General features: G+C 41.1%; 2 protein-coding genes across 10 annotated transcripts in view; both read left to right on the top strand.

Annotated features, from left to right (window-relative positions):
• The first annotated feature begins 370 nt into the window (after positions 1 to 370).
• sipa1 (signal-induced proliferation-associated 1) lies at positions 371 to 41910 on the top strand. Of its 8 annotated transcripts, none has more exons than XR_003929319.1 (17): positions 371 to 644; positions 20766 to 22455; positions 22559 to 22683; positions 22768 to 22956; positions 23720 to 23894; positions 24738 to 24841; positions 26364 to 26521; positions 27785 to 28391; positions 28985 to 29259; positions 30074 to 30451; positions 32369 to 32495; positions 32593 to 32716; positions 34804 to 34902; positions 35916 to 35988; positions 38722 to 38800; positions 39547 to 40573; positions 40605 to 41910. XR_003929319.1 is itself a non-coding variant. In XM_030068201.1 (17 exons), the coding sequence occupies exons 2-16, from the start codon at positions 21339 to 21341 to the stop codon at positions 39688 to 39690; spliced, it is 3774 nt and encodes a 1257-aa protein (XP_029924061.1). In that variant the 5' UTR covers positions 371 to 644; positions 20766 to 21338; the 3' UTR covers positions 39691 to 39708; positions 39739 to 41910. The 8 variants fall into 8 exon arrangements, 7 of the variants coding, with proteins under 7 accessions (XP_029924061.1, XP_029924059.1, XP_029924064.1 ...); XM_030068201.1 differs by having other exon boundaries at positions 39547 to 39708; positions 39739 to 41910; XM_030068199.1 differs by having other exon boundaries at positions 39547 to 41910.
• Positions 41911 to 48910: 7000 nt separating this feature from the next.
• LOC115371083 (sodium/potassium/calcium exchanger 3) overlaps positions 48911 to 72089 on the top strand; it is a 36223-nt gene continuing 13044 nt past the window's right edge. For both annotated transcript variants that reach the window (XM_030068206.1, XM_030068207.1), the window contains exons 1-13: positions 48911 to 49429; positions 55282 to 55392; positions 63746 to 63822; positions 64037 to 64111; positions 64298 to 64382; positions 65413 to 65516; positions 66054 to 66128; positions 66250 to 66275; positions 67932 to 67985; positions 68096 to 68238; positions 69293 to 69459; positions 69551 to 69794; positions 70734 to 70900. In XM_030068206.1, the coding sequence (XP_029924066.1) occupies positions 49327 to 49429; positions 55282 to 55392; positions 63746 to 63822; positions 64037 to 64111; positions 64298 to 64382; positions 65413 to 65516; positions 66054 to 66128; positions 66250 to 66275; positions 67932 to 67985; positions 68096 to 68238; positions 69293 to 69459; positions 69551 to 69794; positions 70734 to 70900 (1431 nt within the window). In that variant the 5' untranslated portion in view covers positions 48911 to 49326. The remainder of the gene's footprint in view (positions 49430 to 55281; positions 55393 to 63745; positions 63823 to 64036; positions 64112 to 64297; positions 64383 to 65412; positions 65517 to 66053; positions 66129 to 66249; positions 66276 to 67931; positions 67986 to 68095; positions 68239 to 69292; positions 69460 to 69550; positions 69795 to 70733; positions 70901 to 72089) is intronic.

The following is a 72089-nucleotide window of genomic DNA, read 5'->3' on the forward strand; positions in this document are numbered from 1 at the left end:
AAAGGCTAATTGTGAGGATTGAATGCACTGATGTAACAACTCACTCTTTTATCTACTTTTTTCTCTGCATTGTCTTTAAGCGGTTGATGCAGCCACATTGTAAATTTACTGTCTTGCCAATAAAGCATTTTGAATTTAAGACACAGAGAGCTCTCATCCTGCCCACTGCTGTCCGTTGCTGCCTCAACCTCTCTCTGACAAGGAGATGGGGAGGGGGAGGAGAGAGAGAGAGAGAGAGAGAGAGAGAGAGAGCGGGTTTGCTGTGTGCGAGAGGAGGAGAAAGAGGGGGTTGGCTTTCAATGTGATGTGAATGGAATAGAATCAGCGAGAGACAGAGAGAGAGAGAGAAAGAGAGAGAGAGGGAGGGAGGAGGACGGCACAAATCAACCTGCCTCTTTTGACTTAACAACAGAATAGAGAGAGCCGGGGTTATTAGACATAGAGATCAGGAAGTATTTTTTTTTTATTTTTGGAGAGAGGAAGAGAGCAGCAGACAAGGGGGGGAGAACTGAAGGAGGAGGAGAAAAAGCCTCACCGTGGAGATAGATAGCAGAAAAATGCTGTCATGGGGAGAGAAGGGGAGGGAGTCGACAGAGAGGAACAGGATGAAACAAGGCAGGGTCGAGCAGAGCTGAAATGTGGAGGTAAGCCTTTTCTTTCTCTGTTGAGATTATAGAGAATGCACATTGCAGCCCGGCTGTGCCCTCTTTCTGATGATAATGAATTCAGCTGGATGGATCTGCACACCCTGTATGGCCGAGACCTGTCTGTATAGGCATGCATATGCTCTTATATTCAAGCAATCCAACCAGGGGCTTAATGTATGGAAATGACACAGGATATAAAAGAATTTCTCAGCGTTGTTCAATCATCTTCCAGCTCATGCTTCTCCCTGTCTATTATGTCGCTGTCAGCTCTGTAAAAATGGGTTTACTGGGGTGTTACTGGGGTGTCCTAGCAGCTCGGTGAGCTAAGGTGCTCTGTACAGACTATTTACACGCGACATTGGACGTTTGAATCCAGCTCACAACCTTTTGACGCATTACCCAGCCGTCCCCCCTCAACTACCCCCATCTTTCCTGTCTCTCTCCATTGTATACTGTCCAGCAGAGCTGAACTGCCTTAAAAATGGTGTTATGACATTGTCAGGAAGCCACTGCAAACCCTTTTGCCGTAGAGCGCTTGTGGCTGCAGGACTCCGAGATGAGGGCAAGGTGGATGGGAGGGAGGAGAGGGAGGAAGAATGAGGGAGACTGAGAGAATGAAAGCGAGGCAAGGGATGAGCTAAAGATGCAGGAACAAAAAAAAAAAAGAGAGAGAGAGTGAGATAGAGAGAGAGGAATGGGAATTATTCCAAAAACATATTTCCAAAGACAAAGAAGCCATCAGCCTTGGTGTGCTGTGGCGTGGAGGGGATTTATGTGGATAAAGAGGATTTTAATACTACTGCATGTAATGTGCACAGACAATGATGGAATGGAGAAGCACAAGCGGGATTGGGGTGTTGTTTTCAAGGTGGCAGGGAAAATGAGGGATGTGGGAGGCTTTTTTCCCCTCCTTTCCCCATTCCCTAATTTAAGATGGGGCTGTGTGTTTATGAGATGTTAAGGTTTCATGGGGATGGATGAGGCTGCTGGAGGAAAAGAAAGGAAGGAATGGAGGACTAGAGGGGGGAAAGAGACAAGCAGCAGCTTACATAAGCCAGTGCACTCAAAGGACGGGCCATTTAATTTACATTGAGCCGCATGGTCCCTCATGCTATGTGGTATTCACTGTGGTTGTCATTAGCATTACAAATGATAAAGGGCATTTGGACTTGACATGATGGAGACACTCTCATGGTAAGTGAGTGTGGAAGCCTATACGTTGGTGCGACTAAATATAATTTAGTGGCATTGTGTTTGTGTTCTCAGCCAGACTGGCAGCAGGGTGGGATGTTATTCACTGGAGATACTTTACACTAGAGGCTGTATGAGATGAGCGTTTGTCTGAAAATCAATTCCTACCTTCTTTTACTCTCTATCTAGTTAATCTTCATAGTAAATGTTACCATTGAACACAGTATGTCTGCATGAGCTGCCCATCCAAGTCAGGAACTGAGAAGCATTGACATAACTGTGCTAACAATATGCAGCCTCTTTATCCAACTCCACTGAGATACACACACACACACACACACACGTTTGTCCTGCTGCTCTTCACTGCACTGCATATTGCCTGCTAGTACAATAGCCAGATGTCAAGCAATTCGTCTTCAAATTCATATGAGGGGTGACAGAGTTGCAGGCAAACAATGGCACAGTAAACAAAAAATAGATATATTTTGCTTCAGAGTACTTGTGTACAGCAGGTGTACAGTTCAAAGTGTTATCATATGCTATTATGTAGTAATACTACACAAAGTGTAGTATTACTTCTCTCATGTCACTGCTCGCAGGTCAATAATTTCCTTTGTATTCCTATAAATATTTCCTTATATTCTCGTTTTTCAAACAATACATCTTGATCAGGTCCCTTCTTTCCAGTAAACATATTTTTAAGGTCAAATTTACTGTATTTAGGTCAATTTACTGTATGTTTGAAGTACTTGAGGTGCTACCTAGTATTTGATTTCCCTAAAGCGACTACTTAAAATAATAACAGGTATGACTTACATATTCTATCTGTAATAATTAGAGTGTTAAGGCCCCTACATGCTCTACTTATCAAAGTATGACGGGTTCAGGTGTCTTTTTGGAGTGGATCCACTGACAAAGAATAAAAGATCAATTTTTGGATGTTGTGGCATTGCCCAGAATGAGGCATCTGCCTGAATTTTGGATTTGTAATTATTACCATTCTTGTGAATGTTGTAGTTTTGAGGCGTTCAGTCTGCTCTGGGTGGATTTGACACTGTTGTCCTGCTGTCCCCCCGTCCAGCAGGAGTCAAGCTGGAGTCGGCCCGATTATCTGACGTGTTTAATATTTTTGACTCTTAAGAAATCTGAGCAGACTGCAGTAAAATGAAACACTAGTCTGCCAATGAAAGTTGAGTTTTATGGAAGTGTGAACGGTCCAAGGCCATAAGAATCACATACAGGATGAGGATCCAGTTTTAGGCTGTTTTTTTTTTTTTTTCTTTAAAATACAATTTGATTTGGTTGATGGTATCCATCTGTATGTCTGCATCTAGTGAGGAGTCAAACCATTACCACAGGGAGGCTTCTGTGGGACATGTGGCCCACATGCAGGGGGGAAACAGAGGTGCAGGAGACTATTGGATCGATCCGCCCCACTTTTATTTCCTGCACCAAACTGGAGCCAGGAGAGCTCGAGTGTATATCATGTGCTTGTGATGTTGTAGGTTCAAATTTGGCTCTCACATGTCTCTCTGTCTGTCTCCTGCCCGTCCGTCCCAGTTGTGTGTCACTGGTGGCTCCTGACATCAGAGGACAGCCACAAACAAATAAACGATTTCACACGTTTCTGCACAGATAACCTTGTTGCCTTCTTAACATCTTAAAAAGACAACAGGGCTATACAACAGAGCTGTATTATTTGACTCGTCCTTGGCAAAAGCAGGTGGAGAATTGAATGACCTTCATGGGCGCTGAGTTGAATGATGATGATGATGATGATGATGACAGTTTGTTAGCAGCCTCACACATCTGTGCAGTAAGATGCAATCACTGCCACAGCACCAGCAGACCCAGGCTAATAGGTTTCCGAGCTGTTTGTCACCCATTTATTTGATTTAAACTTTAGCTCACAGCTTTTATTATATTTGTGCACAGAATAATACTGTGACTCATGAAAATGATTCCCTTTCCACATAGCAACAGCTTGAGCAAATAGCTGACAGCAATCAGCAATCAATAATTAATAATCAGCACTCTTGACATGTTGTGGAAAAGTGACAGTATGACTATAGCACAGGTTGAGAGAAGAGATATTAAATACTACTGTTGGTAGTAGTAGCACTACTAATAATAATCATCATAATAGAAATAATAATTAAACTTAACTATTTATATTGCACTTTTCAAAACAAGAATTATAAAAGGTTTCAAAAAGAAATAATAATCATAATAATAATAAAACAGACAAAACAGGTAACAACACAAGGCATTCAACACAAACAGCAAATTGAAGTCATTTCGAAGTGTCAATCAAGACAAATCAGTCAGAAGAATAAGACGTTATCATGATGTTCTGTTTGTGGTGTGCCAAACAAAAGGACTGTAGAAAGTACTGAAATTACATTTGTATTGGTCTCATGTCAATTTAATGGAAAAGATTAACAAATAAATAACACTGAAATGTGGGAGATTGATTTTGGTTGGTATCAACAAGATAACTGCTGTGCTCAGTCAGTGGGATTCAGACTAGCATGTTGTTGGGTTACCAGGCAGATTCTGTTTGGGTCTGAGTCAGCATCATATCATTCCTCTCATTTGGAGCCATTTTGCATGGCTACACCCAGGCAGACTCCCTGTGGGGGCTCAGCGAGGAAGGCAGTTGGACAGGCGGAGCCTTCCTCTCATCGGATGGCAGGATGCCGGCAGTGTAAGCCACTGGGTGGATCCTCTTAGCTCGTGCTCTCTGTTGTCACCTGTCCCCTGTGGCCAGTGGCCTTAATGGAGGCTCTGCCCTCACTAGAGTTAAGTCCAATGGCTACTGCCTTCTTATAGCTATCTGCACAATTAAGAAAGAGCAGAGAAGAAGAAACATGAGAGAGGGACACATTCAGAGTGAAAGAGGACATATTCAGGGTGGGTTTTTGTCATAAGGGGAGTCAGCTCTCAGTGGTTTAACACCAGAAAAGCCAAAATGCTCCCTGTTGTTTTCAATTTTAACACTGAAATATCTAAGCTTTCAAAATGTCCCTCTATGATTTTTCCAAGGCTCACTATTGATATAGATCACTGTTTATACTGTAGATTTTTCAAATCACGCAAAGATATAATGGTCGTAATTTTATTTACACACTTCAGTGGCTTTTATTTAGATGCTTCATTTTAAGGCCTTTTAAGTTTTAAGTAAAGGTTAAAAAATATTTTAGAACAGTGAAAAAAGTGAAAAAAAAAAAAACGTAAATAAAATAAAATAAAATAAAATAAATTATTGCTGGTAAACGTTACAGACCTCTTCAAATATCTAAAAAAAAAAAAAAAAAAAATACTTTTGATGATTGCGGAATTTGATCTGATGTAGAAGTGCTAAAATTTCTGGAAATTACAATTTAAAAAAAAAATTGTGCACACTGTGAATGCTACCTATCAGGTGTGTTTGGACTACCCACATGTATGAGGAACCCTCAACATATACTGCACAGTGCTTGGATGTCGTGAAAATGCCCCCTCATTCAGAAATACACTGCCTCTTGTTGGTTTTAATCACAATGTCCTTCTCAATTATGTCATACATACATTAAACCATTAGGCAGTGCACCGACTCCCTCCCTCATTGTTCACGTTGCCATTACAGGAGTGAAGTGCACTCAGGGGTATTCATAGCCACTGAAAAGCAGACCAAGACCGAGCGTCCACACTCCCACCACCACATCTCTATACTTAGTAAATACAGATCAAAAAGGCAGAAAACATTGCGCAATGAGAGGAGCGTAGGAGCCCGTGTTCTATTGTTGGGCAGATACGTGAAATATTAGGAAGCTTCAACATGTGTATTTTTGACTCGGCGACCTCTTGCTTCTGTCCAGTCTTGGGGGGAAAGTTGCAGTTTCGGTCACATCGGTGTGCTCCTCACCTGCAAATGCACATGCTGCACGGCCGTGCTTTGTTGAAACCCACTGAATTTTAAATATATATACATCTAAATACATTGTTCTCATATGTAACTGTGCCATTTTCGGTGTTTCACAATATAGGCGAGACATGGCTTCAATGAAACGTTGCAGTCAGCAGATACAGAACATGTATGTGACATTGGTGTACAATATTATATATGTTAGCATTCTGAAGCTGCTTCAAGGGGAAATTTAACTGAGAATTAAGAGTTCAAGGGGTTAATGCATCACTTGTGAAGAAAAGAGCAGTTTCCAGTGAGAGCAGTGTGGTTATGGCAGATATCTTTCAAGGGCCAGACAGCAGCCACACACAGGAAATACAGAGAAATGTGACCTGCAACGCATAAGAGGGAGGGGGACAGGGTGGGTGTGTAGGGAGGGGGTTGCGGGCGGTGGGTGGAGGCGTGTCTTGCCACCTTTAAAATGAAGTCCTGTTACACTTCCCTTATTCTTTGTCATTAGTATCAATGCAAGACAAATATGTGCCCTGCAGTTATGTGTCTTGGAAACTCAATTTTTATAGCGTAGTAAGAAAAAAAAAAAAAAAAAAACAGTGTCGGAGAAATTGTTGGTGTTGGCTCCAGGCAGATACTGATGGACTTTAAAAATGTACAGGTAATGGGTCAATGCATCATTCCATGCAAGATTTAATTCACATTAAACCTCCTGATGCCACACTGTGTTCTTTATTCGGAAATCTACCAAAAGCCACAGAGCTGGAGGACTTATTCTTTACAGCCTCAACTCACAGAAATACAAGAGAGTTAAAGAGGCTAAATCAACAGAGATCTGCATCATCCGGCATGGTTAGCATACTGCCGTGTGGATTTTGTGAACTGCACGTTTCTATGTAGGTCAGAAGGTGCAGAGCAACCGGAGTAAATGACACAAGGCCACCAGGCACGGGGGAGAGGCTGGGCCTGCTATAAACAGCAGCGAGCGCTCTTCCCTCAGCAAAGGTGTTCGCCTGCAGTGTACAGATGTGCAGTCGGCTCCAAAAAATATCTGATCGGATGTGGTATTTTTTCCCCTCATATTTTGCTTCCAAAACTGCCCATCAGTGTTTTTAATGTGAAGTGACACAATAGATACGGTGTGAGGTTAAAGTTCAGACAGGCAGCTTTGAGTTGATGGAGTTTTCAGGCAAATGCATTTTTTTTTTTAAATACACAAATCTAGTGTTATAAGCCAGTTTTCAATATTTGTACCTGGGTTTTGTGAACTAGGTGCTGTTGTTTAGCACCTACTTTAGTTACATGAATCTACCAACCATCTTCCTCATGTTATGCCGGTGAAGTGTAGAGCCAAATGCAGCTGAGACCATCATGGAAGTACAATGAAATGCCAAAGGGCTGGCAATAGTAGTTGAGAATAAGATATCAAGAGAGGGGTCACGTTTGAGGTTACAGTCTCTATATCCAAACTAATAGCGACCAAAATGATTTATTTGCTATACTATTGAGTTCCCTGTTGCTTTGTAAGAGGTCCCGCTCTTAGCTGCATGTATTGAATATAGCGTTACAAAACTGCTGCACATCTGCCTCCACCTCAAAGGAATTCTTCATGACCGATTTTTACTTTCAGCCATCACAATGGAAATTGAGTACTGTTGTCGTGTAGGAGATCTGACGTTTTGTCATTTGTACCTTGCTACATTTGAGGAAAAATGGCAGTCGCTGCAGCACATAAGTAGGACAGATGCATGACTTCTCCGGTGACTACGCCTGCAACCGTCTCTAAGAGATGCTGGGTTATTTCTCTAATGGTGATCGCAGTTTGTGTCCATCAACATCATTGATGTAATGGACCTCGGAGCTGGTGTCGGTTGTGATGGCAGCGGTTTAGAAGGTGCCTTCACCAACTTCTTGCTCCACTTATTGAGCATATTGTACCTAAAGACATGTGTGCCAGTTTTTCACAGATTTGCTCCTATAGACAGAAGATTTTCAGCTGAAGAGGTGGGGATGAGAGAGAGTGTGTGTGTGTGGGTGGTGCAGCCATTTCATGGGCACTAGGCTGCATTTCAGTGGACAATAGGCACGGTGAGGAAGCGAGGGAGGTCAGTGTCTCTTCCTCTGCGAGCGGACAAGGTAGGGTAACAGTTCAGAACGCTATTATGGCAATCATTGGGCAATCTCGTTTCCTCTCCCTCAAAGCTGGTCGCAGAGATGAGACAGAAATAACAGTGAACCCGTTCAGCTCACCATAACAGATACAGTGACAGAGCCGAGGGTCAGTTCCTTTCCTCTGTCACACACAAACACACACAGACATAAATGCACACACGCACACATACAAGACGTGCACAGGGCTGACGCAAAGGGACAGCTGTTCTTCCTGTCACTGTGGACGCCGCGTCGCGTCTGTGAGGCTTTGACGCCGTTTCATGCAGTCAGCAAAGCTGCACAAAGAAGCAGCACAGACGCATTTACTGAAACCTTCTCTCGCATTTTTAGTTCTTACGCTTCTTTTCTGTCTGGCGCTCTGTCACGTGTGCACGGCATGCCACAAAAAAACAAAACAAAAAAAAAAAAAACAAAGGTGAATTTTCAGATACACAGGAAGCCTGTGGTGTGCTGCTCAGCACATGGTGTGTCATGGCAAGTAAAACACCAAACAATGGTGTGAGGTGTTTTCTCCAGTTATAGAGAAATGGCACACAGGTTTTTTTTTTATCAAAAACAATGTTATCAAAGCGTTCATTCGGGAGAGTGAGTCAGTTTAAGGTTGCTTGCTTCAATACAAGAGGAAGTAAGGGCTGATAGAGACAATGCTATAGAAGGAGCTCTTTGAGTGCACTTCCTCTTTGTGGCGTGCGTGTACCGATGAGGAGATGACACAAAACGTTGCGTACATGTGCTCAGCTGTGACACGTTCATATTTGTACTTCTGATTCCACGTTTTAATGGGTCGCTTCCCAGACACTCACAAAAGAACTGAAACCGCACCAAATACCACTGAAATTACAGTTGAGGTGGCGGAAACCATAAATGATCCACAGTATGTATGTATGAGTTGAGTCGCACACGCGCAAACAAAAGCTGGGGCACAGACTTAGATACAAATAGTGACTGTTGTGTGTGTGTGTGTGTGTGTGTGTGTGTGTGTGTGTGTGTGTGTGTGTGTGTGTTGTCCACATCCCCAATGGTTAGGGAGCGGACAAGGGAGCAACCCACCAATGAATAATTAACAACTGTCTAACCCTCACCCCTCTTCCCCTGGCCTCATTAATTATTCATGAGGACAGACATATTTTCAATTTTTGAAGGGGAAATTTTAGGGAGGGCAGCTCTCCTTCAAAACCTGAAGGTATTTCATTGTGTGATGAAGATGTTTTATCCCGCATGCACAGCCCAAAGGCAGACCTGACCTCTACAGGCAACACACACCAACAGAGAGAGGTGCCCCAACAGAGCTGCACCTCTGCAGAGACAGCACTCTGCCCGCTCATTTGTCCTGTCACAGAAAGAGGCATTAAAGCTTTAGCAGCTGAGTCGTACCCCTTAATCCAAATAGGGAATGCTTACCAGACGTTTTTGGGTACACGGAAGAGCGAAGATAGATTTTTTTTTTTTTTTTTTTTTTTTGGAGCCGTGTGACGAAGTGCTACGTGAAGAAAACGACTCATTATGGCGTTTCATTAAAGATAAGGGCTGCTCATAGCTTCAGTCTGCATGCAGTATGGTATGAAGCAGCAACTAACAGAAGAAACATGAGAGAGGAAAGGTGTAAATTGCTGCTGCGGTTTAGCTGCAATCTTGCTGCCATTCATCAGCATAACCATGTAGTGTTTTGACAATATTATTAGAGTGAGCGTTTAAAAAGCAACCGTCAGAGTGACTCTAACGGTTGTGATTAGGGTTCGATCGATTCAGGGTTTTTAACACAGACACTGCTTATGATTTTTTCCAAACTGAGGCTGCAGATAGCTGATATTTTGTGTTGATATTCAATATCTTCAAATTTGAAAGTTACTGTGCAAAAAATAAACACAAAAACTATTAGTAAATCTCTTTGTGATGAAATATTTGAATTAGGGCTCAGTGATTTGGGCAAAATCAAATATAATAATCACAATATTTTTGACCAAATACCTCAATATCGCTATTGTTGTTATTGCGGTGATGACAAAATCACAAAATTCACAAAATATTTGCTCAGTGAGATTTTTGATAATCAGTAATGCCTAGTGGGTAAAGGTAAATAAAAGAAGAACAAGAACAGTCAGGTAAGTTAAAAAAAAAAAAAACTGCCTCCCTTTACTGTAATGCAGCCTTTAAAACCAGGAGAAGACAACACATATGCCATATTACAATATTATGATATCCAAAATTCGAGATGATACCTTTTCTCATATCACAGTATTGATACAATATTGATATACTGACCTGTCCTAGTTTGAATAAACAAGATGAACAAAGAGCACTGCAAATGCAAAATAAAATGACAAGATAGAAAATCTTTTTAAAAAGCGCTAGGCAATAACATTTTTCAAGGAAATGTCAATATCCGATATTTTTTTTTTTTAAAAAAAAAGGCAGATATGGACCCAGTGCCCTCAGAACTAAGTAATCCATCTGACCCTAGTTGCAGCAACAGAGGTGTGTAGTATTTCTGATACAGCAAGGACGTGAATGATTATAAAAATAAAAAAAAAAAAAAACAGAAAGGATAACAAGGAGCGCTTCACGGTGATGTATGATGAAAATGGCGGTCACACTTGTTGACAAGATTGCCATTTTGTCCACATATTGTGGCTGAAATTTTGCGCTTTTGCCTGAAATCTACCCCCCTTCCCCTGCCACCTTGGCACATCTCCTCTCTTTAACGTCAGTCTATTGAGCACAGGTGCCGGGGAGCCAAGCTTATTCGTCTTTGGAGACCAATAACTCAGACTGACATTTGCAAACTGTTTGAATGAAAAAGGGAGATAAAAACACATTACAAAAAGAGAGTGCTGCAGTGCTAACCACTTAGCTGCCTCTGGACTTGGCCCAGTTCGCTGTCCGCAGTGTGGGAAAGAAGGGGGGGCAGGGGGATTGGGTTGAGGATGCTTAGAGGAAATGTTAAGCATTAGAATGAACTCATTGTGTGAATCAAGTCCAGGCACAATAATGCACAGTTACTTTCTTAAAAGGCATTGCAAACAGTTACATCATACTGTATGTAATGCGTGGGATCAATAACAATAACAATATTAAGCGTGACACTGGCTTTGAATTTCCCCCAAATCAATCACTGTCAGGAGATGATTTAGTCCGCATGGTGAAGAATCAGCTTTTAACTAGAGCAGGGCAGGGACATGTGTAATAAAAAGCTTAAAGGGATTTCTGACAGGATGCCCAACTTAATACACGTTTACTACGCCTTTTACATTTTCACTACATGCATGTGGCTGTATTTTAAACTGCCATAATAATCTGCCAATTGCTCCATCTGAGGGTATCCTACCACCAAGGAGTCCGGGTCTTTTAGGGAAAAAAGAAAGAAAAAAAAAAACAAAACAGAGAAGGCACTTGCCAAATATGTTAGCATAAGGTGTGCACTTTAATAAACTGAATCTTCTTTGACGACAGAAGAATGAATGAGTGCATCAATAACGTGGGAGTCTGCACACTCGCCGAAACCTTGTTTTCTTAAATTTGATGTGATAGAGTTGATAAGGCTGCATGAGGAGCGCAACATTTGTCATTGATCACATCTAATGGCTGCCCGTGGAAAGCTGTTAAGTCGATTTTCACACAGCTTTCACCTGGAGGGAATACAAATCAAATCGCTGCCTTTTATATCAGGACGCAATCTTTCATTTACCCTTAAATACCTAAAGACACCGCTGAGAAAGTGGCATGAAGTTCGATCGAAGCACCCGAGTCAAAGGTTAAAGGAAAACACTAGTGCAATTTAACTTTTTTTTTTTTTTTTTTTTTTTTGCTATTGCTATTAATGCCTATGAAGAGTCTGAACCTCCACAGTGCAGGTTTGTGTGACCTGCAGGAGGTCGTAGGCTCCTACTGACTTCAAAAACACTTTGAAACACATTACAAACAGCTCATTGAGATACACCACTGCCTTAACTAACACAAACTGTCATTTAAAAAAGCATGTGTGTTGTATTTTTTTCCCCCTACATAACTAAAAAGCCACAGTCACTGCAGTTGCAACCCTACCACAAGCAGTTCCATTCTGCCTAAATCGAAAGTGAAGAGATCATTGAGCTCATTTGCCTCCCACTCCGCTTTAAGTTTTGTTTTGCCTCCTCGCTGCCACCGGAACTAACAGCGCACAGTAATGGAAAAAGTGAAAATAGCCCCCCATTAAACTCAGTAATTAGCTGTGTGATAAAGTCATGTAAGGAAACACTGCAATGCACAGTACATGCTGTTCAACATAATGCATTAGTCAATGCAGCAGGATGTCTGAGCCATTTTTCATGTATTTTTTGAAAGAAACAGGATCATATAACTCTCCAGAGGTAAGCAAAACCTGCAGCAGCTTAATTTCTCATGCACTATAACAGCCTCTGACTATGGCAAAAACACTGACATGATAAAACATGATGTAATCTCACATTTGGTTTTAAAGTCTTGTTTTTATTTGTAAGAAGCAAAAAAAAAAAAAAAAAAAATTTGACACTGGGATGAAATAATCCCACTTCCAATACAGTTTCACATGTTTCAAGACTTTTTCTAAGTATAATTATGTTGAATCAAGGCAGAATAAATCAGATCAGCCAACTCAGATTAAGAAAATAACACCTGATTCAAGAAAACAAATTGATTTTGATTGATTAGCATTAGAAAAAAAAATGGGATTATATCATCCCACTGGCAACACTGGATGTGAGACTAAATGAGTTGTTAAGATGCTGATTTTTTTTTTTTTTTTTTTTGCGGTGAAACACCTAAAATTACGCCAGCGTTTTTCTTTAAGTCGGAGTGAGTTATTATGGTGAATCTAGAGTCTGCTCACTCATGCTGCAGTGTAAAGAAGCATTAAGTAACAAGTAGAGGCACAATGACGACACTCATCCTTTCTGGGTTAAAAAGTCAGTCATCACTTCCTGTTGCGCAGGACACAGCCTCAAACCAGCGGGTGCAAAACACATCAAGAGACCGTGACCTCCCCTAAAAATGGTGTGTGTTTAATATGACATGCCTCTGACTTCAGTTGCATTTCTGTGTCCTGACACCGTACACCAGCGGCCCATTAACCTTGTCCTGGACGTATTTATCAAACCGGATGGAGACCTCATTAACCTTCACTGAACCAAACATCTACCCTGGGCAGTCATGGCCTTCAAAGCACTGAGATCACGGCAGAAACGACAAAAAAAGCAAGGGAACGTTTGCTAAGCTGCAGTATACAACAAAATAGAATCCTATTTTTACCACTGCAAAGTGTCTTTTCAGATTTGCATTTTCCTTTGTCCAGGTTTTGCAGCCGACCATTAGGTTTGGCTGGGGTAAGAATATCAAGAATCCAGCACTGTCATCACTTCTGATTAACATAGGAGCTTAGCACACAAAGCAATTGATTTCCTGGAATAAAACCTAGCTCATCACACGTCACCGACAACACGTGAGGGTACAATACTCTAATCATTACTTGCCACTCATTGTTAACCGTGTTTTCAATACTGAGACACCGGATTAAAGGCCACTGTCTCCATGCATTATTGAATTTCTGGTACTGTGAGGCGATCAGCCGAGAGCGGCTGCCTCTCAAGTGACCGCTCCAAATCTTGAAAAAGTCCTGGAGAGCGGTTAAATCCGTCAGCTGCACGTCTTATATAATCCCTCCTGGACTGATCCTGTGGCAGAGGAGCAAATCAAAACGATTGTCTCATTCTGTTCGTTATTGTAATGGATGCAGAAATGCTGTTTTTTAAATGAAAAATGCTGACCACATGAATGCATGTCAAAATAACGACGCGTGATTGGTTTCACCTAGGAAATCCACTTCAGTCGGTGGGAGAGGCAGGAGAGGCTAAATGAGGATTTTTGTAGCCTAGAGACACTGGAGGCATGGATTACGTAAACACTAGGTGCCATTCAGAGGGTGAAGTTGATAGATAGATGACATAACAGCCAGATCATCAGGTTCTGTGCAACTCCTCTTCAAAGCCAGCTTGGACAAAAGATTTAAGTGGCTCCTGCTTCCCAGCCCGGCAACAGGCACATTTTCTACCCGAGCGGTGGGAGAGTTGTTGCTTGGATCGTCTGAGGTCCGCAGTTCAAGCCCTGTTCACATCACACACAGTGCTGGTGTCAGCGCACGATGTGGAGGGTCAGTGGAGAGATCCTTGTGCGCTTTGGGATTGGAGGAGTGGAGCGTGTGTGTGTCTAATCAAAAGATGAACTTCATGCTTAAATACACATGGTCATTATGACCGGCTATTTGCTTTCATATTTTAAAGATACCGGCGAAGGACGGTTGTTGTGTCCTGTTACCCAATGTCAGCTAAAAACAACAAAAACTTGTTTAACGCTGGGGTAGGCAGCTTTTTGTGGTGTCATTCACGTCCGCCTTGCTCCTGTTTTAGTGCCTCTTTTATTTTCAAAACATCAACAAGACCAGCTTAAAATGGCTGCTTCACGTGAAAAATATTTGACGAAGAGATTCAATGAAATATTTTTTTTTTTTTTTTTTTTTTTTTTTTAACATGGATAGATTAGCAGCTATGAGAAGTTTCATGATTCTCGCCTTGACATTTACTGGCACATGCCCATGTTTGTCTGGTGGGAGGGTCTTAGGACAGAGAGGGGAGTCGGGAGAGCTGCAGGAAGAGGGATGCATTTTCAAATTCTGGCTTTTTTTTTTTTTTTTTTTTACCTTTTCCAGAAAGCTGCCCACCTCAGCTGTAACATAAAATGATGATGTATAGTTACCTGCAACTATATGAGTCATCATGGTGGTGAAATTTCCTCATTAGTTGCTCTATACTGTCTCTCCATTCACTTCCATAGTGTACCAAAATAAAACTATTAGTGTATTAACAAACACAAGCAAAGCAGATTATGCCAATTTAAAAGAAACAAGAAGTGCTGGTACCTATTTTTTTCACATAATTACAATTATGTGTCACAGTACTATTAGGTTATTTCTTACTGTTGCAAGGTTACTGTTACTGTGCAGACATTTCCTGTAGATGCTAGCTGCCAGATTTTCTTTCCAATGCTTTATTTCCTCTAAAAATGGGCACTGTGACTTGTTATGCATATACATAGGCATAATCCTCTTTGGTGGTGTCCATTTATGCACAAAAAGTATCATCATGGGACCAGTTTTGGTACACTATGAAAGTGAATGGAAAGTGAATAGCAGTCCAGGGGAGCACAGCATATGGCCTCATACAGCATCCAGGTAAATAAACAACCCAACACGTCTACTAAAGTAAACATTTTATTGGTGTAAACATGCAAAAGTCAGACTCAACTGACACAAAATGTGGAATAAGCATGTAATTGATGGTCTATGTTGTTCTCATCATGGACTGGACTTTTTCATAGATTATGTGCTTATTCAATTTTTTTTTTTTTGTAAACTGAGTCTTAACAGTTCTCACTTGAATCAACCTTGGGCGATTCTGCAAAGTGCAGCTTTCAATGGTATAAATGTACTGAGCTGCCTTTTTCTTTGTTAATACGACTGTGGTGTTTAAATACAGATGGTCAGATTTAATCTTCTTTGGTATGAGGCTTTTTCAGCCACATTTGATGATCTGTTAAAACACTATAGCTCATTTTAGGACATTTTTATTTAGCATGCCATCAGCATTTGGAGAGATCAACATTGGACCAATTAAGGACAAAAAACTGTAAAATGCATTTCAAGATATTTATTAAATTACTCCAAATTCCTTTCGTTGATGTACTTTTTTTAATCCTCTCCCAGATGCACTTTTTTTTTTTTTTTTTTTTAAATCAGGACAATCAGAGCATCACCAGACCAAAAGCTAAAGCCATGCAAGTTTTTTAATATCAGAGTACAATAAACTGCACTGAAAGCCCCTGAAAAACTGAGAGACATCTTCACGGTGCTGGGTGTTGTCTCCAGCTTTCATAATATCCTCAAGTTCCTTTTATTGCCTCACAGTTAGTCTAGCTATTAGCAGCTGATATATTTATGAGTGTATCAGGGCTTGGCTTAAGCCAGAATAATATAAGGTCATAAAATTTTTTTTTGTTAGAAATGTCCTGGGAATACATTGAGCTGGCAATTGATAAATAATTGAAATATTTTTGCCAGGGCAGCAGAGGTTTTGGATGGAGTAGCAGTTGTTTAAACCTTTAGTATCACAGGTTTTCTGTATAGGAGGAGACAATGGCCTGATGTTTTTGCAGGCACCACCACATTCACTGAAAATATGAGCTATGGGTTCAGCCATACATTGAGCAGGAAGTGTTAGGTGGTTGGTAACAAGTTCCTCCTGACTTTGCTGTATTATTTCCACATAAGACCACTTCTTCTGTAGTGGTCAAACAGAGAGAAGAGGATCAGCTTCAGTCAAAGGGAAGTTACTGTCAGTCAGTAGGATGGATGCAATACAATTGACTAGACCAGAGTTAACCTGGCACATAATCTGTAAATTATTTTGAAGAGCTAATCAGTCAGCAGTGAAATGGTGAATGAAGATGTCACATATCAGTAGTGGTAAGCAAATTAACAGATTTGACTTCTGCTAAACAGGACTGAGCACTTCAAAGAGTAACATTTGCTATTGCTTCCTTGATTCTGTTCATTACTTTCAACAGTGATGAAAAACAAAACCTAATGACACAAAACTAAACAGATGATGACATTTCAGATTATGTAGATATAAATAATGCAAAGAAGTCAGTGAAATAAATTTTGTACAGTTCACTTTCAAATCCATTTAAAACTAAATGTGTAGTTTTTCAAGTGTCTAATGTCATTTATAGTAGCCCTTGTATGCTGCAAATGTGGTTTATCTGAGGCTTGCGTCAGCCATTTAATATTTTCAGTCACAAGTGATGATTCATAGTTTGTAAGTGTATCTGAAAGGTCAAGTGGAAGGGCAAAGGGACTTCAGCAAATGTTTGGTAAAATCGCTGTTACTATAACATGTTTGTGCTACACAGTTCCAGAGCAAGATACTTAAAGTGTTTTTGGCACAGAGAAAAATGCAGATTGAGTTACTTTTAAAATATCTGGCTTGTTCACCAGCTCTTCTTTTTCTGTCCCCCCTGTGATCACTGTATCCTTTTAGATCTATTTCACCATCTGTTACTGACGTTGTAAGCTCATACCTCTGTAGGGCCGTTGTTGGGTTTGTGTCAAATAAAGCGAAAATTAATTATAAAATTAACCACGCTGTGATTTAAAATCAAGCGATTAAATGGTAACTGGATGTTTTCACCCCAGTCGTCCTATTTGCCTCTGCAGTAGCAGGAATGTGAGCGAGGTCATTAATAGAAACACAATTGATTCTGGGATCGGTAGTGAGGGCTGGGCGCACTTGTTTGACAAAGGTGGAGCCATTCCACTTGTGTGTCAGGGAATCACTGCACCAGCATGGCACACAATACTTGCCACAGTCTGAGTGGAATAAACAGGGTTATTATACAGGACTGGCAGAAGAAGCTGGATGCCACACCATGAGAGGGTGGCACGAGAGGAGTTGCCATGGAAACAAGGGCTGACTCACAGGTTGGGGGTCTTAGGAGGCTCAGAAGTGTGCGAGCTGTACACAGACAATCGGTGATAGCTGTCAAAGTTCAACTCATGCTGTAAGTTGGTGAAAAAACAGGAGGGCGTCTCTGGTGGAGCTCATATTGCTGTTGGACCGCCATGAATGCAACCTACGATTTAAGGAAAAGCTCCTGCTGCCAATAATCTGCACTCCCATTTGGAGAGCCAGTAGACCTGAGAAGACTGTTTACTCTCATATTTTCCAGGGCTTGTGAAACACAAGATGATGCTGCGCTTAACGATTCCAGATAGCCTTAGACAAACATCATTTGTGCCCACGTGGATAAGAAGCTTTGATGGTTCCCTGTGAAACTCATCAGCCGTGTGTCAATGTCAGCATCCCTGCAGCCACGTACAAATGGACCAACACCCAGAAACACCACATGTGTTTCCCAGGGGTTGAGTAAGGGAGAGGGATCAATCTTGGAACCTATCAGCTATTGTCTGATGATGATTTATCCTGTGGGGACAACAGCCAATTTTTCGGATTTTCTTGGGAAGCCAGAACCAAGCCAGAAACCGCTTCCATTTCAGTTCCTTTTATTACAGTTTCTCCACAAGATACACAAATACACTGATACTTTTTGTGGGTGTTTTAGGTCCAGACAACGTTTTGGCCAATGCATTCTGCCGCTTTTGCTCTCCACAAGAACCGATTACCTTCATAAAACCACCCGGACTACAAACAGCAGCACAAACTACAACCGAAATGGAAATGGAAATCAGAATGCCTCCAATACCAAAATCTTGTCCTTCAGCTACCGATTATAAAATCATATTGAGGAACACAAAATCAGCTTTCCATGCTAAAAAGCTAACAGTTACTGTTACTCCTGTTTGTTTAGCCCAGTGGAGGAGAACAGGTGTAATTGAAGAGTCAGTCAAATGGGGGAGGAATGAAAACGGAGGTTTTGTTTTGATTGGATTGCTCTACTCTTGCTGCATGTGTGAAAAGTAGCTCTTAATCGCCAGCAATACTGATGTTATGCCACTCATAGGCCACTTAGCATGGAAAGGATTCAATTTTGTGATGTTTTCTACATGATAAAAAACATTTCAATCAAAAATTACAGTTTATTTTACCATCCCTTTAAATCAGGGACCAGCTAAGGCATTCTGCTTAAATGCATGATGTAATCAGGTTCAAATTCAGGGCCATTCCTTCAGAAAATTGATCGTTGATATGCCTGCGTAAACTAAAGGTGTTTGGCAAGTGCACTTTACCTCAGGACTTGGCTCTGAAGTCATCAAAGAGCGCACAAGCTTTTTCCATCTCAAATTGAGACAAGCTGTCACATTTGGGTCTTGACAGATTAGCTCAAAGGAGGATCTCAGCAATCTGTTGGTGTGAATGTGTCACAAACCTCAGGCAGCTATTTATAACTCAGGTGAAAAGACAGCCACTTTCTATTAGATATATATCATATGAAAAGAAATTAAGCAAAAACGAAAACACCTGCATGTTTTTCTACTGCTGTGAAACAGTAGCTTTGAATGAGATTGTCCTCCAGTTATACCCACTTTACTTCAACCGCTCAGCAGCACCATTATTGTCTTTAATGAGAAAACAGGCAAGGAAGATGGTGGCAGCGATCAAATAGTAATATAAGCCAGTATAAAAAGGATATGAGGGGTCTAATACAATAGTTTTTCATCGGGGGTGAATCAGATTCAATGTTTAGAAAAAAAAGAAATCAACCCAGAGAAGAGGAAAATTCTACAGCGAGCAATAGTTTCCGTTTGCTGCCTCACTGCCTGGCACCAAACAGAGAGTATGTATGTCAGGAGCAGGGCTGTGGTTTCAAACTCTGCCACTGACATATAATGTAATGGTGTCAGAGGTAAAGTGGTGTGGAAGGACACCTGCAAATCATCTGCCTTGTGGGCCTCAGGGTTGTACGTGCTGCTGAACAGATTTAGTTTTTTTTTTTTATCTTAATTTTAATCTTAATCTTAATCACCAACTACACTTAAAAAATTGTTATTTTAAGGCAATTAAACACACATTAACTCACTTTAGCATATCCTGAACCACAGCTCCTGACTGTTTGTATCTATACAATTTCCGTCTTTAAGTTATACCTTTTTATAAGGCTTTGCACTTCAGATATTTTGGGCTTGCAGATATTTTTTCTTTGCATAAGTCAAGAGAGAGGATGACAGTAAGGAAGAGAAACAAAGATTTTGTGTTACTTCCTCACTTTCCTCAGACATACAGCATTTTGTCTGTGCTGTGTGTGTGTGTGTGTGTGTGCGCCTGTGTGTGTGCATGCGTGTGTGCAGGCTGGCAGAGTAGCAGCACTGCACCACTGCACCTGCTCTTGAGGCTACATATGTGAGAGGAGATGCATGAGAAATAGCAGACAGGAAGACCTCTCTTACCTTATTGAGAGTGAGAAAAGGCTTCACCAGCAGTCGATTGACGTCAGTTTGGTCAAAGACAAGGGAACTGTGAATTACGATGACAGAAACTGGCTGAGCCGTGCCGTAAACACTATATGTTTTGCTGGTGAGTTAAATTGAAACCTTAAAATCTTAACTTATTTAGCGATGTAAATGGGGAGGTTTAGGGGATGAAGCGAAGTGCTTTCATTTTTGCAGACTGAGCATTGCCTTTAAGTAACTTATGTCCTCTTCACTGAGTCATTCATCAAAATATTTTTAAAGCTGCTTGAGAGTATTGTGTTGGTAATGATTTACAACTTCCCTGTCAACTGATGTGATTGAAAGATATTTTAGAATAAATAAATAAATAAATAAATAAATAAAACGGTGCACCGATAAACAGCAAAGCCGTTTGTGTACCACTGTCTTCTTGTGTACAACTGTGAGAGAAAGAGAAGGAGGGAGAGTTTGCCTTTATTTCTATTTCATTTAAGCTGTCTTAAGACAGGAAGGCCCCCCTCCCTTCTGTTAATTCTGTCTATTGTGAGCGTGTGCAGGGTGGATGTGGTGAGTATTAAGTCTGCCGTGGAGCTATTTATGGAAACTTTGGAAAGGAAACTATGGAAGGAAAGAATAATAATGAAAGAAAACAGAAGTACAAGGCAATACTTAACAATAAAACACACATCAAACATGCTCGCTGCTTTACTGATAGAATTCAATGCTTGACTTTTATATTTTAAGAGCCTTAGACCATTCTTCTTGTTGACGAGAGCCACCACTGCTCACGGTTGAATAGAAAGCTGTTCACAGTGATAGAAAACAGTTTGGGGGTCTTGAAGGACAAGGCAAGAAAATTAATTTCTTTTGTTTTTGTGTGCAGGTGGCCGCTGGAAGAGGTTGAGGAGAAGCCGTAGGCACTGAGGAGTGCACGCCGATGGAAAACATGGTAGAAAGGTTGATACAGACCGAGCCTCTCCTACACAGAGGACAGAAAGCGGGGCTCCAGTGATGATCACAATCCTCTCATCTTCACTCTGCATGAAGGAGCACCTTGCAACTGGAGCACCACCAAAACACACATATTCACACTTGCCAGATCTGGAAACAGCTGCATATTCTCCTGATCTGAATTTGAATCTGCTGTATCTGCTAGTAAGAACAAGAAGTTGTTGACTTATCATCACCGGTGCACCGAGTGTGGCACCTTACAGGGGCATCTATGATAATCCAAGGGATGAGAGAGTTCAATCATCTCTAGTGGTGTCAATGAGGACTACTGCACATTTGTTGCTTTTACTCACCAGGATTTTTTCTTTTTGTGGGCTGCGCTCCCATTTCACACCAGCACCATAGAGACCACAGCAGAAATTTGACAGGGAGAGCAAAAAAAAAAAAAAAAAAAGCTCTGGACCAGCGTGGAGAGAAAATCTTAGGAGTCAAAATCTCAGGCATCATGCAATCTGATGACCTCTTTATCCGCAAGTTTCGCCGCCAGAGTGTACGGCCACCCATTGCCACTGTCAACTTTGATTCGAAACGGGATGGAGGAGTAGTGGAGTGGCCGCCCAGGAGGGACGGCGATGGGGCTGCTGATGGAGAGAGCCTTACTCCCAGCCGTGTGGGGCTGAACCTGCGGTCGGTCGGCCGGGGACACATCATGCAGAGAAGTAACAGCGATGTAACCTTAGGAGACTTGGATTCCTCTGGGAAGGCAGGAGGGAAAGCAACTCGGGCAGCGGGAGAGAAGGTGGGTGCAGGGGCTCAGGGGGACTCAGGTGTGCTCCTACACAGGGAATATGGTAGTCTATCCTCACTGGAGAGGCAAACTCAAGCCCAGGAGCCAAGTGCAGACGACCAGGGGGCCATCAGTCCAAATGCTCTCCGCTTCAAAGACCCTTTCCTGCTTTTAGGACTACAGGGCAATCCACCAGAACCAGACGGATACTTCCGAGTTCTGTCTCCTCCCACAGGAGACTCCCCGAAGCCGGCCAAGCCTCCAAAGCCTGACGGTCTTAGTAAGAAGACCAAACCAATGCCCCCTCAGATCCCCCGACCCGGTCCTTATGACAGTATCGGCGGCGGAGCCTGGGTAAGGAACTTCGCCCACTATGATGTTCAGAGCATCCTGTTCGACCTCACAGAGGCGGCTTCAAACAGAGACAGCATTGGGCGGAAAAAGAATATCACCTCAGGGGCTTCAGCCGCCTCACAGCTGCGCCCCCTCTCCCAGGTCACCCCTTCGTCACCTGCGCAGGGCGGAGGTGGCAATGGAGGGAATGCAGATGACCCTGAGCAGTCACTGCTACTGGACGAAGGAGATGGCAACGATAACGAGCTCTTGCTCAGCTGTCCCCACTTCCGTAATGAGATGGGGGGCGAAGAGCGGGTGGGTTTGGGTCGATCCCAGGGCAGACGGGGCTTCTGGTCGAGCCTACGCAGCCCCAATGATGCAGTGTCGGTCCTGGAGGAGCCCAGAGAGAGTAATGTCCAACAGCAAGGCAAGAGCAATTACTTCATAGAGCATGCGGATTTGGGAGCCCACTACTATCGCAAATATTTCTACATGAAAGGTGAGATCCACCTCTGTCTGTTTAGTGTTGAAATTCCCTTTTGATGATTTGGTGTTTTAACTGAATTTGCAGTATTGTAAACATGGATATATTGTAATTGCAGAACATCAGAACTTCTTTGGCATGGATGATCGCCTTGGTCCAGTGGCAATAAGTTTTCGCAGAGAGGAGAAAGAGGGATCCAGCGGTGCTCAGTACAATTACCGAATCATCTTTCGTACAACAGAGGTAAGTTTGCGGGTTTTCAGCACATAAAGTTTTGGTAAATGAATGCAAATCCTTCCGTGCGCTTACCGTCGGCCCTCTCTTTAGCTGAAGACACTTCGAGGCTCCATCTTGGAGGAGTCGGTGCCCTCCGCCGCTCGCCACACGACCCCCCGAGGTCTGTCGCCCAAGAGGCTGCTGGAGTTTATCATCCCTGAACTGAACCTGCACTGCCTTCGCCTCGCCTCCAACTCCCCCAAGGTCCGAGACACGCTGCTGAAGCTGGATGAACAGGGGGTGAGTAGGCCTGTTGCTGCTGATACGAGCTCCACCAGGGGAACTGACGAGCCTAGAGAAGGTGTTGATGGATACGAAACAAGCCTAAAACTGCTGTAGGCAAGTTTGGTGAATGGGAGACATTTCTCTGACATTTTGAAAGGCAACAGCTAAACAGCCATTGTTTATTTGAGTTTTAGCTCTGATTGATCTAATTCCTTTTTTGGGGTTTCTCTTCCTTTATTTTGGCTGTATGACTGTGTAAGCTGTTTTTAGCAATGAAGGAATCGGAAATTCCTCTCTATCTTAACGGCATTTTTTTTTTAATGCACCATGCTATAAATTATTTCAGCACTACAGTTTTTACAGTTTCTCAACACTGACCGCATACAGTAGAGGCTGGCTGCCCTGCCTGTGGGTCGAGGTGTGCACATGCCATGATTGACACTAAAGTTCAAACGGCCCATAGCTGTGATTGTTTGTTTTGTTACGGACAAATGTGAAAAGCCCTTGGAGCAGCCAGAGAGACTATTTTTTTTTCACAGTACAATTTCTTTCTGAATATCTACTGCATGCACAATGGCAATTTCTATACGTACAATAAAACTGTCTTGGAGGTTATTCAAATCTGCAACAGTAAATACTTTCTCCACAGTCCATAGTTAGTGTTATTATTAAAACTCTTGGTAGTTTGAGGGTACACAAATTACGTATGAACATGTAAATATAACCATATGGTGATAGTGGTAACTATTAGCTCTCCGTTTCCCGTCTCTTTGTGCAGCTGAATTTCCAGCGTAAAGTAGGAGTGATGTACTGCCGGGCCGGGCAGAGCTCAGAGGAAGACATGTACAACAACGAGAGCTCTGGGCCGGCGTTTGAAGAGTTCCTGGATCTGCTTGGGGAGCGGGTGCGGCTGAAGGGCTGGGAGAAATACCGAGCTCAGCTGGACAACAAGAGTGAGCAGGAAACATGCAACACAGCGGGATCTATTCGCTGTATCTCACCTTGTCACACACTCACAGAAAAAAAACATTATCAGAAGGGCATCAGTGTTCTGCTGAAAGTCTAAGATAACCCCCATCAACATGTAATCTGAGTAATGCTTGAAAATTAGCAAAGTCACTGTTCCTCTGTAATGAGCAGCGCGGTAGATGTGGCAGATTTTATCCTATTTGTGTTTGTTTGACTTACTTTCATAGGTGGAAAGTATCAAGCACATTTACTCAAATACTTTTCTTTTGAATTTGAATTTACAATTTTTAGCTACTGGCATTTTACTCAAGTATTTCCATTTTGTAAGACTTAATAATTTTACTTCTCCTCATTTCAGTGGGGAATATTGCACTTTATACTCATTCACTACATTTATCTTGAGGGCTATGGTTGCTAGTTGTTTAGCAAATTAAGGCACAAGGTACATACAAAACATACATACAAAAAAAATGTGATGCATTACCCTCAGTGTATGGAACAGTGAGAGCCACAATATTAAAATGCTTCTTACAGGTTAATGCATAAATAATTGAACACGCTGACAGGTACCATTCCCCATAATAACTGCTTTTAATTTTAAAATTAAAGTAGGCAACATTTTACAGTGAATACCACTGTACTTTTCTGAATGCATGACTTTGACTGGAGTATTTTCCATTATAGTGTTGCTCCTTTTACACAAGTAAAGAATATGAGTACTTTTCCCACCGCTGCTTAATTTGTGTGAACTTTTGCCTGTTCATCTCTTTGTGTGCTGTGGGTCTATACGTGTGTGTGCATGTGTGTTTGTGCATGGGCGTGTGCAGCCGACTCAACGGGGACCCATTCCCTCTACACACGCTACCAGGACTATGAGATCATGTTTCATGTGTCCACCATGCTGCCCTACACAGCCAACAACACGCAGCAGGTAAACAAGACACATGTATTTTACTTACAGACCTGTATGATTTATGATTTACTGTATAATCCAAAGTTAACATGTCCCATCCTTTACTCAAATTTGGAGCCTCGTTCCCAAATTGAGTACTACATTTTCTCAAATGTGTTGAAATGTTCTTTGAAAAAAAAAAAAAAAAAAAAGCTATATCAGTCTTAATAAAGCCTTCACTACCCATGTCTGCTCAGACTGACATGCTTTAGTAAATGCTTTAGCAAATGCCTCTGTGCTCCTCAACAAGCATGACATAGAAATCCTGCCCCCCAGTGTTCACTCCCACTCTGAAGGTATTCACTCTCGGCTCGTCCGCGGCTTCCTGCTCGACTGAGAGGAGGACTGTCAGGATAAGCCTGTTTGCTGTGACTTACAATAAGACTGGACATGAAATACCAGTGATGATTAGAGTGTCAAATAACTAAAATATAGTAATTCAGGAGCTCCCTGCCTCTAAGCCGTCAGCGTCAGGGTGATTATAGCATTGGGTTTTCATTCATGTATTTTTTTTAATATGGTTTTAAATTTGTAGGTCAGTTTCAGTTTATTTTGAGTAAGTTTTCAGTGTGGGATTGGCTGTTTTAGCTTAATTTTTTAAAAGTAATAATTATTGTTGTTGTTGTTGTTGTTATCATCTATAAACGTTTAGTTTTTAATGTAGTTTCAGTTCAAGGATACTATTGCTGGAAGAAAATGGATTTTAAAGATAGAATTATAGAACTTAAGAACAGGTCTTTGGTATGTGTTTGATATGAGCAGGTCTTGTGTAATAGAAGGAATGAATCATCATGAATCAAATTAAGTTTATTTTCATTGATTTTTCAATAAATATCCTCCAACACTAGGAATACACTCAGAGGGATGCTACACCCGTGCCACATGTTGTTCCGCTATATATATAGATCTATATACCAGCCTCATATGGCAAACTTTGATGTTCCGTCTTGACCTTGACCTTTGGTGGATTTGGGAAAAAAAAAAAAAAAGTGTTGTAGTGAAGGCCCTGACCTGTCCACCAAACAACCTGACAAGATGATCCAAATTGGATAAGAACTGTCTGAGTTACTGCTGTGACACACAAATGTCAATTGTTGCTATACACCGACCTGCTATGTTAGTGGGGCTGTGACAAAAATTGGGACCAATCTGATTTCAAGCTACCATAATAATCCCTAATGGGACTCTGGCATGTTAGTAAGTATTTTCAACAAAGCTGTGCAAACATTAATGGCATAAGCAGTGCTGGTGGTTTCCCCAAGAGCCAGAGAAGTCTTTGTGAATGGTGAAATAACTAAAAAACTAAAACAAACAAACAAACAAAAAATGTTTTTGTTTTTAGTTTTGATAGATAAATAGTTCCATTTGCTCCAGTTGTTCCACAAAGTCCCTTTTTTGTTTGTTTAAGACCTAGTTTTCGTCTTTGTCTTAGTTCACTGTCGTAACTTCTTGTTTAACAGATTTCTCTCTCTCTCTCTCTCTCTCTCTCTCTCTCTCTCAGTTGCTGAGGAAGCGACACATTGGGAATGACATAGTGACTATCGTGTTCCAGGAGCCAGGTGCTTTGCCCTTCACTCCAAAGTCCATCCGCTCCCATTTCCAGCACGTCTTCATCATTGTTCAGGTTCATGAGCCCTGCACTGACAACACCTACTACAGGTCTGATTTCATCTGATGTGTTACAACCTCTATGAAACACTGTTATTGATACCCAGGGATGTAGTACAGGCTAAATCCATCTAAACTCTCTTTTTTATCCTTTTAAAGCTGCCATGTACAGTATTATGTCTTTGTGACACGGATTCTATTAGAGCCCGACTAACACTAGATTAGTGTTAGTAGTATTAGTGTTAGAAGTAAAAAAAAAAAAAAAAAAGTAAAAAAAAAAAAAAAACTCCAATAATAATAAAGATTAGCCAATATTTTTTGCAGATGAAAACACACATTTGTAGCAAGGAATCCTCAAATTTGGTAATCAAGTAGTTTTAATAAATATACTGTAAGTACTGAATATTTTACAGTTACACAATGAATTTTTTAGCTTTTAACACAATCTGCTGTGATATGCTACACTGCCAAATCACGTTCCATATTCCAAGTATTGTGAACAATGAGGTTTACTGGACAAACTATGTAATTATATAACAGTTTTTTTAATAAGCCGAAATAGTTTTTCCTGCAATATCTACAGCCTTTTTTTTTTTTAAACTCATGTGATGAGTTAAAGACCCTATGAAACTGACAGATACTTTCTTTATTTGATGTATTTCCTGGTGAAACAGGATGTTTGGACGGGGCAGAGTGCAGGGGAGGATCATCCACCAAGTGTAAACCAATAGGACAGACCAAACCCTAACTCAATAGGACATCAGTTTGAGAGAGAAACACACTTTTATTTGTAAGGATAGGTGGATGAGAGACGATGTTTAAAGATTTGTACAGATCCGTTGAAATTTTTACTTACACCCACTAGTGCAGGATGAAGTCACTACTTAAGATATTATCTTTTACAGGAAGTAGAAGTGATCAGCCATCAAGTACCTTGCTTATTACACTTTTTTTTTTTTGTCCACTGGCACCTATAAAGATTTTTTTTGTTGTTTTTTTTTTTTGGAAGTTACAGTCCACCAACATATGTATTTATTGCTATGTCACTTGTTAATTATAGTATCTACAGGTATTGTTATGTGCTTATATCATTGTAATTGAGGGCCAACACAGAGAAAAAAACATGTTTGGGTTTACAAAACTGATCTGTGCAACTACCACAGCCAGTGTGTCTTGTTGTTATTGTGTGGACTGTTACACAACAGGCTCTGGCACTGAAAACATAGATTGAATGTTTCAGCTTATCTTTGCCTCTTAGTCTCTCACTCTCCTTTGCTCTCTCTGTCTCTCTCTCTCTTTCTCCCTCTCTCTCAGAGTGGCTGTGACCCGCTCTAAAGACATCCCATTATTCGGCCCACTGTTCCCTAAGGGTGCCCGATTCCCTCGCTCGCCTGCCTTCAGAGACTTCCTGCTGGCAAAGGCAGTGAATGCTGAAAACGCTGCGGAGAAATCAGAGAAGTTCCGCTCCATGGCCACCCGCACACGGCAGGAATACCTGAAGGATCTGGCTGAAAACTACGTGACCACCACGCCCATCGACTCCTCCACCAAGTTCCCCCTCCTCTCCCTGGGAGGCAAGCGCAAAGACAAACCGAAGGGAGCCAAAGGAGCCGAGCTGCACAGTGCCGGCGCGCTGGTGTGGGCGGTGACGGTCAACAGTGGAGATGAAGGGGAGACGGGAGAGCACAAGCTGCCCTGTCTGCTGGGGGTGTCGGCCGAGTCGGTGGTGCTCATCGAGAGGTACACGCGAAGGGTAGTGTTTAACTGCTCCTGCCGTGATGTCATCGGCTGGAAGGCAGTAACAGAGACCAAGGAGGGCGGGCCTTGCTTGGACATCTTTTATGAGCGTGGGGAGTCGGTGTCAATCAGTGTGATGGAGAGCCAGCCGGAGGATATACGAGAGGTGGTGCAGAGACTCGAGGTGGGTGTTTGTGGGCCACTAATGGATGTAATTCCACTAGGGACGAAGAGGCATCCAGTTTTGGAAAATGCTTTTTTGCCAATTTGTCTGTCAGTATTGAACACGTATGAATATGCTTTTCTTTAGCAGTGTAATGCAACAGGAGTCCTCAGGGACCCCTGCAGATTCCACATATGTGGCCAGCACACCTTAATCAGTCAGATATTCAGCACGGCCTTGATTACTTGTAGGCGCAAGAATTGAACAATATGTGGAACATCTGAGGGTCCCTAATGACTGGAGTGAACACCCCTGAAATGGGATAAAGCCTCTGTGAGGGTCCCTGAGGACTAGATTGAAAACCCCTGTTGTATTGCAGCATAAAAGCATGAGCATAAAAATGTAACCAAGTTAAATACTGACATCTATTCACATCAGCACATGTAAGCTGGTCTACCCTGACTCGTGTAAAACTCAGAAAATTAGTTTGAAATGGCTAAAAATGTCCCGGGGAAAAGGCCTCCAAAATTGTCACCACTGCTGATTTAAAAGGTACTGATACTGATCTGACCTGACTCCCTGATTCATTCACTGTGGCACCTTTTCACCTGCAGCTGGTGACCCGGGGCTGCGAGGCGCTGGAGGTCACCCCCCTGCGTGATGGAGTGGGCCAGCCCGGGTTCCTGATGAGCGAGGAGGGCTTTGTGACCGAGCTGCAGCGGTTCTGCTACGCCGAGAGCGGAGGCCTGCAGCTGTGGGCCCGTGTGGTGCGGCTGTGTGGACACTCCCTGGTTCACCTCAGTCCGGACGAGAGGACCAGGCTGCTCCGCACGGCCCACAAGATCCACATCACCGTCATCCCGCCAGACGAAAACGGCAAACCTCGCAGGTCAGCAAGGGAAGAGGGAAGGAATGGGATGGTGAGAGACAGATGGAAGAGAGGGAACACTAATGAGGCTGAGGTCACTGGGTTTGAGGGGGAGACAAAGTAAGACTGGTGAAGGGGGCTCATGGGATATTGCAGGCTGTGGAAGATGGAGAGTAATAGTGAAAGAAGGGGGGTGACAGAGAGGTTAACAGAAGATAAGGAAGAAGGGTTAATGGAACAAATTAATTCAGAAAACAAGGGGGGGTGCCATACTCGGGTCACAGCTCACTCCATTGTTTATGATGGGCTGTAGTCAGTGTCCCACCAGCTGGCTAATACCCAATCAATCCCTCTAATAACCCTTAATCACTCTGGTGCTGGCCTTGCTTATTACCAGCACCGGTAACACTCTCCTCATGTCACTGAGAGGGAGAAAAAAAGCTGGACAGAATCATTAGAATAAAACCATTATTAAACTGGACACCTCTGCAGCTCACAATCGAGCTTACAGCAACATTTCAAAGCTGGTGGCAGAAGCATCCTCAGAGAACTCCCCTTGTTTACTTCTACTGTAGTTCTGACATGCTCGCTCTGTGACAACAAAGCACGTTTTGTCACAAAGCTGTCATTTTTTTTGATAGTGGTGGTTCTTGGATTTCAAAGGAATAAAGTAGGTGCTCAGACAAATATAGCGCTTTTATTTCCATCCATCTCATCAGAGTTGCTCCCTCTCTTCTCTGACTCAACGCTGCGATGATAACAAACCGGATGGAAAAGGGAAGCTTGACTGGTTTCTCCCTAATGAGAATATTGATGTTTTATGTTCTGCATGCAGAAGTTTCTCAGAGCTGTACCAGAAAGCCATCAAGGATGCAGAGTGTAAGCCAGGTGAGGGCCAGACCGGGGAGGCCTGGGTCCTGGATGAGAAGGAGGAGGACGAGGTGCAGCAGGAGGGCGAACAGCCAGGAGAAGTCACTGAGGCCGGGATAATGGAGGTGCAGGTGGAGGGGGAAGAAGGTGAAGACCAGCCGCCTGAAAAAGGGCAAAGTGAGAAGAGCCAGAGCTCGCTCCTCTCCCCGCCCAGCCTGCCGTTGTTACGGGCCACCTCTCTGCAGGACCACCCAGCCAGCCAGGCCCAGGAGTCCACTCCATCCCAGCTCACACGCAGCTACTCCCTGGAGAGGCAGCCGCCCTTCAGGGACACATGTGATGGGTACGTGTCAGCCAAACTCTTACATGTGCCTCTGTCGGGGCTCCCACAGGTCCTGGGATTTCTGGAAGTCATGGAATTGAGAAAAGTCAGGGAATTTAATAAATTCTTTCTATTTTTTTTATTTTTTAAGACTCAATTTTTAAAAATTGGAATATGGAACATGGAACAGTAACTATAATCTCAACAAACATAATCATTATTTTATTATTAATTAAATGAATAATTATTTTTTATGAAATTAATTAAAGGGAATTGTTAATTATTCATAATTAATTGTATTAGTATTGTTACTATTAGTTATAAATTGTTGTATTTTGTATTATTTTTTTTTTATTTTACAATTATTATTTATTATTTTGTTCATATTATTCTCACTTCCCTTGCAGAACACAGTAAACCAGAATTCTAGACTTTAATAAGACCTCTCAATGTGAAGTGTCAGCAAAACTTCAGTAAAGGAAAAATACAAAAAAAATCCCTCAAGTGATGTTTAAACAGGTCATTGAAATTTGTCATTGTGGTCAGGGGAAGTCATGGAAATTCAGAAAATTTTACATATGGCTTTGAATGGCCTGCTTTGTTCATTGAATTTCATCCATTTTGAATGACTGCATTACATGTAGGCATTAAAGTAGCTTTAGGTACAAAAAATAATTGTTTCAAGTAACAATAACAAGAAACACAACTTTGTTGCATACTATAACCTATCATAATACCTGAAATAGGTGAGACCATGAGCTAAAAGCGCTACAGCTCTTTAACTATTCATCCAGCGAGGCTGAAAATATCCTCAAATTGAAGCTGACAGACAGCAATTTAATCTCAGAGTGTGCCACTTTTCCTGCAAAAAGTATAGAAAATGGAGGCAGGAAATTGAGCAGCAAAGGCTTATGGAGGTGTTATATGCTGTTGCTGTTGGGTGGGAACCTCATAACACACAGTTATGGTGATTTTTTAACTTCGGTTAAAGCATTATGTGCTCCTCCTGTTCTGCCCGGCCAAAAGAAACTCTTCAAAGTGTCTGGTTGTCAAACTGAAAACAGTTTCAGTTTCTTTAAAGTTGATATGCTGGAGATAGCCTGTGTGGTTTTCTTTCAACAACAGTGATGCATTGAATTGGGTGGGGTGTGTAACTTAATCATTTACTTCTCATGATATGGTTAGTGAAGAGGAAATTGGGCACTATTTTATTAGTATACAGTCAAAGTGACAATTGAGACTCATTGATTAATTAATAAATTGATTTTCAATTAATTGACCCCACCCCACCCCCTTTAATTTGGGGCTATAATACATGCAATAACAGAAGAATGCACAATTGCATGCATTAAATGATTACCTTCATTATGCAGAATTTCCTCAACCTGTTTAGGCTTTCAGTGGCCCTCACACTCCTACAACAACTCCTACAAAGCAGACCAAGAGATGTCCAGCCATCGTAGACAAGGATAGAGAATAAGAAAGACCACATGGCCAAAAGGAATAAGACATATTTGGCACCCAAATGTATCTACTTGTGAAATGAATTTAAGTGCACTGAAATGTGTAGACCATGAACTGTAAAAACCCACTTCAAGAGGAAGTGGGAGGAAATAGTGCATATATATTCATGAGGATAATTTTAAACTCTACTGCGCTCCAGGATGAATTCGACTGGTTTTTATTTTCGGTTCAAGCAAAGATCTGAATTATTTGACTGAACTCAGTGAGATATGCTGTGTGAATGGATTTTTTTGGGAGCGCAGAATAGAAAACTTCAATCAGGCCAAATCTAAGCAGTCCTGGAGATTACTTGACTGAGTGCTCCAGTTTCTGCTTTGACCTCTGGATTGGATAAAAAAAAATGTCATGAAGCATCAACAGCAGATTTGCTTTGTGTTTCCCGCCCCCCCTTGTCTCTCCTGTCCTGGCTGGCAGGCACGTGTACGACAACGTGGGGGTGAAGGTGGACTGCCACATCTATGAAAACCCCGGGGAGCTGAGGGACGCCACACCTGATCTCATCCTGGCTGTCAAACCCAAGGTGCCCCTGGAGGACGAGCAGGTGACAAACGGAGAAGAGAGAAGAAGTTGTGAGTGGCTTCTCCCGCCTTCGCCTTCGCCTTTCTGACAGCGCTATGCTTCTCCTCTTCGCTTTACAGTTTCTTGGGGCTGAGTTTGGTGAGGAGAAAGCCTCAGCGAGCGATTCCTCCTCCCGGCTGTCATGTCTGGACAGAGCGGACAGAAACTCTCGGGCCCTCAGCCTTCATAACTCCATCACCAAGAGTTAGTACTCCCCTATTACTATCTTATCGCAGTGAAAATAAATTTGAAAAAGCCGAACCCATATGTAAATCTAATATATGAACATATATGCCCCTATACCAAACATATATTGTCATATATGTTACATATATAGTCAGATTTGAACTAAACATATATACCCCTCTTTTGATATGTGATATGTGTGTATATCATCCGTATATGTTGAATATAACTGTGTAAATATACATAAATGCATAAATATGTGTATGACAATAGCAGCTGGTTACTGAAAAAAGATGCATTTCATATGAGTATTTAATATGGGCATACCATATAGGCCCTATATGTACATATATTACATTTATGACATTACATTACATATAGGATGGTAAACTGACCAGGTGTATGCTTCCACAGTAGTAGTACACACTTTCTAAGTGTAAGATATGAGAAAGACAAGTTATTATGGCCTTAATCATGAACTCAAAACAAAATCCACTGTAGCTGACTCCCCGGTCCCTCACAACAGCCGACACGAGCGCTCAAATGATGCGAAACAGAACAGCTACCAGTGTTTGCAAATTGTCTCTGCCTTATTTGAGCCTCAAAATCCCCTTTTAGCTTCCAGATCCTTTCTCCCTCAAACCCCCCTCGCCCCATGATCCTGCCTTTGCCCTCCCTTGCATCCCTCTTTGTCCCTCTTCTTTCATCTATGCTGCCCCCTATTCCACTAATCTAATATCACCCCTGCTCTCCTGCCACCCCCTGCCAGGGCCCGGATAAAAGGGGGACAGATGGGTGGTGGGAGGGGTGGAGTTTGAGGCAGCCCCAAATCAAGGAGCCCCTCTTACACCATCTGCTCTCTCTGTGCTGAGACTATGAGCTTCATCATCCGAACTGCTTTAAGAGCACAGTCGCTTATCCTCTCATCAAATTCTTCTGCTTTTTGAGGCGGCGGCGGTCGGGGGTGGGGTGGGCTGCCTCTCATGCCTCTGATTGTTTTATCCGACCTTCATTCACAAGATGTCTGCTGTGTCTTTAAAAAGTAACACATCCTCTTAAACTGAAGTGTAAAATTCAAATTCAACTTATTGATTTTTTTTTAGCAGAAATATACAGTAGTTCAAATTTGTCAGCGTTAAAAGTCAGTGTTAATTTGGTGCAGTTAAAGTATAAGTATATACATACACATATGAATATCTACATATATTAGATGTAAAAAGGAACCTACTGAAGCAGTAAAAAACAAATAAATAATTAAATTAAAGGTCAAGGTTAAATAAATATATAAATAAATAAAATGTAGCTTGGTCATTCAACCAACATGCCAGCAAAAACAAAAAAATAAATCAATAAAAATACAGAACAGACCACTCCCAGATCCCATCACATTAAAGTAAGTTTCAGAAGAATAATGTGAACAAGTTCTTGTGGGACAGAGAAAGAGTTTAATCACCTGCTTAATAAAAGGCTCCTAAAAGGCACCTAATTCTCTCCAACTTGACAAACTGAAGAATTTCACTAATCCAGTGTGAATAAAAAGGAAGAGTTGATGATTCCCTCCTCAAGAAAATCAGGCATCTTGCTAAAAGTTTAGGCTACACAGTCAGCTTTGTGGCCTCCTGGTCCTGGTGTGGATTTAAAATTATGAGGCAAATGTATCACAGTTATGATAGATCTAAAATTATGAAGCAAACAGCAAAAATTTGAAGGCAGTGATCACCTTGCTTTGGCTTGTCCTAATAGCATTTACTTTGTTTCCTATTTTCCTACTGGGCACTTATTTCTGTCTACTTTAATGTTTTTTCCTAAAAATAATATCATGAAAATGGCTTTAAATTGCATCCTAACTGGGGGAAAAGGTTTCAAAAAGTCAGAAATGAATGAAACCTGCAGTCATGTTGCATTCATACAGTGAGATTTTCAAAGGCAACCCTTCTCATGGCACCTGTATATTCTGGGAGTCTGACCAGCATTACAGCAGCAGTGTCCCCCAGTGGTGGCTCTTGGTTACTGTTGAACCAACACCAGCCGTACTGCCCCATGTACAGTTGCTGCCTCAGTTATCTATTTTCAGTCTCAACCGGCCGCTTTTCTCCTTCTCTCAGTTCTTTCAGAGACAACAGATTCTTCCGAGGAGGAGTGGCAGTCCATCGCAGATTTGGCCACAGCCTGCCGCAGCATCCTAGAGGCTTTGTCACGAGAGGGTGAGAGCTCTTCACATGTACTGTAGACAATTCTGAATATATATGAGACAATATAAAGCAGCACAGTGGCCTCAAACCGCCTCAAAAGCAGGAACGACATGAAGTTGGAGTTAGCATGTTCTCCCCTTGTCCACAGTCCAAAGACATGTGAGTGAGGTGAACTGGAGACTCTAGATTGCCCATAGGTGTGAATGGAAGTGTGTACATGTTATTATTAATCTATCTTTGTTAGCACTGTGATTGACTGGCAACCTGTCCAAGGTGTTTCTCTGCCTTCTACTAAATACCCGGACAGAATGGGACAGGATCTGTGACCCTGAAAAGGCTGAAGCGGGTAGAGAAATTGTAGGAGTTAGTTACATAGTGTCATCTATACACTCAGTGGCCACTTTATTAGGTCCAACTGCACAATCTAATACAATCCAATCCAACTGCTGTACCATAAAGTTTCCTTTTCTGTTACTAGTAATGCTCAGGTTTTGTTTTTGTCACAGTAACAGAGGTGTTCATTCAGTTCTATGTTTGGCATTGAGCTCATAGTTAGTGCTGCTGTTGGACTGGGCTGCATTTGAGAGGTGTTTCTACTATTCTGTCCCCCTTAATGTATATAAATTGGAGGGACAAAAAATTAGAAACACCTCTCCATATAATGTAGTCCAGTACAAGACCTCTGCAAACTACAACCTCAATAATAAACATAGAATTAAATTTACACATTCTCTACTACTTAAGGGGGAAGTCAAGAGGTTAAAAATGTAAAATAGAGTTTAGTCTAAGTACTGCATTTAAGACTTTCACAGTCAAGGGGTTAAGCAATTGTTTCACTTGTCACAATGAAAAGACTGCTGGTCCAGTGTATTTTTGGAGTGAAAATGCTACCCGGACTCATTTTGGATTGAGTTTGAATATCTCTTCTTTGCATCTCTCACCTTTTCCTTTAGTAGTTTAGTAATCAAAGTGCATTTATTTTTATTGGTAAAGGAGTTGTGTGGATGTGATGTGTCTTTTCTTAGACCGCAAAGCTGCAGACGCTTCCCAAGCAGGAGGTGACCAGACAGACAGCAAACCCAGAGACACAAAAGACAGGTGGGTTGCTATATGGTGCATACTCAGGCACATAATATAGAGGCTGAAGTTACCTCACAGTTTTTTTTTTTTTTTTTAACCATCTCATTCATTCCTTCACTCATTTCTCAATAACTCTTTTATTCTGTCCTAACCATTTAAACTCGATGCACAAATTCCATCTGTTTGAGTCAGTATGAAGGCGTCTCTCTCTCTTTCTCCCTTATGCAGCCCTCCCACTGACTCAGTGGCATGCATATATGCACATATGTGCACACACACACACACACATTCACACACATTCACACACACACACACACACACACACACACACACACACACAAAGTGTCTGACTCACTGCCATAGTATCTTTCCTTACAACTCCCTCTTCAGTCTCTCTCTCTTGTCTGTCTTCCTCGTCTCGTCTTGCACAGTGATTACCTCAGCTCTCTTTCAGCCTCGCCATGACCCAAACAAATAAAACCCACAAAAACGTTCAGGGCATTGTCAAATAAAACAAACACCAACATCAAGTTTTACTGCAGCCTGAGGCGCTGGTGTCTTGAATCTTCAGACACTGGTTTTATGTGTCCAAACTGCAGAAGTCAAAACGAATACTAATAAACTGGAACATAAGTGAGGAGTGTCAGGAGTATCATCCCTGCTCTTTTCACTTTCTCTGCCTCAGTGTGCTGCTGTGATCGGCCTCAGACCACCTCACAAGTAAAATGCCTGTCATGGCAGTTAAAAAAGACGGGGGCAATGTTTTGAGTCTGCCACCACTGGTTAGCAAAATAATCAAGAAAAAAAAAAAAAAGAAATGTTTTATATGGTCAAGACTAAAATCATCAAGGATGTAATTAGAACTTCAGTGTGTATTTGTTGTACAAATGTGACTAATGTTTGATTATGATATTTTTATTCAAATCTTAATTGCTTGCCTTCCAGCACATTCCAGCTGATCAAGTTATCAAGTGAGAAATTGGATTTGCTCATATACACAGGCACAACATGTACAAGTTATAATAATAATAATTAACTTTATTTGTATAGCACTTTTCATACAAGAAACGGAGCTGTAATTGTTTTACAATACAGAAATTACATGCACCATGTGCTTCATATATAAATAGACGTAAGATGAACATAAAAACAGGGATAAAAAGCCATAAGTAATGAAACACAAGAAAATGAGCACACTTTTCGTCAATAATGTATCCTCATTTATCAGCACTGAGGAATGACACAAAAATCTTTTGCAGCATTGTCACACTTTAAAAATTAAGTAAAAGATGGAAAAAGATGGAATTTAAAAACTGCCAGCTTCTTTCAAGATTTCTATTGCTGTTGTCAATAAGTCAAAGCAGATATTTCCCAAACAATTAATTGTCACGGATTTAATTTGTCTGTGGATTCTGAATATGATACACCACTGTTTTTTTTATTTTTTTTATTTTATTTTTAACCAGCCAAATGAGATAAAATGGACACGGCAATCACAGGATTATCAAACTTAAGAATACACAGTTGAGTCTATATACCTTGATAAATTTGCCCTATTCCTCCCCAATGTCTTTATAATGCTTTGTTTGACGGATCACTCATGCCTCGCTTTACAGGATGGGATCAGCACGGATTACACTGCTGCCATGACAAAACAAATGCATCATGGGAAGAGTATGGTGTCTTGGAGCTGGTGTGCTTGTTAGCAATGAAAATCTCCCAGTATCACAGGTTTCATTAATGTTAGCACGGACTGGATCTGTCTCTCGGTGCAAGTCTCTTGCCAGACTTGAATCAGTTGTGCGCTCCGCCTGCCAGCAGGACAGATGTCTCCACTAACAGTCCAGAAAATTGAAATATGAGCTCTTGTCTTAGATGAAGGAAGCTTTTATCACCAAAAGGGAGAGTTTATCGGATTTAGACTTGCTTACAGAAATAGCACTATACCACTGTGCTTTTTAGGAGCTCTTCCTCACAGGTGTGTAGATCCTGAAAAAACAGAGTGCATATGGAATGCACAATAGATCTGCACACTACTGGAATAAAAATACATCCAGGGGCAAACTGGAACTGGGTAAAAGTGAACATAAGACGTGTTTCAGTTACGTAACTGTCATTAGTGTCTAATAGAAATTAGGGCAGACACACCCTTATGTAGCACAGATTACGTCATCACTTAATTATTTGCTTATGTGCATCATGTACAATCTATACTCAGCAACAGCAATAAACACCAAGTCGACACTCATCTGAAACAAATCTTGAATACAGCCTCCACTGAGGAATAATGAAACACATCTGCAGGTTTAACATGGTTGTTTTTAGAATCACCTCCCCTTTCTTTTGATGGAGAAGGACCCACACAGATATTGATGCTAATCCACAGTAAATAATGAGACATGATTTCACATCCTCTTTCACAGAAGACACTGAAGGGATAGCTGCATATTGTGAAGAAAGGTGGAAATAGGTGGATAGAAAATATAATTGAAACCGGTGAGAACTCTTCAAAATCTTCAAGTTGAGTAAGATTTTATCATTTTCCAGGGAGCAGATTCTAAATCTGTCAGTGTTGAGATTTAATTTGCACTGAGACCACATATGCTGGAAAAGAAATATATTCACGGTGGTTATAAGACATTCTGAATAGAACATTTCTCCAGTCTGTGAAGCGCATCAAATCATTTGGGCATGAAACTGACAGCTTCATAAAGTCCTTTGACTAAGGGAGACTGCTTGCCTCCTTTGCAGTGACTCTCCAGGCCACCTGGAGGAGAAGGTTTCCCAGCTGGAGGCCATGCTGAAGAGGCTGCAGGATGACCTGCAAAAGGTACTCACCATTCATCAATGACTTGAACAGTTTTTTTTTCCTCTGTAATATTATTTTCACTGAGCTCTAATCAGCTGCTAGAAACTCTATAAGTTTCTCAAGGGTCTCATGAAACTTGTATTTATTTATAGCAGGATTGCTAATGCAGACTGATTTTTTTCTTCAAATCCTCTCCTGCATGTAGCCATTTCAAGTGTAGTCACAGCTAAATCGTTACAAAGACACACATAAATTCATAAAGGGCTCATAAGAATAATTAAAGCAATCAGTTTTAATTATTTACAGCACAGGAGTTATGAATATGTGTTTGATAATTGTTGTGTGTTGTCATTTGTTAAGTATTGCATATATGTTGATTTTCTCTGACTAGCTTTGAACTCACTTCATAATAAACAGATTTCAGATTTGTGGCATATTCCAATATTGGATATTTTAATCTTTAATCTTTAATATTGTATTTGTCATTATTTTTTTTCTTTCTTTTGAAAAAGATATTGCACTTTGCTCTTTGCGTTATTGCAATTTTGATAGTATTTCAAGTAATTGCTCAGCCCTAATCTGTACCTTATCATCCAAACATTTCTCGTGAATAAGTTGGAGTGCTGAAACTTTCAGTCTCCATTATGTGTCAATGTTTGCCCATCAGCTTGCTGACTTAAATCCCACACACTCTACCCCTCGCTCTCATCCGATTCCCGCTGCAGTGATCTGAGCGACGGCTTCTGTTTTGTGCCTCCGTCTTTCAGGAGAAAGAGGACAAGGCGGTGCTGCAGGCCGAGGTGCAGAGCCTCAGGCAGAACAACCAACGGCTGCAAGAGGAGTCCCAGAGCACCGTGGCCCGCCTCATCAAAGTCACTGAGCTGCTGTGCAATGTCAATAAGCCCTGTTAGCTTCATCACCACACACACATACAAATACATACACATACACATACACACACACACACACACACAAACACAAACACATGGATGAAGAAAAACATGCAAAACACGTAACCTACTTGTACATTCAGTGCAGTTATTTTGTACAAACTAATTTGAAGTCATCATAACAAATGCAAAACACTCGGACACACACACATACCTGCATCGTCTACAATCTGTGTATCATCACAGCCGCTGTATTGTATCCTGGACCTGCCTGCTGGTGAAGGAGTATGCAAACCAATCAGAACCATGACAGACTTTTGTAACATCACCTGACCTTCATAGACTGACTGATGCGCAGCACTGAAGCTGCTCTGTTGGCGTGCTTTGCTCAGTGTGCGTATGTGTGTGTGTGCGTGCGTGTGTGAGTGAGTGTGAGTGCACGCGTGTGCCTGCGTGCAGATGTGTGCATCTCTTACCTTGCTTCAAAATACTTGACGAGCTGGGCTGAATAGCACTTGCATAAAAAGTGGCAATTAAGATTGAGAGACACTGTATAGCATGTTTGGTGGTGTCTTATTTGAAATTGACCAAAAGTGTACATATTCCACCTATAATGTATGTGAACTGTAGTATCCCTAAACTCTCTGCCAAACCCGTAGTTACAACGACTGGCCCTGCCTTGCACCATTAGTGTGTAAGGGCTTTGGAATAAAACACAAAAAGAAAAAAAAAGAGGAAAATGACAATGACAAGCCCGAAGGCAGCCTTCTACTTCAAAAGATGTAACGATGCTGGCTGCCTGGCCTCAGAAGAGGGTCCATTATTTAGGCCAGGATGTTATTATCTGCCCTCTTCACTTCTCAGTAGTACTGTATTTAAGAAATTGTGGACTTGGTTTGAGAGAGTGTGTGAGAGAGAGAGAGAGAGAGAGAGAGAGAGAGAGAGACAGAGGATTTCACAAACCCCATAACTGACAGAGATGCAACCTGGACGGTCACTGAAAGAAATTGCTGAAAAGGAATTTGAGCAAAACGAACTGTTCCTGTTGAAAGCGTTGCGCACAGATTACTAAAAGGGAGAACCAAAAGGGTTATACCTCTCCTGAAGACACAGACAATGACAGGAAAGAACTGCCTCGGCTTCCTTCCATTGCCTGTAGCTGTTTTCTTCTAACCTCACTATTGTAGCAGCCATACTGTAGAAGTACTCCTCCTGCTGGCCTGATCCACAAATGCCAACAGGCAGCTTTTCTTTCAGCTGGCAAAATAGCTTTAGGTGTCCGAATAAAACACCTTAAACTAATAGCGAAATACCAGACTATTGTATTTAAATATGTTTTGTGTTCGGCGGATGTCTACAGTGACTATTTTTGGGTAATTGTTTAGTATGGCTTATGAGTGGTAGCGTTAAGGACAATAGGTGAGGGCTTACCATTCCACCCTATTGTGTGTTTCTGTGTGTTTCTGTGTTGTTCTTGCACTTTTTTTGTCAAATCAGCACTGGACAGGGCACATCCTTTATTTAGCCTGCCCGGGTTGTGTCTTGCTCAAAATAAGAAAGTGGATTTGATCTCATCCCCCCGCTTCCCCTCACACCACCTTACCTCTCCTTCATGTCCACTGCTGACGGCGCCAATAACAATGTGAGTTCAGAGGAGAAAGGCTGCTTCTCCTCCCAGTCAGACTGCTATGCCAGTGCCAACTAACGCCCAGGCAGCTCTCCACGAATCCCGCGGAAATCAATGGAACTGAACTCCATCGCTCCGACTTTAAACTCCAACGAAAAGGGATGCCAAACATTCGCCAGTCACTCAGACTCTTGATGCTCTTGTTTCTTGTACACACTCTTTATCTTCCTCTTGTAATTTTATTTTAGAGTCACTGTGAATACCTGGTACCAGCATATTAAGATACAGTATATTCAGATTAAATTATGAATCTAAACTTTATCGATATGTGAAGATATGTACAGCTGAACTGTTCCATGTTACTTAGTGCATTGGGTTGTGTATGCCCTCTTTTGCAGGATGATTATGCAGACTAAAGTGTAATTGTGGCCATGTGGGCTGTTTCATCTACTGTACATGCTGGAGCCTCATGACTTACAGGGAGAAGCGGTATGAGAAGACCTGTTTTACTGTGTCTTGTATAGTAATTTAGATTGTAGGAGGTTGGTCAAGCATGAGAATGTGCCAAGCAACTTCCAAGCTCCCTTCTGTATGTGTGTATGTATAAAAAAAAATGTAACTTATTAATCATGCAAATGTGGATTTTCTTGTAGCTGTTAAAATTTTAGAGAAGCAATGAAAAAAAGGTGAAATAGAGCAAAAAAGGTAAGGTTTGGGTTTGGTTATAACCTATTTTTTGTTTTTCTTTGTTTGTTTTTTTGTTTTTGTAGAAAACCAACAGCCACCGAGACAAAATATTTCAACAATGTTGTTTGCAAATAGAATTTCTTGGTTAAAGTGACTACGGTTATTAATAATTCTGGTATTGAGCGGCTTCATTCCTAGCTCTGCTTCATTCCTAGCTCATGACGCTGACAATGAATAAGGTCTTAAACACCATTGGGTACGCCTTAATGAGCGAAACTCTTGAGCAGATGGTAGATACTGGTCATACTGGACCGGTCACACTGGTGTAATGTGAAGGCTGATTTCTCTGACTTTGTGCCTACCTGAAAATGTATTGTATGTTAACCCGGCTTAGTGATCTCATTTCATTGTCTTTGGTTGCACTGACTGAGGTTTCACCCGATTTGACTGTTAGCACACCATTCAACAGACATTATCATGGTCAATCCCACAGGTTAGGGTTAGTGGGTCTCTACTGCAGCGTCTCATGGGTCAGAACGTTCTGTTGAGTGTCCTAACCTTAACAATGACCCTCTCCTAACATTAACCATCACCTTTTCGTAAACTTAACCATCACAACAGACCTGTTCCTAACCTTAAATATGACCTTTTTCCTAGCCTACTTTAAATGTGGCTACAGTCAAAGTTTGAGTAGTTAGGAGTGACTGACGATGGGAATAGATGACAACAGCCTTCTGACTTGCTAGAAGCTGCAGTAGAGACCAACTAACCCAAACACTGTGTGGGCGATTATGTCCATTCAATGGTGCGATAGCGGACGAAACAGGTGGAGGTTTTCAAAGAGGTCATAGGATTTTCGTGGAACTTCAATAAGATGTGGTCTCTAATCCATTATGTAAAAAGACAAGCAATTGTATCCAAAATAAGTAGGTAAAATTAGATGTGTTTTTTTTTTTTTTTTTTTTTTTTTTTTTTTTTTAATCAAAAGTTTAATGGAGGTATATGGCTCAAACAGTACGTCCAGCTGTTAAAGGAAGCAAACCAACAAACACATGATTTTTACAAGTGAATTAAAAGGATAAAGGTGCTTAACATGACTCAAACTGAAATCAAGCTCAAATTGAAATGCATGTGTTGAATGACATACACTCTCACTAAGGGATATTATTTTGGTGTATAGATATAGAGAATTTTAGAATATGTTTGAAAAAAAAATCCAACAAAGATTGATCAAAAACTACTTCTGGATGCATCTTAATGAAGTAAATGGGAAGCGAGGGGATGAATCAGCCATAATTTACCTATCACAAACTTACCTGATGTTTAACATGGCTGACCTAATCTGATCTGCAACAGTTCAAATTGGGCCCCTAAATATGTATCTTCTCCAAAAATAAAGCATCAACGTTACATAATTTCTTTGTTGTCAAAGTGAAAAATGGACTAAATTCAGATAAACCTGGAGGATTTTAAAAGTGCGCAGGAATGATTGTGGGTGTAATTGTTCATAGGTCTTTGATCTGTGGAAGAAAAACAACTCCACTGAAAAGCAGAAGCTTGAATCTGAGTGAAAGTTCAGGATCTTTCAAAACTTTTATGATTCACTCACCAACGGATCTGTCAGTAGCCACAGAGAACAAAACAGCCCTAGTGTCTGAACTGGTTCCTCCATAAGTTGTTCCAAAAGTATACTCCATAAAATAAAATGCCCTATGGTTCTCTAACTCACAGGTCATTGCAGGTGTTCACATTTACTTGCATGCAGCAGTGCAGTTGTGACACAGTTTTACCGGATGAAACTCGTGTAAACTTATCTTTGCAAAACTCAGTTAAGTGACAACAGCTGCAGGGAAAAAGGCTTTCAATTAATGCAACAACTTACTCTAAACCTCTCCATGGAGTGCATTCATGGCATTTTTTGGAGCAACTTATGGAGGAACTGTTTATGCCCTGCTTTGCTTGCCTGAGGAGGGATTAAACCAGAGTCATGCTGCGTGATGTAGGTTTCTCTATGGGAGCCAGCAGGAGTCTGGTTAACAAATCATGGAGTTTATGTCTGAAAATCTTTAAAGTCATTCTAATTATAGTATAGAAATGACCATATAGTGTAATTAAAATAACATAAGTAATTAGCATAATAAAATGGCCAATCTCCTGAAAGGGACGGGTGAAATAAATATTTTGGTAGCTGTTATAAATAGAAATGGCTATGCTTAAGGTATTTTAACCAGGTTTAATGAGCTAAACTGCCAAGGGGATTGATCTGAGCATGAATGAGAATATTTTTTCAACAATGATACTTTATGATGTACACTTGGGGCAATATGACTTGGTACTGGTATGGCTTTTGAGGAAGAGGATATATATGTGTATGAAGAGATTCATTTAATTGATGTGCTTTGACAAGTAGGCTATTCTTCACTCTGTCAGAGATATGATGTCAGATAGTTTTAAATATTTTTCACATCATTGTTAATACAGACAGTGGTGCTTACTAATGGTACAATAAGCAAAAATCAAAACCTGATCATGTTAAACGTGCTGCCTAATTCAAACATAGACTGACAACCTTTTAAATGTGGCGCAGGAGCAGAAAAAGTATGATTACATGAGAAGGAATGCAGTAAAAATACAAAATTCACTTGACTGATCAAATGGTGACTATGTAATTGGTCAAATCTAAATATTTATATTTGTCACCCCACAGAAAGTTATGTCACTTTACAACATGGTGTTGAGAAGCCCCGCCACATTTAACATTTGTTATGTACCGCTACTGTTTTACAAAAATATCCTCATATGAGCTTAATTAGCTGTGACCAACAAGTTTGCATGTATAAGCTTTCGTTCAGAAATTGCTGCGTACATCACCGTCTGCTGCATCACCTTTAACTTTTGAACAACCGGACGTCTCCACATGCAAGTGGACTTCTACCACAGTTTTTTCCTATTCACTTCCAGTTGTTCATTTGTTTGACAACCTAACCTAATTTCCCTGACACAAATCAGCAGATTTGCAGTAAGAATAGAAGTTTTTTTTTGTTTTTGTTTTTTTGTTTTTTGCATTATTTTAAGCCATTTCTGTTTTATTATTGGAAAGTGGCAGGAAAGGCCAGGAGAGAGGACATATGACAGAATTTTAAGTCTATGATCTGCACTTTAGCCAACAAGAAGCCACTGGAGTTTGAAACTTCTCAAAGTCCTAAATTTATTCTGTATATTTTTTATATTAATGGGTTTCAATACTTGCTCTCCAGACCTGAGATCCTGCTGGTTGTTTATCCTTCTTGGCTGCACAAATGCCAGGTGTAAAATTCTCTTTAATTAGATGCTTAGAATGAAAACCAGCAAGTTATGTCTGTACAAAATCAAATTGCACCGCATTCTAAATTTGTTTTTTCTCAAATCACGTCAAATCAGTATGCACTTCAAAAGTCATGAAACATCGTAGTCTGCTCAAAATACATCTGAGTAGGCTAATATACTACTCAGAATACATTTGGCTCATTACTGACAGATTCATTAACAAATATAATGTTGGCAAAATGTAAAGAATAATCACAAATGTTTAAAATAGAAAGGCATTTATGGTTTTTCCTGTCAAATGATCCCATCATATAACTCATCAGGTTGATTTTACTTTATATGATCTACACAATGAATAAAAAATGTGTCAGAATTTGTGTCAGACGTATAAGGTGGGTAAACTTAAGTGGACCTGCCAAACACTTTGCCAATCATTTGTATACTGAACTGAACAGATTGGAAATGGTTTTTGAACACTTGCTATTCAGTGACAAAATCTAATTTTTAAAGTCTTTTGACCTTCAAATAAAGCTCATAATTAACATTATTTACATTTTATGGCATTGGCCAGCACTGTGTTTGCAACATAGATAGGTTACTAGTTCGCATTTTCTATATATAAAATTGATCAGATTTACAATATAAACACTACTTGGTGAAAATGGTCAAGATTGACAACAAAACAAACTTATTTTAAATTGCGGTGACAATAGCAAGTGTCAAAATTTGGGATTTTTGCAAGTTTGCATTGATTTCAGTCATATTTCCACTGATTGAGTACAGTTGAGATCATAATCACACACTCATGATTACACGATTTCTTAACCATAACGCTGATAAACTTCATTGACAACGTCATTCTGATCCTCACATAAACACAAAGTGCATTATTGTTATTGCTGCTTGGCTGATCTGCTCGTTTGCCCAAATGTTAAACAACCAAAAGTTAAATGCTGATGGGTTTTATGGGTCAAGGCAATGTGGATGCAACAATCATGTAACACGGTCTCCTAGTACTGTCACTTTAATGCCACAAAGCGAGCAAATCTTTGATAATGTATTGTACAACATCTTTGACTGGGCCTCTGTCCACATCAGCTCCTGTGCCAAGATAAACAAGATAAAACCAGTCTGTAATGCGTACAGATTCAGAGCGAGATAACCCAAACTCCAAACTGTTTGGAAAAACCTTAGAATGCAAATTCCCATCTACAGCACGCGGTAACAGAAATCCGTTTTCCAAGCCTCGCTCCACCATCATAATACAGCACGACAACATCATACAAACATTTCCCAGGCCTCTGTCCTCTGGAAAGCTTTCCTAAACACCAGCGGCAGAGAAGCTCTTTATCTTCCCTGCCCTGACACCTCCAGGAGGCTTGATGACAACAATGCACGGGCCCATGTCTTTATTTGGGGTTGAAGCGCAGGCCTGAGTCTTCACTGAGGGCCATGTGTCAGGCACAGCTCAAGGGCTTAACGCCAGTTTGACTCATCCGTGTTCTGTAAATACACCGGCCATGTGCTGTCCTCTCTGTGTGTGTGTGTGTGTGTGTGTGTGTGTGTGTGTGCGCGCGCGTGCGTGTGTATCAGTGTGTTTAGACTCCTAATGCACACTTGTGTATTACCTTTCAAATGCTTGGGCCATTGTTGTCCCATGCAAAACAAGCAGGCCTGCTGTGAGTGTGTGGCTGGGGGAAACAGCTCCTGCACTTTCTGTTATTAATTCAACCAAAATAGTATTCATAAACCAGATTACTTGATCAATATTAAATATCTGCAAATGAGTTTTTTTTTTCTTTATTCAAGAACTCTAATAACTTGAGATGGACAAATACAGGCTACGAGCTACTGCACTTTACAGTATTTCCAATCTCCATACTTTCACTTTGAACAAATCTCTATGTATTCTAGTACTTTCATCTAATGCAAGTAGAGATTTCAAGCTACTCATTGACAAACCCACCAGACAGCGTGGCGAAAGTGAAGTGCCTTTTTAACCTTGGAGTTTAATTTGTAATCCTTACTGGAGTTACCTACTGAAATGTACCAGGCTGTTTCCGCTTTTCCCACTTTAAGTTATTCTGGTTAAAAATGTGTCAGTCCACAAGCGTTTCCCAGTCTTTGCCCTGTTTCTGGAAGGTCTCCATATGACAACAGTGGTGTATGTTCTTTTTCCACAAAATGGAGAGTGGGCGGTCCACTCACTTTCAGTATTATTAGTTTGACAGCGGGAAATGGGAGAGCAAGACAGAGTAGGGGAAACACAGGAGGGACAGCTCAGCAAAAAAATATCCAAAGAAACGTTCTGTCTTTAAATCTTGTTTTTTCCTCAGAACAAGTGAAAAAGAAATCTACAAATGGAGAGTGATATGAGTTCACAATCCTGAAACAAGGAACATCTGGAAACATGTTGAATCCCTCCAGCATCATGATAATGTGACTTGATTAAAAAAAATTCTTGAAGCAGGTTGATTTGCAGACGTGGAAAAAGACTAAAAGGAAGTAGAATCATTGCTTCTTTGGAGAATTACTCATTTTGCTGATATTGAAATAAAAGTACTGATGTAAGTAAAATCTGAAATTATGTAGTATGTCATTTAAAATGTTCTCAGAGTCACTCAGAAAAGGTCCATGTGATCTTTTCCATATAACTCCAAAAAGATTAAAGCCCAATGTACTATATAATTCTTTTAATAGAAAAAAAGAAATTGCACTATCAAGTGTACAAAATAAAGTAAAGCCGGTTTACTTGTCTCTTCTTTTGAAAACCTGCATTCTGTAATGGGAGTGATATAAAATGTAGGAATTAATCAATATACTATTTCTCAGTTTGAAAATACTCCAAAAAAAAAAAAAAAAAAAAATACAAAGTGCACAAAAAGCTGCTCAATTATAGTGACTGGAATCAGTGTGGGAAGTTTTAGGTAACAAGCCAAATCATGTCACCCTACTGGCATGATTTTCATGGCAGCAGGGGAGGGGGGCTTTAACTACATGTCTGGGCACAGGGAGGGGACACATGCACACCACAAGTACACAAAACAAATAAAATAATAATAAAATATATATTTAAAAAAAATGGAAGAGCCTTTTGAGAGATAACTTTTAAACTAAAGGAAGCAAAAAAAAAAAAAAAAAAAAAAAAAAAAAAATCAAATGGTATATAAAATGCATCATCTTGTTTTTTAAAAATATAAACAAACTATCCTCAGGAGGGAAAGTGGGTCCAAAGGAAACTGAAAAATTACCAGTTCACTATTGTTGTTTACAACAGCAGTGGACTAGTAATTTTGTTTACATACATTTTTACTATTTAAAAATGCTTTTGTTTGATTTACAGTGCTTAAAACATATTTATTTATTACAAAATGAGATACAGCAGAGTAATTCAATGAATTTCCTATATAGCAGCAGGTGGTGCACTATGACAGGTGTAAATAAACACCTGTCATAATGCACCTTTAAATTCAGTCTCTCTGAATGGACCCTCCTCGGTGTGTCGCCGCCTGCTGGCCGCTCCGGAGAAGACACCAGAGAGAGGAGAGCAAGCACTGAGAGAGAGAGAGAGAGAGAGAGAGAGAGAGAGAGAGAGAGAGAGAGAGAGAGAGAGAGAGAGAGAGAGAGAGAGAGAGAGAGCATGTCGCCTCCTGTAGCTGCAGCTCACTGTGGGATCCGCTGTCGACCTTTCACTCTTTAGAAATGCACGCGGGAAGCTTTTGGACCCGTTTACCTGCTGAGTGCGAGCTCGAGCCATGGACACCGCCGCGCGCTTTAACACCGTGAAATAACCCAAGTCACAACTGCCTCTCCTTCTTCTTCTTTGGTTTTGTTTTCAGGGCTGTCTGGTCCGGCCGGGGTTTGACACTGTTCAGCAACTTGGCAGGCGGGTCGCTGGTTGCGGCTGCGGCGCGGCGCGGGTGGGAAGGAGGGGAGGCGGACACCGTCAGAGCCGCTTGCGCTGAAAAAGTGGGGAACAAGTGTCAGAGAGCAGAGCAACAGATGTTTTTCACGGATATGCGAGCGACCACGGAGGAATGAGAGCTCCAGCGAGGCGCCGGCGGCCCTTCCAGCGGTTCTGCTGCTGCGGAGTCGGGCTGCTCGCGGTCATTTGGCTCGCGCAGGTCATCCATGCACCAGGTGAGACCTTAATATAGACATATGATGTGTTCGCGCGCGACCGTGAGGGTGCGTGCACGTGTGAATAAGAACAATAGTAATCCCACAGCAGGCTCATTTTTCTTTCTTTCTTTTTTTAAACCACTGTCTGCTTTAGAAATATCACCGGAAAAGTCACTGTAAACAGCCAAAGGTCAATCCAAACTCTATGCTGAGTATGACAGGCACAGTGTAGGCACCTTTAGGGGCTGAATAGGAATATTATAGGGGTTGAACGTGCGCGCTTGGATGTTTGGAAAAAAGCATTGCACAAGTCCCGCAGTAAATTTTATTACACAGATATCACTACAAAACTGTAAGCCTTGGTAAGATGATAACAAGTGCTTAAAACACTGCTGATTATTGCAGACACACCTCGGAAAATTACAGAATGGCTGAACTGATTTTTGCTTGTTTGTGTGTGTGTGTGTGTGTGTGTGTGTGTGTGTGTGTGTGTGTGTGTGTGTGTGTGTGTGTGCGTTGACTGTACAGGTCCTATAGTAAATTTTAAAAGGATGCCACACAAATATCATAGCAAAATTGTCAAGTCTTCACCGAAATATTATAGTGATAGTATTAAACAGCTCTCACTCTGTAACTATATATATATATCTATAACTCTGTGTGTGTGTGTGTGTGTGTGTGTGTGTGTGTGTGTGTGTGTGTGTGTGCGTGCGTGCGTGCGTGTGTAACCAGTGTTGGAGGGAGCAGCCAACACAAATTCTCTATGCTGTCCTAACCAATGTTAGGATCTGTAATCACAGGTCCTACATTCACCATTAAAAATCCTATCCAGGTAGTCTAAAAGAAAGTCTAATCATCACATTTTGTTATAATTACATCTTAAAGGTAATGTAAGGAAATTAGAAAATAGCTGTGCAGGTTATATAGGTTAGAATCTAAGTCCTGTCTCCACATTGTGTGCATTAGTTTCTTTGTTTATACATATCCAAGTGTTTATGACCTGTTTTGAATGCAAGACTGTGTCTTCAAGTATCAAACTGTGTTGTATGTCAGACTAAATTACTACTGTAAATATTTATATTCAGTACTTTCTACCAGTAATGTTAAACCTTATCCCAGCTTTTGTGCACTGCCACCATTTACTCTATTCACAAAGAGGAAGTTGATGGATTATTCATCCAGACACAAATTTGTCTTTTTTGTTGATTATTAATATTATTATGGAAATAATCACAGATTCAGCAGACATCACACCCATTTGACATCGCAAAACTACAGTAGAGAAGGAAAAATACTATATATTATTTGGCATATTAAGGCCTGTATTTTTGTGGAGGCATTTCCTTCACCTCGTTTGAAATTTGTCTCTCGCACCTCCTGCTCTCCCATCACCTGTTTCCAGACTGTCACTGGAGCTAAGGGGATCTGTTCTCGATGTGCCTTCTGTAGATAAATTAAAGGTAAATTAAATATGGCAAAGACAGAAACAATTTAATACATGAATTTAATGTGAGTTATGAGCTTGAGTGCGTCGTTGTCTGGCAACAGTGTATCTAAGGCATCACCCCCATCCATCAGCTCATTATCCTCGCTTCACCTTTGCTGATTAAGTGTTACCCTCCGAGACCCCAATCAGCGGTTCAAGCAGCAAAAACATATTTCTGTATAGCCAAATATGAGATATAAGTTCATTTCTAGAGCTATGAATGAGTGTTTGAGTCACGTTTTTCATCTCATCTTGATATTGCAGGCCATCCTTTGCAGGAAAGTGGCCTGTTGAATGAGCCGTGTTATTAATATTTATATTTCACCTTTCAATTACAAGCGCGCCATCAGCCAGAAGAGGTTTTTTGAACAGGGACCAAGGCTGCTCAACTCTGACCAAATAAAAGCACAGGGCAGAGCATTTGGTCTGTTGTTTGTAAAGGCGACAGTGATGTTACTCTCACATTAATGGGAAAAATTTACATGTAGCATCTTGGATAGCTGTGCTTGTATAGCCAGGCCTAAAAAAGGAAAGTTACCAAAGGAGAGCTGTGCCGATGGACAAAAGGCAGAGAGAGGAAGAGGAGATGACCAACCAGACTCCATTTAGAAATGGCTGCAAAAATTCTCACCTGTGATAAAGACTCAGATCAAACCACAACCCAAACCCCAGGTGAACATTAACAAGACAAATAGATACATGTTTTGCTCTCTGATTTCACTCTTCTAAAATAATCATAACCTGATTTTCATTGATGTATCTGAATTTCCAATTCATCCTAATGCACAGGTATTTACACGGTGGTCCACATTTACTTTACAAATCAGCAGGTGACCATTTCTGCAGCTCTTCATCTGTGCTCCAAACTTATTTGAGCTTCACAGGTACTAAATGTTCAATCAGGATCTGACTGGAGAGCAGCGGGGTCCTGCAGCCTCATTTATCAGCTGCGTGACGCTGCATTAACAGCCATGATAACCTGCTCTCAGACTATATCTATTTTTTAGTGGATAAAACACTTCCAGAGCTTCCATTTGGGTACTGCCCTGTTTCATGTATATACTTAAGTATTTCTACCTCACCGCCTGTAAGGATCTTTTTTTATGTGCGACAATTACAATTAGAATGGCCTTTGTAAAGAGAATATTGTTTACCGTATATGGTTTGGGGCGTTTCATTATGCAAATGATGTTGCCGCCATATAGAATGTATTGGATCTATCGTGGTGATTACGTAACACTGTAATCTCAATCGTTTTCTTTATTGTTTTCTTCAGCACATTCAGCCCTTTTATGCACACTTTTATAAATGAGGCCCAAGTCTGCAGGACCGACCTGTCATCTACATAGAAATGTAGAAATTTATTCATAGAATATTTTGCTGGACCAAAAGTAATGTGCTTCTGAAGTACCTCAAAATAGTGTTGTTTGTAATCAAATATCTGAAGAAGTGGGTTTTCAGATACAACCAAGTTCAGCTGCATTGCCCCGATTTCACAATCAAAGCCATTTATTATTACTTTGGATTGCAATCTAGCATCATCTGAACTTGCATTACTGTCAAGGCCATTTGGTTAACACAATCAAATGTCCTATTTAGATTAAAGAAGGGGGAAGCTTTGGTTTGATTTTCTGAGGGGAACAGGTGATTTAACTTTGGATATTATGTAATGTCCAAATAATGACTTCTCTGTTTCTAGCCCAATACATGTCCGTCACAATTCAGTTGCATAGCTAATTGTAATTCAAGTAGTGTTGAATGATTTGTAACAGTTAAATCTTTTGGTGTGTGATAAGCACGAGGTAGGGCAAATGACGTGAATAGATGAACTTGTTAGTGTTAAACTGTTCCACTGCCCTAGAACTTGCCGAATTTTCTCACAACCTTTTTGTGGATCAAAGCTGCAAATTAAAAAATGCCAAAGTGCCATTTGGCTGTAGGTGCTGCAGTTCTTGAGTTTAGAGACTCTCAGAGGCTGTTTTGATTGAGAGAGATGATGAATGTCATACCATGTACACTCACCGCTCCGCATTCAGCCACGGTGTTTATGCTAAGGAGTCTGTCAGCAGGATTAAGGTATTTCCATACAAACACCACATTTCATGTTTCAACACCATTCTTACGCTCCTCTTCCCTCTGTACCTACTTTTCCATTTGTTTTTTTGCACCCTCTGTGTCCTTACTCTCCCTCCTCTTCCTGTTACAGCTTAAGCATTTGAAACTCTTTCTCAGAGTAGGTCTGGGCGACATGGACAAAATCAAATATCACCATATCTTTAAATAAAGACCTTTATAATCATATTGTGGGTATGACCATTGGTGCTTTCATGATATTTTCAAGAGATTTTTGATAAACAGTCATCAGTAATTTAGATATAATGACCAAGAAGGTAAAGGCAAATAATAGAACAGCTAGAACAGTCTGATAAGTTCAGAAAATTCTCTCACTTTACTATGACTTAGTCTTTAAAACCAGTAAAAGACAACACTTGTGCCATCTCATGATATTATGACAAAAATCCCAGATGATACCTAGTCTTATATCATGATATTGATATGTCTGGGCATGATATGATAGGTCTGGGCAAGTGTTTAGCATGATTTTTCATACATGAGTCATATTGCGATATATATATATAGTTATTGTTAGGGATGCATGATGTTGACGCAGATATGTGATATGCAGATATTTTCCAACTCTTTTGACCAATTACCGATAGCGATTCATGCACTTTTTTTTTTCCCACCTGATTGCATAAAACATCAAGTCTCTCGTGTAGTGGAGTTATCATATTATGCCTGCTCTTATTGTGAAGGCCCACTGGCAAGCACAGACATAAAATCCAGTGCTTTTCAAAATGTACACATTCACTGGGCAAACTGAGAACACCACTTCAGCTTAGGTAATGTGAAACATGCCATATTTATTTTTAGGCATCATTTTTTCTCAAGTAAAACTGTATGATTCATCCTTCTCGAACAGGCTTGGGTGATGCTCTTCCAGAGGCAATCCTGACAACAGCCACAAGCAGGGCAAACATGACCTATTTCACATATCGGCAGTAATTTTCATTTTGAGCCGATGCCGATATTTCATTTAAAAGCAGATGTCAGCTGGTATCTATTAAGTGCAGATATCATTGTGCATCCCTAGATATCGTTGGTGTATGTATAAAAATCCATATTGTTATTAACCTTATGATATATATCATTATTGTGTACCAAAAAATACTGTTTTCAGCCACATCACCGAGCCCTAATCCAGAGTGATTTACAATTAATGCGACAGTAAAATAAGCTGAAATTCCTAGATCAACAAAATTCCAAGCAAACATCAGTAAGAAGGGCAGAGGTCAGGGGCGGTCGTGCAGACATAAATGTTGTATCCACCTACAGCTGATGTGGTTTAGGGGTTGGACCGTTTGCCCAGTGTTCTGAGTGTGATCACGGTGCAGAGCCATCTGTTGCAGAGGCCCATTTGAATTTCATATGACTCGAGCTCCTCTTGATGCCTTAACATGAAAGTCTCCACGTCTCCTCTCAGCGAAGACCTCTGCTCTCGTGAAGCGGGCTCATTGAACTGTGCTGTACAAAGGGATACGACGGTGCCTGGCGAGTCGGAGCTGCCTCAGAAATAAATGGACAGTGGGTGATATGGAGTGTAATAGCCACCCCGCTACCTTCCTGGCTCTCAGTGGATAGATCTCTGTGGGTGGCAGTGGAGGATATCTATATTTTTTGTGATAGAGATGGTGAGAGAGATCTCTCTGTTCGGCAGTTTCTCTGTGGCTGCCCTTATAAAGCAGTAAAAAGCTGGAACCCACCCAAAGATTGGCTATCAAGGAAAGAAGTGCAGAACTTAAATGTGCACCATAAAGATTTCAGTGCTGATGGCTTAGGACAACTGACTGCAGCATGGTCTGTATTTTTGAGTTTGCCCTGCTGTCCCCGATAAGAAACAACTGAGAAGCGCCTGTCATGCCTGTCCAAATGCATAGTTATACTGATGTACAACCCAATGTAAAGAAGTAATGGCTATAAAAGGTGTATGAGAGAATACTAGGATGATCTAGGATGGTTTAAAACCTATAATGGTAATATAATAAAAAAAAAAGTTCACTTGTTTATTAAAGTTCAGTCTAAGGTTCTATCAATTCCCACAGTCTTTTTTATCCAGTGCTGACAGCTTCAGGCTGTACTGTGTCAAAGAACAGAGGCTTAGTTTTCTGGTGTCTATATTTTAAGACAAAGTTTGACCGTCATAGGTCATATGAGTAAAACACAAATTTGTAAACTGACTGGTTTTCCCTTTTAAGTGTGTCTGTCTGTCTGTGCGGTAAATGGACGAGAAAATCGAAATGACGCTGGTGTTGTTTTGTAACAGAGACAGAATCGTCTGGGTTTCAGCCAGGCATGAATGGAGGGCTGCTGCATTCGACACGCAGGCTGCTGCAGGACGGGACGGACAACCAGACCCTGGGTCACCCCAGAGCAGGTGAGTCAAACCTCTCCACTTTTACAGATGCCTTCAGTCCCTCCTGACAGATCGACAAACTGGATGGACCCTCTCTCCCAGATATACTTGCTATACATGCAGTGTCTGCTTGGAGCCAACAAGAGCAGAAATCCTGCAGAGTATCTGGCTGAGTGACAAAATGGTCTTCTCGTGCTTTATAAACACGGGCAGTGACGTCGCTCTGCTTTCCATCTGACCATTTACAATTCAGAAGACACGTGGCCTGGTTCCAAACCTGAATTTCAGGAGTGCCTGACTACTTTTATAGCTGCATTTTGCTGTGTGTTTATATGTCTGTGTGTGTTTGGTGCAGGCGGGTAGTCAGGGAAGGTGGAGTGTTCCAGGGAACTCTGCCTCTCCCCTGCAGGTGAACTGAAAGGTCATGTGGACTAAGCAGTGGTAGTTATCAGGAGTCTGCAGATTGTGTCAAGCTTGTGCTGTGAAAGACTGGAGGAGATCGACAAGCTGTAAGCACAGAGGAGATGGCTGGGGTGAAGCTCAGGCACATAAGAGATTTTCCAAGTTGACATTGTCTGTAGCAGACGCCTGGCTGCTGTCTGCCAGTGAGTGAGTTCCTGCATTTGTTTGCACCCTGAACAGTTAGAGAGCGTATTGTAACTAATTTTGATATGAATTTGTTACCAAGAGAAGCAGCCAGTCAACAACCAAAGACAGAGACTTCCCAAACCTCCCCGCTTGGTTCCTAAGTCCATTTTTGCTGGCTGGTTCACATGAGCCACATTCATCACAGTTGGCTATTTTGCTATTAAAATTACAGATTGGCAATGAAACCTCCGTATTATTTTGGAAGGGGAAATACCACAGAAGAGCTAAATAATAATGTTGCATGTGGAAAAATCTAAAGTTATGCCTCATTGGCACATTGCAATTTTGTAACTTATGATAAGTAAATATTATGTCCTGATTCTCAATACTGGATTGGGTGTATGTTTAAATTGCACAGTCCTTTGTATCTAAGTAGCTTGAGCTTAAATGTAGAAATTCAGCCCAGTTGAAATGTATGCAGATCAAGTTTAAATAGCCAAATTCATCAGAAAACATTAAGTTTGAAGACTTACCAACACATTGAATGTTTTTTTTTCTTGTTTTTTCTGTCGATTGAATGAGTTCATGTTGGTTCATGCTAATTTGTATGGACTTGGCTACAAGTCATCGTTGTTTGCACACAAAAAATAAAGATTTATGCATGCACACCAAGAACTGGCACAGTATGGCTGTATTTCTATGCCAGTGATACCAGGTGTGCTTTGAAATCACTTTGCATGGTAACTGAACAGCAAAAACACACTTTAATCACACTTTTCATTTTAGAGGCACAGCATGCACTCATCGTCAGCCAGGGCCCTGATTTGTTTCTCCGGGTTGATTGATTGATCTTATTTGACAAATTTCTATTTATAACACACCAACAGTTCTTCAGACAGAGGATGTGAATAACAAGACAAAGGTCAGGATAACCCGGCTAAGCTTGTTTGTGCTGCGGGAAGATGGAAAGGAAGGAGAGCAGCCAACGACTATTTTAAATATAAAACAATTCCAGCTGCTGATACTCCTGAGCCCACCTGATGTGATGCTGCTACACTTGTAAATTGACACATCACTGTTGCGTCACACCTCAGAGATCTAAAACATGCCCTCTTCTGGGAGATCACTCCAGCTGTGATGTGTTTTGTTTCCCCACACATGAGACGCTCAGAATCCCAGATGTACCGTTCAGTCACATTCAACACTTCTTGATTTAGTGGTTGCAAACAGATCCCCCGTGTTATTTTTGGCAAAGACACAAGTGCACCGGCAGGAGATACTTTGACGTGGTCATAACACCAGTGCTGAAACAAGTAGCTATCAAGCAACAGAAAATTAGTTGATCATTTCAATTATCCATCTTTTTATTCATTTAGTAAAAGCAAAAAGGCCCAAACTATTTGCTAATTCCAGGTTGACTAAGATCATTAAGATGCCAGTTTTCTCTGTTCATATTATTATAAAATTAATACTTTTTCGTCTGCTGGTCAGGCTAAGGAAGCAATCATAGTTTTAGGTTCTGCTAACCTCTGATGAGCATTTGTAATTATTTTTTGATAATTTGTTGACAAATTGAGTAAGAGAGTATTTGAAAAAGTAATAACTAGATTAATTGATTGATTCATGGCTTGCAGCCCTGTTATATACTAGAGTGAAATAAGGGAACAAAAGCTGCTAGATTTGTGCACAGGTGAGATGAACTAGGCAGGATGCTCTTTTCCGTCTTCATGGCCGCCCTCTTCCTCCCTCCGCAGCAGACCGCCTGGCAGCGATTACATAACGTGTGGTGTGATTAAAAAGCCTCGCCTGGACCTCGAGGAATATTATCTTGGGGATTGCACAGTAACGTCCAGCCCCAGGCTCTCTCCCTCTCTTTTCATCCCTCCGCTGGTTAACAAGATGGAGACGGCGTGATCTGCCTTCAGCTGACAAGCCTTTGAGACCATTGTTGCTAAGCAACTGAATGCTAAATTTTGAAACCCAGACAATTCTGTCTTTCAAGCATTAAAAGTGCAAAGTAAAGAGCTAAAAATAGACAGTGGGGAGCAGGCGGGTGGAGGAAAATGAATCTAAATGATTTAAATGGAGTAAGTGGCTCGCAGAGTGTGTTGTTGAGGCATGTTGTGCTGTTTATTCTGGCACGCAACTGTCAGCTGAGAATAATATTTTTCCATAGCCATATTTTCATGTTTTATTGGGAGCGTATTGAGAAGGAGAAGCTGGCACATATTCTAACAGAATTTATTTTCAAATGGTCCAAAGACTTTTATCAGGGGAGGAATATTGCGCATGTCACTCAAAGCAAATAGCGGTTTTATACGGTCATTATTCATGGGAGTAGTCGTCTGCTTGAAATTTTGGAAAATGATGCAGAATATTATTGGCTCTTGCTCACTCCACTTGCTTTTTTGGCGAAGGCACGCACCTCTCGTACAATTTTGACACGACTTTTGAAGCACAGAGGACAGAGGTTAAGTACGTTTGCGGTACAAACAGCTTTGTGTGAGGTATATCATAAAAACCCTCTTTACAGTCTTGATCTTCATCATGGAGAGGACATTTGTTGTTTTTCCCCTGATTGCAGGCCATTTCCTCACCAGCCAAGCAGGTGTGTGGACTATGATGGATGGTGCTGTATGATTAGGCTGAGAGATAAAGCCGTACCCCCAGCAGATTTTCCAGCACCGCACAATGTGATGTGTACTGCTTTTGTTGACACTTCTGCTCCCTGCCAGGGTGTTTGACGTGGTTTTAAGCTCTGCTGTCGTTTCATCATATTGAAACTGCCTCAAAGGAAAGTGAATCAAAGAAGAAATGCATAATTGAATTTACATTACTCACCTGGATGAAATATTTATTTTTTTGATTCCTCATGAAAAATGCAGGCTTGTTGCAGTGGTCGGTGTGTGTGTGTGTGTGTGTGTGTGCCCGATGTAACGGTGCTGTATTTGTTGGTGCATGATGCTACTTGACTCTGTGTTCCAATCAATAGCTCAGCTTGACGCCGAGACTCCCCACAGGCTTTCTCATCAATAACATTACTCTCTGCTTCCCAGTGCCTGTCATTCAGTTACACTGTGAAGTCCCCTGCAGCAGACTGACTCAAACAGAGAGATCAGCTCCGCCATCAGCGCTTTCATGGAGTGGGGAATTCACTTCTCAAGAATTTACTTAGTATGGCACATATTACTGCCCTTAAGATGCGTGGATCTCCTGCAGAGGATTTAATAAACTCGCCTCTGCAAATAATACAAAAGATCCTTGCATCTGACATCTGACATTGGCATTTGTTTTAGAGACTATACACTGCACAGTGAACATAACAGAATATAAATAAAGTGAAATACAACCAAAGACAACATTAAAATAACTGCAGTGCCCCTTTTCCTCAAGTCGTTTTCATGCCCCATTTGCCGCCTTGATTACCAGGCTAAAATTGTTATTCTTCATAATTAAGTGGAATTATGTGATTGAAATTACATAAAAATAAATTGTCATCGTGTTAATCCCTCGCTGCCTGTTTGAACAGTGTAATTACGCATTTGCTTCCAGATATGAGACCAGTGTTTTATAGCTAATTGCCAATGCATGTTAGAAATATCCCATCTAGCTAATAGACTGAAAACAAATGGATTCGGGTAAAAAGGGCTCCCTGCGCTCATTTACACCTTCCTTGGTTTGATATGAGTCAACACATAGAATTGTTTCATCATCTCATCATTTCATCAGTCATTTATATCATTTTCCCATCACCACCCACAAAATTGGGTTGCCATTTTGATGATTTATGACTGCCTTTAAAGCTTCAAGTGCATTTGAAAATGAAAAAAAAAACTCACATAGCTCATTTATTTTGGTGAAAATGACACACCAAAGTGGCTTTGTCTGCTAAAAGTGTCTCATTTATTGAGCTTTAATTCAGCCTTCGATGAAGTCCTTCCACATCTCCTCTAGTTTTCACACAGTGCTGTAGTTCAGCTTGTCGCTTGGCATGTAACTTCACAGCTGACTCACCAGGTGAAGGCTTCCCCAGAGCTTCAGTAACTTGTTATATTTACCTGAATTAGACAGTGTGAATGCCTGGTGATGCATTATGTTTTCATGGAGAGGGACAGAATGTGAATTTGGCACCTACATGAAATTTATAGACCCTTTAAAAGCAGACCTTTAGCCAGCAATGTGGTGAGTGGGTTGGGTGTTTGCAACATAATAAGGCTATAGTAACTACAAGCCAATAGATACAAGGCATCTCAGATTGAAGGCAATGCATTTCCAACAAGACAGTGAAGATAACTGAGGAGACACTGTGGTTAGCTGACAGCCAACAGAAAAACAATCAGATGTGTCTGTGGTGTAATGATCAACCATTTTCTGCTTCATTTCTAAACTACTGCAGAAATGCAGACACAGCAGTAGCTTAGAAATGCAATCAGCTTTTGTCACCAAGAGGTATGCATCTCCAACATGGCTGCCAGGGGTGTATGTTCTTCAGTCTTTCCAAATATGGAAGATTGGATGCATCTGCATGGTTTGGATATGGATGTTTACTGTTTATTTGCAGTGTATGCCATGTACACACTCTCGCTAATACCCTCCTCTGTCCACTTGGGCAGTTTACACCTTAAACATAATCAGAATAGGCAACTTTTTACGGTTTTGCCAACCAAGGATGTTGTAGTGTGACAGCAGCGATCTGCACAATGAGTAGGTGGCTCCTTGCTGCACAAAAAATAATCTGCAGCTATTTTCATATGACTAAATGTCAACTTTTCTCCTTTCTCTTGCTGATTGATACCTCACAATAGTGATGCAATGTATGGCCAATTCATGAAATATTGTAAAAAATCTAGAAGAACTATAAAAAGTTGTGGTCTGCACTAGAGTGTCTTTATTTTTTTGCAGTTTGTTGGGACAGTGCCTACTTTGAGTGCAAAACACCAAAGCAATGAAGGCTTATCACCAAAAATGTCGCTAAGGTCAGGGGAAAAAAAGGGACGAACCAAAAAAAACAAGAATATTGCAGATTTGTGGCTGCTGTAACTGCCAATTTTAATCCAATTATGTCACTGAACAATATTCTCAGCACATTTACGATGCTGTTAGGGCGGAAAATACAACAATTCAAAACAGAGGCATTCACTGTCAGGTTGCAGTATCAGGCCTGAGACATCAGTTCTGTCGCCTGTGACGCTCTATTGTAGCTGCAGCTGCTCTCTATGTGCATCACGTGTAAATCGCCAGTCCCTGCTTTTAAACAGTGCTCATGTATTTTAGATTGAATTTTTCCTTCAAACCCAAACCTGTGTAAAACCTGACGTCTTCTGTTAAAACGCATGCCTCTCGTTTCATCTACCATCTGCTTTTGGCTGATCTGTGGTGTCAGGTATCGTCACCTCACAGGTGGTGATCAGGATTTACGCAGATTTAGGTTTGGTGTTTACTCTTCAAGAGGTTTGTGTAGAAGTGAAACAAAAATCTGTGAATAGCTGTGAAGACAAACAAAGTTAGGCAGAAGTGACTCAGGCAGACAAAAATTTTGAAGTTTGTGATGGAAACTGCAGCAAGAAGAGGTCACGCACAGAAAGATATGACATTAGGACATGGTGGAGCATGGTGAACACTGCGGGGGGCGGAGCCTCTGCACAGCCAGGCTGACATGAAGACTTAGACAGAGAGCTCTGCTTAATTTTTTTTTTTTTTTTTTTTTTTTTTTGATTTCATCAAGCTAATTGTACATCTGGCTCCAGTGCCAGATTTGGGAAGCCAGTTGCAGATATGTGATCATCTCGAAACCAGGCGCCTTTGCAGTTTGTGGTCTTGTGTTGTGCAACCATGGCATGAGCTTGGTGAGAGTCTGGGCCAAGTGAATTCCTGTCCAGCACCCTTCAGTAAACTCTCTCTCTCCCTCTCTTTCTCTTTCTCTCTCTATCTTTCTCTCTCTCTCTCTCTCTCTCTCTCTCTCTCTCTCTCTCTCTCTCTCTCTCTCTCTCTCTCTCTGTGTTTCTCCCTCTCTCTCACCCTCTCTCTTTCTGTCTTCCTTCCCTCTCCATTGCTCTCTCAGTCCTCTCCTGAGGGTTTGTAAGGAAAAATAAATATTTTTAGACATTACGCTCCAGAGCTGCTGTCACTTCTCTTTTTTCATTTTTCATGAACCCAAACCATGGGAAACACATATTCACCTCCCCCTTTCTCACTGTTCACGCAATTGCCTTGCCTTTGGCTTCCTACTGCCACCCATCAAAAAAAAAAAAAAAAAAAAATGCTGCCCCCAGGGAGAGGGTCGCCATGGCAACTGCCGTCACCAGAGCAACTCCTGCAAGCGTCCATCTGAGGTACACGCTGCAGCTCCACATTTCCACAGACGGCTTCACCTGAGACTTTTGTTGCGAGGCAGAAATGTCTTTTAGGCAGGATGTGGAGAAAGGATAAAGGGATAAAGTGGAAGTGGAAATAGAAATAGAGACAACGCAGATGTCCAACTAGAGCTGAGCAGAGGCATACAGTGCAGTTTCAGATTCCAGCTCCCTCTTCCATGTGATAAGATGACAGAAAGTTTACATGCTGAGCCCTGATTATTTACTGGACGAGTCCTGCCCTACAATAATAGCTGGCATGAGAAGAAAATGGGCTTTCCCCCCCAGTCCTCAACTGAAGAGAGATGTACAGATCCTCCCGCAAAACCCTCCAAAACCCACCGAGACTCTGGGCCTTGATAATGGGAAGACATACACCATGCACTTTATGGCATATTAAACATGCAGACAGGCAGTTCTGCACTTGCACACAAATGTGTAAACACTCGTGCACAAACATTTACATATTCTAGTCGAACATGGCCAAGCTCAGCCCGTCATCTTCCCCTCCTTGGGACCATATGGCCTCTGACTTTCCTCTGGGTTTGACGCTGAAATGTCAAGGATCAAAATCTAATATCCCAGCTCACAAGGGGCATTCTCTTAATCCACACAGTCTGTTGTTCAGTTTCTTTGCGGCGTGTGTCGTGATGGGTGCAGCGTGCTTATTGTGCGCCTGTCGACCCAGTGTTGTCTCGCACAGCAGCAGAGCTATTAATAGCTTTACGCTCCCCAGTAGTTTAAATTCATTCTGCCCGGTGCAGAGTTGTAAATTGGAGCTGCACTGCACTCTCTAGGCTTCCTTTTGTCATGTCAGGGGAGCTAAGCCCTCATTATCAGTTTTGTTTCCCCTTACACCCGAGGAATGACAGGAAGCAGCTGCCTCATCTACTTCCACCTCATTTCCTGCCTCAGTACCCAGTGCTTGGTCTGGACACGCTGTGCGTCCAGAGTCTCACTGCTTGTAAGAAGCAGTTCAAGCTGTTTGTTTGTAGGTAACCATCATTAAACTGCACCATGCCTATTATAATGGTGTCTGAAATGTATTGCCCATACGGTTCCACACTGTAGATATTTGTATTGATTCTGAAATGTTTAGCTGTAAAGAAAGGAAATGATAGAGCCTGTGAAATATGGTTATGAATGTATGGTAATGTCCTAATGCAGAGTTTTGTGAGTGTGCATTATTAAACCAGAACATGACATTGTTATATACTGAAACTGGTAAAAAAAAAAAAAAAGATGTATCAAGTAAGTGACACAAGTATAACTGTGTTAATGGGATTAGAATATCTACTTTGTAATAAAAATATATATGTATATTTTTTAATTGAGCAAATGTCCACCAGATGTGCTAAAATAAAGCTTTATTGTCTCAGGGGATTATAATTATGTTTTACATACCTTTACTCATATCTCTCCTCCCTCCCCAGCTATCCATGAGTTTCCACAGGACATCTTTAACAAGGAGCAGAGGCAGAGGGGGGCTGTGTTTCTACATGTGCTGTGTGTGAGTATTTCACTTTCAGCACAGAAAACCTGCAAAACTATTCCTCTTTTTTGTTCATTAAACGTCCTGGACTCATCAGTCTGAGATCTGGTATCACTATAAAATCAGAAATTGTGTATTACTGGATATTCAAACTCAGGCCTGTGTGATGATTTATTGGAGGGGGTATATCTGTGTCTTTGTTTTTCTCTCTGTGTGTGATTGCACTTCCCAGGCGGTCTATATGTTCTATGCTCTGGCCATCGTCTGTGACGACTACTTTGTCCCTTCCCTTGAAAAAATATCTGAGGTGAGAGAAACAGCGATCACTAAACATAGATTTTATTATCAACTCTTTACTGTGAAACTGCTAAGGATCACATGAGCTTGAGGCACTTCAGCAACTTGGCTCTTCGTTTTCTTCATTTAAATCCCATCTTTCCCTCTCTCTCTCTCTCTCTCTCTCTCTCTCTCTCTCTCTCTCTTTCTCTCACAGAACCTGCAGCTCAGTGAAGACGTGGCAGGGGCGACATTCATGGCTGCCGGGAGCTCGGCTCCAGAGCTTTTCACCTCTCTCATTGGTCAGTAGTTCAGTGAATCTGGACCTTTTTAATGTCAGAGTCGCGGCTATGTCAGTCTCAGTTTCCACTGGTTGTCATTGTTGAAGAGGACATAATGCCTGGTCGTCCTCCCAACCATGCAGTGCCAGCATCATCCAGCAGATGACAGCAAACGCCCACTTGAAGGCCATGTGCAGAATTTCTTTGCAGATACTATTTTTAGGTGTTTTCTCAAGCATTCGTGACCTCTTTTACTTTCACTGGAAAACTCAAAATACACTCTGGGTTTTTATCAGTGTTCCACAATGTAAATAAACTCGTTTCAGCCTCAAATTATCTCTTAAACCAATATTTTGATGCCATATATTGTACTGCCAGGCGTTGGTTTGAAAAACATCACCCAGTTTGAGACTGAGGAAGTGCTGTCAAACCATTAAACTGTGGCCAAGACAAATTTATTTTTAAAGTACCTTTAACACAGGGTTGTCATAAATTGCTTTACATAGAGCCCAAAGAAAAATAAAACACATAAAGAGAAAATAAGCAGACAAAAACAAGGAAGAACAAATCTCTTTTGTCAGGTGAAAAACCTCATATCCTCAAAAGGTAAACTTTCCAGTGGCAAAGAAAAACAGGTTTGTATTTCGGTTGACCACCATACATTTTTTTTTGTTTGTTTGTTTGTTTTCTAATGGGAAGTTCAAAACTAGTGGTTTGTGGCGTCACTGAATGTTCAAAATGCATATCTGGGCATGTACAGTCACTTTGGAATTGTTTTTCTCAGGCAGTAACTCTTACGCTTTATCTGTGTGTGTGTGTGTGTGTGTGTGTGAGGCAACATGAGATCAGCCCATAGAAGCAGAGGATAGCAAGTGACAGACTGCAGGGATTTCATCTAATCTGAACCCAAACAAAACCAGATCCTGCAGCTACAGTCCTGCAAATCCTTCAAAGCAAAAAATAACACATTTGGTTTTTTGACTTTCTTCCCTTTCTCTGTGCTCTGTGTGTGTTCCCCTCCATCCCCACCCCTCCTCAATCGGACTCTCAGGTGTTTTTGTCACCAAAGGAGATGTCGGAGTCGGCACAATTGTGGGCTCTGCTGTCTTCAACATCCTTGTCATCATTGGCCTGAGTGGGATCTTTGCAGGCCAGGTAGAAAACTCTCTAAACCTTCACCAACGTCTTACATGTAGGGCTGTGACGATTACTGCATTAATGCAATGCCATGGTTATATGATACCCACCATGAGGTTGAGCTCATTACCGTCACCTTCACATTTTTTATGGGTTAGGGTCAGGGTTAGGATTTTTGGACTTTTTTTTAATTTGTGAAAAGTTTATATCTCTGGACTGAAAGGTCGTAGAAACACAGGACCGAGACCAGCACGTTCAGAGACTTCGGTTTTGAGTCACTAGGAGGTTCAGTTCTGGAGATATGTACCAAAAGTGAATTTGAGATAGCCATTGTCTCCGGAATGGAAGGTTGGAGTGACATGTGACAAGACCAGCATGTTCAAAGACCCGAAAACCCACAGCCCAAAGGTGTACTTTGGTTCTGAGTCACTTGGTGGTTTGGTGGGGGAGGGGGCTTAGCGGTGATAATTTGCTTACCGCCATCCTTATCGTTGTAGCCCTGCTGGCACACACTGAGTACACCCTGAATCACCATGTATCCTCTCTCCTCTGCAGACTGTGGCTCTGACCTGGTGGTCCCTGTTCAGAGATTCAACCTACTACATCCTCGCAGTGCTCACGCTCATCCTGGTGAGATTTGCATCTCATCAGTATAATCAGTCAGATCTGTGTCGTTACCCTGTACAGCTTGACACTGATGGTGCTGCGTTGTAAAGAAGCTAATTCATTCTCTCCCTCTCTCTCTCTCTAGGTCATCTATGATGCCAGAGTTGTCTGGTGAGTCCAGATACAATGAATTATGTGCATATTTGTGTCTCAAAACTTTATATGAATATTGTCATATTGTAGAAACACCATATCACAGCATGTGAAAAAGATTTAAGGCCTATACTTTACAGAAGGTGTTTGTTTCTCAGATGCTGACTGTCCAACCCAGATTAGATTAGATTTATCCATGTGTGAAAGCCTTGAACTTTTTGCATTGAATTAGATTAGAGGAGTAGTGGTATAACATGAACAAAATTGATATAGCCTCACAAAAAGCAAGATAAATATAAGGTAAAGAGCATGAGAACCCGGGGGCTTGCATGTTAAAATACAATACCCTAGTTATCATTTCATTAAATTATCATTTCTTTAAGTATTCCAGTGGTGCATTTGTTGAATACTTTCTGATTATCATTCACTTTGTACAGAGCAAGCAATGTTTGTCCTGTCGTCAGCTTTTTATTGCACCTGCCATGTGTGTCATCGTGCCAGGTGAGGGATCAGAGGGGTGGGGGCGGAGGAAGGGAGGCAGGTGTAGGTAATGATACATACATTAAAATCTGCAATAAAAATGATTTTAGTAGTTTAGCGGTGCATGTTATTAGCAGCTGGCTGACACATCTTATTGTCTTTAGTGATTGGAAGTCGCCTCACCCTGATGATGAATCACTGGCTGCAAGCTCTTTGACGGACTTCTTGGTTTAGTTTTTGCATACTTGATTGGTTTTTGTGAGCTCTTGATGTTGCGAGAGCTGTCCTTGTGTCTTTCCCGCAGGCTTTCTATTTTTGGACCTCGGGTCATTTGTGTTTGTTTCTGGTTTTCATTGAAGTGCAGATTTATTCATGGAAGTTGATGTAGCTTGGAACAGCGTCTTCTGCTTTCGTCGGCGTTATATCAGGCTCTGTTAATTGAATCCCTGTTTGCTGAGCCAAGGCGCCTCTGTCGTATTTCCTGTTGTATTTCATCTCTGTACTGTTTTTGCTGAAGACAATTGAGCAGATTTGTGTCGCCAAATAATTGCGTGCTCAGAATATCTGAGGTGTGCAGCCACGTGTGCAAAAGTTGCAAAGTCATCCAGACCAGGAGTTTTCAAACTTTTTTGTATTCCAGTCCCCAGTTTGACTTATTTTAGGCGTCAGGCCTCATTTTGAAGTGATTCTGATCTGGGACCCTGATATGAAAAGATATTTTGTTTGGTGATAAATTGCTTGGATGTTATTCGTCAGCACTTCAAGTGGCAAGATTCAAGCATAGTGTTAAAATGAGCACATATGTTTTTGCATTGTCACAATATCTAGTAAATTAGAGTCAAAGGAACTTATTTCTCATCCAACTGAATAATATTTAATGTTTATTATGATGAGCATTTCTAAATGTATACTGATATACTGTTATATTAAGCAGACCTGGTTCTCAGCTCACCAGTTATTGCTGATCTAAGACTGTAAGGAGGTTGACTGACAGTTTCCATTATAACGTTTGTAAATGTGTTGATGGGAATGGCAGCAATGCACTGATGCATAAGAAAGTAGAACCATGCATGTTTCCATATCAGAAATGTGACAGTAGCTTATCAATGACATCGAGCAGTTTTCCAGATTTTTTTCTAGAGTTGTCGCCGTGCAGGACAAGTCAAATCAAAATTTATTGTTTTATGTTTGCAGGTGGGAATCTCTGCTCCTCATGTCCATGTATGGAATCTACATTCTAATTATGAAGTGAGTTTTGTGAACACTAAACCTGCCACTTCATCATACCTGCACGCCTGTCCAAACTCTTTGTATTGCACATGCAGATGTAAACAAACAGTAGTGCTGTTTGGTTGCAGGTTCAACTCCCGCATCCTGGGGTTTGTGACGCGTCATTTCAGGGGCCCCGGGACGTGCTGCGACCGGTCCGAAGACCACAGGGAAGACAAGATGGGAGAGGAGGCTGGTGCTTGTAATACCTCCATGGTGCTTCTCAACAAAGGTGTCGTCTGAAACCCTCCCTGTGTCTGTCTCTGTGACGGACAGTTAGCGATGTTTTGTTACCACAGTTCTTGATACCTGATTGGATATCATGACAAAAACAGAAATCCCGTAGCTCTTGCTCTGATTTACAGCCCTGTAGGCATGACTGCAAATGTAAGTACTTAATCATCCAGAGTGAAGTATGAATTGTATCAATGCTAAAAACTCATGCATTGGTATTTTCTGAATTTTGCTGTTGTCTTGGTAGCAAAATATCAACTCTTGTCACATCCCATCTGTCAGTGACCTCATTTGTAAAGCTGTCGCCAAACGACCATACTATTTTTAATGTTTGGCCCCTTTAGCACAATTTACCTACATTTTACACTGCAACAAACCATTTTTCAAATCATCTGGGGGTACTTAATATTTCACAACATAATTAGAATCCATCAATTTTCAAATGTGAATTTTTGAATGAAACACCCACCTTATAATATTCTGCTGCTACAGTTAACAAAGTGGTCACCATTCATAAACCATGTAACTGATGATTAGCTGTGTAAGGGTGGAGGGACCGTTTCACTCCGCTCCAGTTTCAAGTCATCAACACACAACAGTGCTGCTGCTTTTAGGAAATCTAATGTGGACGACTTTATGACGGTGATGGAATAGTGGAGTCAAGAAAGTTTGAAGTCTCTGAAAATTCATTTACATATAATGCTAAATCACTGGTATAGTCCTTTAAGTTATTGTTTAAGTTGTGACTAAGAGTATTCATCTCCAAAACCTTAGTATATGGTATTTCATTGAAGTATCCACATGAAACCTTGGTAATCCAAATTTTGGCAATTTTCGTATTTTGACTTAACTTGAAGGACTACATCTTCCTCTGTGGATTGAGAAAATACTAAAGCGATTAAAATCCTTTAAAAACCCTTTCAAACCCCTTTGGATAAAAAAATGACTCATGATGAAGCTAAAGTCAAGGCTGTTTTCCAGTACTTTACAAATTTTAGATATTACAATGTTTTTTACCCAGTAACGATAATATTAAATCTTTTGTCAAGCAGGTCAGGCTCACGGTCAGGAGCCACCACCAGTCATGATGGTGGACGAGCTCCTCATCCTGAACCCCCACAAACTCTCCTTCTCTGAGGCCGGCCTGCGCATTATGATCACCCCCCACTTCTCGCCGCGCACCAGGCTCTCCATGGCCGGGCGCATGGTCATCAGTGAGGTACTTGACATAATCTGGTTGGAACAGCATGCCAAAACGACAGTTGTTCACTCTCTGCAGTCTCATCTGTCCCGTCTCTCTCCGCTCGCAGAGACAGAGGTTGATCCGCAGCCCGAAGAACCAGCTGGACGGCGAGGCCGGCCCGGGGTCGAGGGCGGGGGCGACCAGCAACAGTCTGAAGAGGGCCGGCTCTTGTGGTTTAGAGAATGGGGGCGGCGTGGAGAGGCATGCAGCCGGGATAGGTGACGGAGAGAAGGGAGAGAGGGCCGTGGTCTGCCAGCCTGAGGAAGAGGAGGAGGATGAAGATGGGGTTTTTCATCCCATGCGCATACCAGGTGAGGATGACCCTGCTCTCGACTTGATGTGAGTTTTATAGCTTAAAAGGAACATTACATGTGATTTTTACTGTCCCACAGCACAAAATAACCAGAATATTTGAGAAGGTTTTTGAATAAATTCTGTCAAACCTCCGTCCTGTCAATGATCAACAGCTGTTTCACCAAACCAAGATTTCTAATCTATAAAACCTTCTGGCTCATTTTGAAAAAAACTTCTCATTAGATAGTTCTCAGCTGGAACTAATTATCTGACTTGTCTATTCTGTGAAAATGACTACATTACTGATGCCAGTTGCAGGTCGCTGCCAGCTGTGTGATCGTCCTGTCGATGTTGCATGATGAGGCTGATAAATTAGAATTTATTAGGGATGTGGATCTTTGGCCTTGGCAGGGATTCAGTTCGTTTGTGATTTGATCAAAGGATTTTTTTTTTCACGATTCATGATTTGAATCAATAATTCCAAAATGTTATATCCATTAAATAGACAAGTGTGATTATGTAGGGCAATCCTAAAATTTTTTTTAAAAATATTAGACAGCAGAATTACTTAAGCATTACTTCAGAATTATTGAAATATTACTTATTCTAACAAAACATTATTGACAAAATGAGTTGTAATGTATAGTACTTTTGTCCTTTTCCTTTTTATTTTTATTTATTTATTTTTAGAGTTTTCAGTCACTTGAGTCAAAGCATTTCACATTGGTTCACGCCAAAGTCAGACTGATTTATTCTATGTACTTCTTTGAGCAAATAGGTGCAGTTGAATCTGCACCCATTTCCCACCCGCCCACCCAATTAGACTTTGTGACTTTGTTGTCACTCACCGCCTCTTTACAGCTCTGCCTCTACTGCTGTTTGTGCATTAGAGAGGAAAAAGACATTTTTTCTCAGCCAAAGATAGACTGTGACTGACATGGTCCTCTGTGTCTCAGGTGGCTGCTGTGCGCGGGTGAAGTGGCTGATCTCTTGGCCCCTGAGCCTCCTCCTCTACTGCACTGTGCCTAACTGTGTTCTGCCCCGCTGGCAGCGCTGGTTCATGGTCACCTTTTTGATCTCCACCCTGTGGATCGCTTTCTTCTCCTACCTCATGGTGTGGATGGTAAGCAGGCAGCAGTTTCCGCAGACAGAAAAATGTGAAATCAGCCCAAGCTGCCTTGAGGCTTGTAAGACTAAGAATAAGAAGAATAATGTACACAGTCATGACATTAAAGCAAAAAAAAAAAAAAAAAATGAGTCATCAAAGTGATCTCTGTTACATTTTTGAGGATCCATCACTTTTAAGGGCCCAGTTGATGTGTTGGTCTGTTTTTAAACACAAGGAAGCTCTGTTTTTTCCTTTCATATAGTTTGTAAATGGGTTCACTTTGCCATCAGGGATGTGTCATTACATAACTGAAAAAATGAACAACTCTCTTTGTTTTAACTAAATCCATTTTATGGTGAATTGCTAAATACTGATGCAACTGAGTCTGTTGCAGAACAGCATACAGGATACTTTATTTAGTCAAGTAACATATTTAGCAGGTTTATTTGGTCCTGTTGATCCACAGTGTCTGCACTCTGTTGCTGTATGCAGAGACCAGTGGCTCTGTCACTGCCATGTATTTCAACACGCTGTGAACAACAGATAATATTATGTTTAGGCATTAGAAATAGCAGAATAGTGATAGTAGAAATACAAGCCATCGTAGAGGTCTGCAGCACAGATGGCAGAGAGCCAGAGCAAATAAACAGTCTACTGTATCTACTGCATTTTATTAGACAGTGGAATTCTGATCTTTAAATAAAGAACATACTGGCAGTGTGGTGATCATGCTTTTTATCTGTGGAAAATATTAATAAAATATGAAATAAGCAAAACAGTAATGGTGCACATTCTCTACTCTGAAATATTTTGTGCAACATGCTTAAAGCCAAAGTTGTATTTCCTATTTCTTTATTTTTTTATTTTTTTTTTTTATAATGCCAGCAGTTACTCCTTGAAAGTCATTTAACAATCTTAAATTTGAATTTATGAGCTCTTAATGTCAACATAAAAGTTTTTTATATAAGATTATTTTTCAGTTTATTTCTTTTTGTTAAGTTATTTGACACCAGAGTCAACATTTCTGATGTTAGAAAGGAAACTGTTGATAAATTCATAGAATCATCTAGTTAAGAACCGACCATATTCCTACCTAAAACTTCTATTTTCACTGGACCAAATATACAATGTTTGTGATTTGAATAAAAAAAAGATTACTTTATCCTGATATTAGCTTTTAATTTGTTAAAATTTGTCTTAAAAA

This window comes from Myripristis murdjan, chromosome 14, assembly GCF_902150065.1.
Source record: "Myripristis murdjan chromosome 14, fMyrMur1.1, whole genome shotgun sequence".
NCBI classification, from domain to species: Eukaryota; Metazoa; Chordata; class Actinopteri; order Holocentriformes; family Holocentridae; genus Myripristis; species Myripristis murdjan.

Bases quoted from the DNA above. Each gene is read 5' to 3' on its own strand.
- sipa1 (XM_030068199.1), top strand. From the start codon at position 21,339: ATGCAATCTGATGACCTCTTTATCCGCAAGTTTCGCCGCCAGAGTGTA. The intron at 23,895-24,737 runs GTGAGCAGGAAA...GGGCGTGTGCAG, and splicing joins AGCTCAGCTGGACAACAAGA to CCGACTCAACGGGGACCCAT. The intron at 34,903-35,915 runs GTGAGAGCTCTT...GTCTTTTCTTAG, and splicing joins AGAGGCTTTGTCACGAGAGG to ACCGCAAAGCTGCAGACGCT.